Source organism: Phytophthora infestans, genomic scaffold (assembly GCF_000142945.1).
Source record: "Phytophthora infestans T30-4 supercont1.21 genomic scaffold, whole genome shotgun sequence".
Classification (NCBI taxonomy): domain Eukaryota; phylum Oomycota; class Peronosporomycetes; order Peronosporales; family Peronosporaceae; genus Phytophthora; species Phytophthora infestans.
The window spans coordinates 954,209-1,024,597 of NW_003303738.1; the positions used below are offsets into that span (position 1 = coordinate 954,209).

Genomic DNA, 70,389 nt, shown 5'->3' on the forward strand with positions numbered 1-70,389 from the left:
CGGCGGTCAAGCTACCCGATGAGATGGTGATACCACTCGTCCGGTCAAGTAATGCACCGACCAAGACCGAGTTCGGACCAAATGTACCATGCGGGCCACCAGACGGGTTGACGATCGAAAGTCGAATGACCGCTGAGTTCAAATTACCCAGGCGACAACCCAGTGAGTCGACGCATGACCTATGGGTGCGACGGACGAAGGGTTGGATTCCAACGGTTGTTTTTAATCGCCGAGGAAGACCAACCCATGTCCTGATTACGAACGTACGACAGACGTCAGTCTGGTGCCCACCTCACTTTTATGTGATAAAATGGCAACCACACGGAGTGCTGGCCAACGAGGGATATGTCCGCGTGAACTCGGCGAAGTACCGTGACTGGCAGATATTGGCCTTTGAGTCGGCGATGGATAAAGATTTGCTGCAGAAAGAACAACGACTGTACGACGACTGGCTGTCACACCAGCCGCCAGCTGTGGAAAGACGAAAATACCCAACTCCGACGGCGGTGGAAAGACGATCTCCAGTGGAGAGTGGACCAGAGTTAACATGCGCCGAACGCTGGGGAAGGATCGAAGCCGACACTGAAGCCGGCGACTACGAGACGCGTCGCGGTAACGCAGACGTCATATCGACTTCAGGGGTGACAAGGGGTGACCCGGCTATAAACTCAGCGTTCAAGCTGGAAGATGTCCGAGCGGACCATACGTCGGTGCTACACGATGGCCAAGATGTCTTCTATCAGCTGTCCAAGTTTGAAGACGATGGCGCCATTTCTGACGTCAACACGAACTCAGCGGTCGAAGGAACAGGTGAAGTAAGGGCCACGGAAGACGCGTCGGCGACTGAAGACTCAGCTCTAACGGCAGGAGGCCTTGAAGAACGCTCGGAACAAGCCCTATGTGACGTTGAACCCGTTGCTGACAACCGAGCCAAGTACGGAATAATAGGACCAAGTTCTGCAGCCGTGGTGAACTCAGCGATGGGTACACCGGAAACCTGCATTATCCAGTCGGCGGCGGCAGATTCGACGTCAGAAGATCTAAACACTGAGAGTGCCTCGGACATGGTTACAGCATGTCGTCAGGATATCAGCTATACTGAAGGCGCGTTTACACGCACGGAAGTCAGCTCTGCCGTCACAACCAACTCAGCGGATGAGCACTCCAACGCGACGAAGGACCATGATAGTCGGGAGGTATTACTACTTGAAGGAGTAAAGCCGAACGACGACCCAGCTACGGCGGACTCAGCGTTGGAGACTATGGAGGCTGAAACCGGTTCGGAAGTGGTTAGACAGCACGACGATGATACCATCTACCTCGGAGACAAGTTTGAGCACGCAGGGGCCAGATCGGCCATCGCAGTGAACTCAGCGAATACGGGCCCTGACGCGGGCGACACCTATGATTTATCAGAGGTATCACTGTTGAGAGGTACTGGAACTGAGATCGGAGTAACGAGCTCGGCGACGATGGTGTTCGACCCCGGCGGAACTGGCTACAGGTTAGAACGCGCTGTGGATGAAGAAACAGCTTCGCAGAACGCAGGTCATTTCAGTGGTACAGATCCTAAGGATGATTGCAACGAGTCCCTGAAATACCTCGCGCCTCCCTTCAAGAACTCGGCGACAGTAAGAATAAGCCCAGCGCTGCTATATGCCCGAATACCAGCTGACTTTGCAGGATGCGTGCTGTCATTTGATGGCTCAGCGAAGACGGCTAAATACGGCGGGTATGGCAGTTGTTCGTGGATACTGTGGCGCCTTCCGAATTGGGACATTGAGATCGCTGCGAGTGCGTACCTGTCGTCCACCACAGTCAACATCGCCGAGTACACCAGCATGAACAATGGAGTCTTGGCGGCGATTGACCGAGGGATAACTGATTTGATTATCGTGGGTGACTCCCGGCTTGCAATCCAGCAATCCATGGGGGTGATAGCATGCAAGAAGGAAACGTTGCAAGTGGAGCTAGCTCGACACAAGGATCTCACGAAACAACTCAACTCGGTCCGGTATCGACACATAGCGCGACACTATAACGCAGCGGCTGATTCTCTCGCTACAGAAGCACTGGAAGCTAAAGCTGGACGAGTAATTCTCGGGGCGGATAGGAAAGCAGAGCTGAGAATGATTAACCGAGTAGCCGAAGAACTGTACGTCACAGGCAACCCAGCGGAAACACCGATTGTCACGGCAGTCACTCGTAGCCGAGTACGCCGAGTTCACTTTGAGGACGAGCTGGATGTAGACTCGGCTAGAGCAAGAGGAGAAAGTCAGGATCATGAAGCCACGTCTACAAATCCTGGAGAATCCGCGTTTGAAAGTAGTGGAGATGAATTCGAACAAGTCAGCGGGGCGTCGACTCGGCGGACTAACCACACGACCCCGAATGTCGAAACAAGGTCGCAGATGGAGTCAGTCCAGACAGCTCAGAATGCCAACGACATTGATCCAGTGACGGTACAGACTGAGCGGAGACGACGAATCGCGAAGGCACAAGATGAAGAACTCAGGTGGGCCGATCTGAAGGCGTACCTGAGAGGTGAAGTGGAGAACCTTACACACCGGCGAGCTCAGAATGCCGGCAAAGTCGCAGAAGTCTTTGTACTCAGCGAAGACGGCCTGTTGTACCGCCGAGATGAAGCCCGCCGACTAGGCGAACTCGGCGAACCGAACCTCTCATTGAGATCGGTGATACCGCCAACCATGGTCGACGAAATACTTCATAACTGCCACAACTCGATCGAAGGAGGGCATCAAGGCATCGTCAGAACTTATCACCGAGTCAAAGCCGACTACTACTGGATTGGTCTGTACGCCGACGTGGTGAAACATGTTAGAGCCTGCGAAGACTGCAATACCAGTAAGAGCAAGCCACAGTTGAGAGGTTATTCGCCGGGAAATGTGGTGTCAGACCATCCATTCCAAGTCGTGTCAATGGATTTCGTTATTCCCCTTCCTCGAACTCAGCGGGGCAATACTGCACTGCTGCTGTTCCAGGACCACTTCACGGGGTTCGTTATCGCTAAGGCTATGAATGACACCGGAGCACTCGAAGTGGCCAAGGTATTTGAGGAATGCGTCTTCAGGCAGTTCGGGGCTCCGTCTCTGATACGGCACGACCGAGATCCAAGGTTTATGAGTGAAGTTTTCCAAAAGTTCTCCGAGATGATGCAGTCGAGATCAAGAGCTACGCTGAGTTACCGACCACAAGCCAACGGTCAACAAGAGAGGTCAGTCAAGACAATGGTTCAGACTATACGGGTCTACGTGGAAGACCCACTTCAAGCCGACTGGGATGACATCGCCGAGAAGATGGTACATGCTATAAACAACTCAAGAGATTCGACTCGGCGAGAAACCCCTTTCTATCTGGTGCATGGTTGGGACGCCAAGTCTACGCTCAAGGCTATGACGAGTTCGATACGACGTGGACAGGGACGCCCAGTCAACTCGGCGGACGCAGTCGAGTGGCGCCGAGAAGCGAACAGACAACGAGAAGTGGCACTTCGATTAGCAGCTGAGTTCCAAGTGCGAGAGAAAGCACGACGAGCTCGAGAGCACAACGAAGCGTTGAGCAAGAAGGAGAAAAGATCCATTCCCAACACAGCAGATGACGAAGATGAAGTTGCAGAACCAGGCGATGAATCCACCAAATCCTTGTTCAAAGAAGGAGATCAAGTCTGGTTGTTTATGGAGCGAGTCAAGTCGGGCCTGACCAAGAAGTTAGCCCACCGATGGCATGGACCATTCAGGGTGAAGAAGAAGGTGGAAGAATTCGCCTATGAATTGGAGTTACCCGACAAGAGTGGATATAGGTTCTACCCAGTGGTCCATGTATCACGTCTGAAGGCAGTCACCGAACTCGGCGGAAGACCAAAGACGAGGCTGATCGCCGACCTCGAAGAGACTCAGCGATTTGACTTTGATGAAGAATTACTGCCTGAAGACAGCTGGGAACCAGACACACGTACAAACCAGTATGAAGTCGAAGCAATTCTCGACGACGAGCTACCATTATCCACAAGTACGTCACGATCACAACGGAAGTTTAAAGTTAAGTGGGTCGGCTACGATGAGCCTACTTGGGAACCACTGTCGAATTTGTCATGCGGAGGTCTCCTGTTTGACTATCTACGACAGAAGAAGCGCGAAAACCGTCTGCAAATGGTGCAAGTTGCAGATGAGGATTAACAGCTATTGCACCAAAAGTTACACCAACTCGGCGGACGACACAGGCCGAGTTGAGATGGAATGCTACTGTGTCGAAACTACATATACTGAATAATTACGAAATGAAGTCCTGAACGATACCTACGGGACGCCCAGTCAAAGGAAGAAAACTAAAAAGTCGGCGATCCGGATTCCAAGTGAGTTGAACCCGACGGAGACAACTGGGAAGAGCTCAGCGAACTCGACGATTGGGGACGTGGCGTCGGAGCAGACGTCACCCCTTGGGAACTTGCGGAAGGAGATGCAACATTCGCAGCAGTGGCAAGAAGTATCATCGCCGAGCTAGCCAACGAAGCTGATGCCGAATCAGGTGCCTCAGGACCCGACGCGGCGGAAGTGGGCTGAGGATCCGTTCCACTGGGGAGTGGGGTGCCGAACAGAGACATACTCGGAGACGCGCCTCGGAGATTGGGAGAACCCAACCCATCGTCCGCCGAGTCGTCATCAGACGCACGCTCGCCATCTGAGCCGAGCTCACCGATCGAAGACCCAGTGAAGATATGGATGCCTTGACGATTCAGCCGAGGTGGAGCACCTGGGGCATAGGCAGGAGGCGCTTGTTCAGCAAGATCGAAATCTTCTTCAATCGCGTCGTCAACAACCTGAGGATCCATACCGCGCGGAGCGAAAACTAAGAAGTCCACGTTCCGAGCGCGGAAGCAAGTATTGTATGGATGGACCGCCGGGTCAGTCAGCCACCAAGCTCGCCAGGGCTCGGCTAGATCCACATCGTGAGCACACTGGACCCAATCTCTCCCGGAAGGAACCCACGAAAGGTTAACGGGAGAGTAATGGGGAACGGACGGATCGAAATAAACTTCTGCGTCCACTAGAGGAGCATGTTCATCGCCGAGCTTCTGAGTGACCGCCGAGTAAAGCTGGTCGTAGACAGCAACAACCAGAGATCGCAAGGTGTCACTACGACGTTTGCGCTCGCGCTTGTACACCAGCCACAGTTCGTATACCTCAGCGAGCTGGGCGGGCGTGGCAGCCGGGTTAACGTCAGGGTGGAGACCCATCAACACACTCGACTCGACGATCCAATGACGACGCTCATAGAGAGCTACGAAGTAACGAGTCATTTGGCCGTCAGTCTGGATGGGCCTCCCCGCCGAGTCCAAGGGACTGTCGCCGCGAAGCTTCACCCACATATCTCCAAGAACTTGCATCAAAGTTCGAGGTCGGGTCAAAGAAGCCAAACACCGCCGAGCTTCCTCCAGTATCGACGGAGAAAAGAAGAAAGGAAGCTCGGGGAGCATCCGCCGAAGACGCTGACATGGATGGCTCGGGTCGAAAACGTCCATGAAAGCTCGAATGCCGTCAAGAGAACACGGCGTAGACGGCACACGACGCTTGCCCCCAACGAGCTCCATCTGCACCCCTCCGCTCAGTGTATCCAATAATGCATTCCAACAACGAGTTGAGCCGAAATGCATGAATGGTACCTCGCGGAGTTGAGCCATGTGAAGAGTCAGGCGACAATCCTTGGACACCGCTTGCGAGGCTTGAGTCCGTAACGTCGCCAGCGGAAGTGTAAGAGCGCTGGGAAGTGCGACCACAGCCGCCGGACGTGAGGCAGTCGAACTCGGCTGAGCGAGAATCGATATAACCGGGAGCCTACTCGGCGAAGGAGCAGCCGGAATGGACTGAGCCGGAGCTGGATCAGGAGTCGACGGAAGCTGCCGATGCTTGTGGTGTCGATGTCTTCTTGTGCTTCTTGTGCTTCTTGGATCGCTTCGACCGATGACCGGTAGGACTCGATGAGGCACGACGCTTGCGATGCTGCTGCTTCCCTGAAGCCGGCGCAGAGGCAGAACTCGTCCCGTCACCAGAGTCCTTCGATGAAGGCCGCGAGGAGGGGCGATCACTCGGCGGCAAAGACTCATCACTCATCTCATCGTCAGAACCAAAGATCGCCGCATGAAGATCTCTCGCTTGGGCGGAACGACGAGCATCTGCGGTCGCTGAGTCGGAACCGGAAGGACTGCCAGCCGAGTGCTCTGATAAGGAAATGGGATTCAAGAGCGACCCAACGGCAGGATTTGTCGAGCCGGTGGACGGTACAGAACCATCACCAGGCCCTAACACCTCGTCGTCAGACGCGTCGAGATCCTCAAGCAGCTGAGCAGTCACAGTACGGGCGGTCGCAGCCGATCTCCGAATAGGACGCCCAGATGGGGACGTCAACACGGCCGTGGTCACAGGGAGAGACGGTCTGAGGACACTCACGGCCGGAGTCACTAAGTCAGTCGGCGTGGTGGATACGCTCAGACCCCGAGAGGGCGACTGGGAGTGTCCAACCACCGTTAGCACGACGCTGAGTGGTGCGCTCGACTGGGGCAACCCAGCGGAGATGGGCGAAGTCGAGCCTGGGGCACCCACGCTCGTAGCCGGGACAGGCAGTGAGGCCACGACATCAGATGAAGATATCGGCGGTGGGCGAGTAGCCGCGACCGACGAAGTCACCGGAGGGCCAGAAGACGAAGAACCCACCGAAGTCGTCGAAGCGACTGCAGGAACGGTGTCGGCGGGCGGCTCAGGCAACTCAAACTCAAACTCAGCTTCGCTCGAAGCGTCACCGTCGTCTTCAGAGCGAGCAGAGACAGCCGGGCTGAGTAGCAGAACTCAGCTGAAGGTGACGAATCTTCTTCCGCCGAGTCCGACGACGGGACTTTCCAGAGCGAGGCCTTCCTCCATCGGATGCAGTAGCTTGAGGCGAACTTGAGTGCAAAAGGGCACTGATAGCCTCGTGTCCATCCTCTCCGGGGAGTGGACAAGCGAACGGCTGAGGCGGATGCGGCGCCGGCGTACGATGACGAGGACCTGCGGCTGTGGGAGACTTGGGGTTGGCATAACGCCGAAGCTGCTGAGTCGAGGTCAAGTTTGCCAAAGGCGTACGGTGAAGCTGAGCAAGAGTCGGCTCAGCCTGAGTGGTTACCGCCGCCGAGCTGACTGGAGCCGCAGCCGAGTATGTCAATGAAGTCGTCGAAGACCCTTGACTAGCTGAGGGAACCACACCAGGACCAATAACGGAACTCGCCACTGGAGCATCTCGGCGAGGATGGACAATCAACTCCAACCGCCGAGTTTCACCAGCGGGAATGTTGAGAACCTCAGGAAAGCGAGACTCCAAGACACGACACAGCCGGGCGTTGAGGAGAAGGTCGGACGGATCAAGCCCAGGAACTTGCAAGCCACCGCCAGCAGCAGCAGCCATGTGAGGATCGTGCATCGGAATAATACCATTCCGACGGATGAGCCGCTTCTGTCGCAAGATCACCGCTCGCTGCTCAGCGATCACCGACTGAGCGTGCCGCAAGGGTTGAGTACCGGTGGAACTGTACAACCGCACCGACTCCTGCAGCTGTTCGAAGTGTTTGGAAGCGATGCCCTGAAGAGTGACGAACGCCGCATCCCTCTCAGAAATGGATCGAAGAAGGACGTCGATCTCGGCGTCCCGATCCAAGACTTGCTGATGGTGGAGCTGGGCCTGACTCAACGCAGCGTCGACCTTGCTCTGCTCAGCTGCGATGGCCCGAGCAAGTTTCGCCTCACTCAGAGCTACAGCCTTCCGCAGCGACGCGAGGAGATTAGCCGATTGCTTGGCAGCAGCCTCCAATCGAGACACTTGCTGCTGAGCCGACGAGAGCTGAGTTGACAAGTCGACATTGCTGAGAGCAAGCGAGTCCAGTCGCCGAGTCAATGCGCGGTTCTCCTCCTGAACAGCTTGGTTGTCAGCTTGGAGATCGCCGATGATCTTGGGGTAATCAAGAGCGGCGTAATTGCCTTTCAGGATATCCAACAGTTCCCCCGCGGAAGCAGCATGCAAAATCGCTCGCCGCTGTACAGGATCGGAGGGTTCCACGGAACGAGTGAATCCGTAAGCCATGAGCCTCGCCAAGAAGGTCAATTCTTCTCGGCGATCATGCCCTTGCTCGTTAATTCTGGCCATTAGGGAGTCAAGACTCACTGGAGCAGCCGAGCTTGGCTGATTGGTGGCGCCCGAAGTGGTGTCGCCTGGCAAGCTCGGTGGACCAGGAAGGCGCACGCGAGAAGACCCCGCCGACTCCGCGTCAGACTCATGGGAAATTGTCAGGTCGACCAGCCCAGCTTCATGCCGGTCGCTGACCCCACGAGTACCGACGGGTCGAGGAATCGACTCAGCTGGCACGCCTTCACCTCGACGAGGAGTGGGAGAAGAAGGATGGTTCCACGGGTTGTGCTAGAACAACATGCTAAGAGTAAGGAGCTGCCAAGTGAGTGACAGCGGAAGCAACGAACGTACCAAAGAAGGTGGTGGGGAGCCGCGAGACGTCATCAGCCGAGTACGGACCAACGGTGGCAGAACAAAATGAAGGATTAAGACACTCACCAGCTCGGCTCGTATCATAACCGGGGCAGTTGTGGTGTAGGGATTTCCAGATTCGACCATACGCCGCCCTACTTTAGGTCAAGAATCGGCTCGGTCTGATAACCCAGAGCTTAGGAGCCAAGGATCACGGTAAGTACTCGGCGATCTGTCCGGATATGCTATCCGGATAGCCGCTGAGCTCAACGGCCGCCTGAAGAGTCGGTAGAGATCCGAAACGACTACATTTCACTAGATATTTGTATGAGAAGCATAGGATTAAATAGGAGGAGCCGAAAAGGCTCCCAGAAGATAACAGAGCAGAATTTTCCTAGTCCAAGACAAGTGTACACTTTTCCGGTAAGTCCCTGCATAGGGCTGGATTATGCCTGCCGTCAATACTCGAGAGGCATAGCTTGTAGAGTATTGACTGGTAGCGCCAAGAGATTAGGTCGGTCCGGGTAGGACAAAGTCTCGCTACGCGCGAAGAAAGTCCCGCATACTCAGCGGGCCGGTACGTCAGATAGCCCGGGTGCCGTAACACTTCTAGCTGAGCAGCCTCTGCGCTCGGTGACCTGTAAAAGCGCTCGCGCGCCGTCGCCCATCCTTTGGTGGAGGGCACAGGGTTGTGAACGAGCTCAGCCGAACCAAACTCGGCGGAGCCTCGGAAGTGATCTGACTTGGTTAGTCGGAACCGGGTGGAAGCGAGCCACTCGTCTGTCCCGGAAGGGCCGGACCGCGAGGGGACCACCCTCTGCGCAGGCCATACAAACCGCCGACCTAACTCGGCGATTCGTTGTGGTTTGTGTAAGGAATCCACATCTGACGATATTTGTGTGTTCTACTACACCACATCACTCTCTCGCATCAGGATTTGGTAGTATCTGTCTACCAAATCCAGCGCACTGTACAGTACGCTCCCGGCCATGTTGTTCAACAACACAATCTTTCGTGGGATCGGTGTTTGGGCCGGCACCGTTGCGTTGTTCAGCTTGTTGTAAGCGTGAGCCAGACGCCACTTTCCGTTCGGCTTCCGAACGCAGAAAGTCGGCGTCGAGTGCGGGGATTTCGATTCCCGCACCATGCCTGCCTTCGCTTTCGCGGCGAAGAAGGCATCAATGACCTCGCACTGCTCGCGCGGGAGAGGCCATTGCCTCGTGACACAATACTTTGTGCCGGGCACGAGATCAATCTCGTGCCGTACGCCTCGATCCGGTGGGAGTTGGGTCGGTGGGTGTTTGTTCACCACGTCCGCATACTCCGTCACCAAAGGATACACCGGATCCTTGGGGTTCTTGAGAATCTCAGAAACCAAGCGCGCCTGACGCTGCTTGTTCATGTCTTCCAGGACGTTCTCGTCCAAGACAGAGGAGGAGTTCAGCTCCTCCTGAGTGGTCTCAGGTCTCATGAGTACCATCTCAGCAATCTCTCCAGCCTTGATGTTGGCCAGGAAAGACTCATCCGTCATTTCCTCGAGGTTCAGTATCTCCGCAACCTCTGGCAACGGTTCCAGTGGACACCAGATGCCTTGACGGGTAAACCTGTCTCGCCATCGAAGATGTGATAACACTCTTCCACCGGCCTTGTCGGAGGAGCCCGGGCCCTGGACTCCGAGTCGCTTGAAGCGACGTCGATCGGAACAAAGTTCGGATCCGACTTGAGGCGGCGGCGGTGTCTTTGCCGACGGCGTCTGTGACGGGGAGCTTTGCTGCCCACGTCTAGGGATGTCGTCGCTACGACATCCGAGGCACTCGTGGCCTCGTGTGATACTGTTGTACCCACACAGGAAGCGTGTTCAACGCCTTCCTCTTCAGTTAAGGTCTGGGCGACCGCGTGTGGCACTGTGTTACCCACACAGGAAGCGTGTTCAACGCCTTCCTCTTCAGTTAAGGTCTGGGCGACCGTGAGTGGAACTCTGTTACCCACTCTGAACACGCTGTTCTCAGTGTTCATGACAGCTGCAGCTGTCTGCGGAACTAAGTTACCCTGTGGACCTAAGTTACCCACTTGGCCGACGCCTCTTCTGGGCGCGGCCACCATCAAAACATCCTGGGAGTCGTCATATACGTCGACGACTCCCAAGCATCTGCCGGATGCTTTGGTACCCTGGCAGCCCTCGCGGGCGCCCCGGGTCCTGACAGAGGTGGGAACATGACTCACCAATGCTCTGTCGGACTGCGCAGGGCGGCTGGCACCGATTGCCTTGCCTCGCCAGTCGATCCAGGGCTCGTGCTTCTCAATCCAGGGCATGCCCAGGATCATATCATATGGATCCATATCGAGAACAGTGAACTGTTCGAGGCTGTCAAAGTCTTCAAACTTGACAGCCAGATCCACTTGGACGTTGGGGACAGTGACGACCTTCCCGTCGGCCAGTCGCACTGACACCGTCCCGTTGCCCTTGCTTTCTCTCAAAGCTTCGGACAACTTGTTGCTGTTACGAGCAACCGTCTGGCGGCGTGCGAAATTCTTCGACGCCCCAGAGTCAATCAAGATTCTAAAGGGATGATCGTATCCCCGTACACATCCGTGTACTACGAGCAACCCGCCGCTGCTCTTCGCCGATTCGAGAGTGCGAAGACTCTCAGAAGCTAAGTCCCCGTGGTACGCGCCACCCGCGCACCCATCACGAAGACTTAGTTCTTCCCCAGTAGGGCGCCCCGCCCCTACTGGTTCCCTGCGTTCCCCTGTCCCCGGGATCCTGGCTTCTGCCAGCGACCCTTGAGGACGGACTTGGGGAAGAACCGTCTGCGGAGTCTTTCCGCGGGACAGTCGCGCTTGAAGTGGCCCATCTTCCCACAGCCGAAGCAGCGGATGTCACGCTGTTCGGCTGACCCGAGTTCCATGGGAACTGGTCCGTTGGGGCTTGTTCGACCGGGAGCCGACAAGGAGCTCCCAGGCCACGCTGAGGCCGGCGTACGCGCCTGGCGATGGCTGTACTCTTCTTGAAGAGCCACTTGAATCGCCTCTTCAAGGGTGCTTGCCTGCACCCGGAACAGCTGAGTGCGTGCGGGGCCCACTCGAAGGCCGTCCATGAACACAGTCATCTTGATGTGTTCATTGAGTGGGTTTCCCACTAGGGACGCCGTGAGCTCCCGTATCTCTTGCACATACTCGTGCAGTTCGCGCCTTCCTTGTTTACACGCGAGGAAGCGCAAACGCTGGCGGTACTCGTAGTTCGCCGGGAGGAATGCGGCTCGGAGCTGTTCAGTCAGCTGAGCCCAGGATGTGAAACATCCAGGAGATGTTGCCTCCCGTGTGTACACCCAACTCTTAGCACGGCCGCTAAGGTTGGAGAGTGCAAAAGCAACACGAAGTTGCTCGATCTAGATCAGAGCCTCGTCCATTGCGAGCTCTACTTCTCGGGCCCAGAAGTGAAGGTTCTCGCCCTCCTTCCCTTCATACGGCTTAACCTTCAGCCGTATTAGCAGCTTCGGGTGAGGCGGATTTGCTTCCGCCGCCGGAGCCTGCAGGTTCTCCCGCACATGCGCGATGGGCCCCTGCTCGTACGCGTCAAACGCATTGACGCGCTCGAGCTGCCCGGCCGGTGTTGGCACCACCAGGCTCTGCAGGGCCTCCATCCCGAAGATGCCTGCCATCTTCTGAACCGACTCGAACTGAGAGTCGTTCATATGGGAGAAGTCGTTCCTGCCTATGGCAACGAACTACGGAGAGGTTCAGGTAGTCTACCCGCGGTGGCGTGGATTGACTACGAGTGCTACCAAGTTTGACGGGGTCACACAGCACCTTGCGCTAGAGGAAGTTATCTTCCGAGAGTATATAAACTCTCAGTGAACGGCAGTTCACAGGTCCCCTCTTTTATTAAAGAGAGCGAAGTGACCCAAATAAGGTAGATTGTAAACTGAGTATATTTATAGGTAGATTAAGTTTGGGTTTAATACAAACTGTTAGTTACCTATAAAAATGCAATGTCATTTAACCAATGGTTGGCTTTGAACGACCTTGGTACCTTGTACCAAATATCTCGGAGTATGACGTGTCACACTCCTGAAGTGTGAAGTGTCACACTTCATGTAACCAGGGTACACTTAGGGCTACGTACCCCGTTACATCGCGAGATCTGTATGCGGTAATTGGCATCGAAGACGCCAACGACAGCAGTAGCGATGATAGCAGAGACGAGGATGCGTCTGCGGTCGAGGAGGATAGCAACGCGGAAGGGGAAGATTCTTTTTCGGAGTCAAAGAGTGATCTATCATTGAACGCTGGTACGCACGTTTGCTGTCATGTTAATTTTTTGCGATGGGCAATTACTTATATTAACATTGTGGTGTGTTTTGCAGCTCGTGTGCAGCGCAAGAAGACAAAGAAAAAGAGAAACGAGAAGACACACGCAGGTAAAGTTGCTTTAAAGCGGTTGTGGTTGATTTAGCGAAGGTATTTTTATATTTAATTTGTTATTTTAGCCTCTACGAAGAAAGAGAAGTTAATCCGCGAGTCACCACACCTGCAGTCGCTGCCGCGTCCCTCCAAGAAGCAGAAAGTTTGGGGACAATCGGGTCCGGCGGAAGGTACACAGCGTGAGCGATCCAGACTTACACGCCTGCCCAAATCCACTGCAGATTACACGCCTAGAATCCGAAAAAGTAAGCACCTTGAAGAGATGGACTCCATGAACGGTGGTGGTGAGGACGAAATAGTGAACGTGGTGGAGCCGTTCAGGCCGAAGGCACCACTTTTGTCGTGGATTGATTTTGAAAAGGAATTCAAGAAATACATGGAGAAGAAGAATTTAAAGTTTCGTGTGCGGAGCTCCGAACGAACGGCGTCTTACAGCACGTACGCTTGTTTTACTGGTGTGATCTGTCTAAATATATTCATGAAAAGGAATGCTCTTATTTTGTTTTAATATAGCGCGCATCAAGCACAAATCCCTACTTCGTTTGAGTATTCGGAAAGAATCTACCGGTGCACTCACGGTGTATCCCAAAAATCAAGGTCCAAGGGGCATCGCAATCGAAAGCAGCGGTACTGCAAATGCACAGCACGGTTAACGGCCACCGTGAGTCGCGTTTCGGGCAATCACTACGAAATCGTGCTACGAAACCAGGTTCGAGACTTATTATTAATGTGTGCGTGATATAGAATCCGGCTGACATCTATAAACTTGTTGCTGTTTCAGAACCACACCCACTCGCACGACAACAGCAGAACACAAGCTTCAAGCTACTTGACAACGGCGACGCTGCCGCTGGACGAACAAGATCTGGAGGATGTGAAAACATTGGCAGATGCGCGTGTTTCTTCTACCCACATCACCAATTTCTTGAACGACCGCATTGGCTAGTTGTTCATTTTTTATGATGGGTGGTATTATTCAATCTAGCCGACTGGTATGCAATGTCCTACGCTGTAAAGATTGTAAAGTGACACCACAGCAAACCAGAAATCTTCTCCGAAGTATCATGGGGCCAGATTCCGCTCAGGATCGTATGAAAGACTTGCTGCATGCTCTTCGACAGATTGAAGGTAGCGATGTGCTCGTTATCCAGGACCAGATGGACATCACCTGTGGAGCCATCATGCAAACGAAAGTGCAAAAGATGATGTTTGAGCGGTGGGGTGAAACCTTGACGATGGACTTCACGCACGGAACGAACAATCTTGGCTACCATTTAGGTACGTTCAAAAAAGCAACCTTATGTTTATAGCAACCTTAAGCGCAACCTTAATTTTTTACAGCAACCTTGAATCTTATTTGGTTGCTACTGTTGTGTAGGGAGCTTGGTTGTCACTACGTGTACGGGTAGAGGGTTCCCAGTGGTTGACTTTATTGTCCTCAGTGAGAGCGCTGTCACGATTAAAACGATCTTGGATTATTTCAAGGACAAAAATCCAAAGTGGAAAGACGTCACGAGTGTGGTTATCGACAAAGATTTTGTAGAGTGGCAAGTGCTAGAGGATTGCTTTCCCGATCGCACAGGTGCTACTCTGTCAATTCCACGCCATTACATACCGGGAAAAAGTGATGAAACGCAAAGTATTTGAGCTCAAGATGGCACAGAGAGAAGAACCTATCGAGTTGCTGACGAAGATGCTGTATTGGTGCGTTACAGTCAGCAAATTTCTCTTTTGCCTTTTCACTCATTTGTTGTGGTTACTGGCAGCCGCACACAAGACGCGTATGTATCTGCATATGATGCAATGAAGAAATACTGCAAAAAGTCAAGGAGGAGCAACTTCTTTGCGTATTTTAAGAAAAATTGACATTCGTGTCGACAAATGTGGTCGAACTATGAACGCGAAAAACATTTTACTGCTGGTAATACGACAACTAACAGGATCGAGTGTAACTGGAAATACTTGAAGATGCTTCTTGGCCTCAAGACCAGAATTGACAAGACGTTGGCGGGTTTACTTCAGCACCAGATGATCATCACACGGCAGATTACATCTGAAATCGGGAAACAGCATTCTTCCTCTCGATTGCCCAAGACGGCTCCTACATTTTTAAGGGCCATATCAAGGAGGCTCTCTCCGTTTGTGTTGGATCTGGTGAAAAGAGAATGGGAAAAATTCGTGAACCGAGCTGAAAGCACAAATTGCGAGCGCAAAGTATCCGTTTCGAAATGGGATGTTTATGGAGGTCATCACAAATACGAGTGTGACGACGTTGAGTGGACCTGTACCTGCTTATTTTATACAAGCCACCACTTACCGTGCTGTCATCTCATGCATGTTGCCAGCCATGGCCATGGTTTCAATGTGCTACCTGGAATCTCTGTCCACGAACGATGGAGTACTTTCGACGCGTTGGACACCAAAGAAGAGCTCTGTTTAGCAGCCGATGCGCTTCAACCAATTGTCAATATGTCAAAGCTAAGGTTGCCGAGACCGATAAGGTTGCCGAACGTGTACGAAGGTTCACGTCCTTTCGAATGGAAACAATCACATGCGGCATCCGATAGTGAGAAAGAGGTTGTATTTGTTCGATTGCGCCGGGACGAACGTGCAAACCAAGTTGTCCTGACATCTGGTGAAAAGTACTCGTAAGCAAAGGCAATGCTAGAGCCACTGCTCCAGCATCTGTCCGAATTGGCCAGTGCTGATTTTTATCGAGAGCTTCAAGATTGGAAAGAAACCGTTGAAGTTGGATTACGAGGGAGGAAAGTGGCTTCGACTCCGTGTAGAGACAACAACAACGATGAAGACGTTGATGAAGACATGGATTCTTTGTTTGATTTTGAAAATGCAGTGGTCACTGCTAGTATTATGGAGGGGCTACAAAATATGGATGCCAACACTGACGGTAGCAGCGACTGTGAGGACGTCTCATCAACGCAGAAAGCTATAGAAATGTCACGGAAGCCCATAATCGTGAGCAAGGCACAATCGCCGGTGTCCATCACGGATGAAGCTGATAACAAGAATGCAGATGATTACGAGAATGCAGTTGATTACAATAAAGTCGAAAATTGTGAGGTTGGTGAATCTGCTGTACATCCCAACTACCGACCCAGCGATGCCTACGCGGCAAGTGGATATCATAAACGTCTCAAAGCCGAAGACCCGAGGGAGACAACGATCAAATCCGAAGCAGCTAAGACAGACAAAGCTTACCTCAGTTCATACTCGTCTCGCCGTGCACAAATACCCTAGCGATCTTACCGTACAGCTTGACGAGTTTGTCGTTTGGGCTCGCAACACAGAGAATGTCAGAGCTGTGGCGGGCATGATAGACAAATACCCTGTCCAACTAGACGATGCGCACCTCAGGGGTCGCACAATCGAATGCAGCTGGGAAGCTGTACGACCAGCTACGTACATGCACCCATTTGTAATCCCTGGATACATCACGCGGTCAATGCAAGCTTCAATCAAGACAGCTAAGTCCGAGCAACGTCACCCAGATTCACTCGACGACCGCATCAAGAAACAAGGACTCGTGCTCGATCTCGTGGCTTCTATCGACCCCAAACTTTGAAAATCCAGCGGGTAAGGTTGCCATTCTCGTATGGTTGCTTTTTATGGTCGTCATATTGTGGTTGCTATAACTGTGAGCTGTGATTTGTACTAGACAATACGAGGGAGCTGCAATTACATTCTACGCGGTAAAGGCCAAGGTACAAGCATGGTTCGAAGATCGGAAATGGTTGGAGAAAAACTGGCGGAAGGTAAACTCCGATGTGGATCTATCTGCTGTGGAGACTGAAACGAGTGGGCTATCAGTTGATGCTGTAAAGGAGCGACACTGCACCATGGCAAACGAGGTGATTTCAAAGTTTGCATCCAGTCGACTGAGTTCTGAATACGCGACACGGTCGGGTAAGGCCTGCATCGCCTTCGGAACGTTGTTGGTGGACTCTGTAGAGGATAACTGAATGATAGCCCAATTGACTTCTGTTTGGAATTCATTGGAAGCACGATGCGGGATTGCTACGTCCTGTCATCATTGACGGCAGCTGTTGGATGGCCAAAGACACCAAACACGCGTATCACTTCTACCAAGCTCATGATTCAACCTGTCAACCTGAACGAAAGCCACTGGGGTATCATAATAACTACGCTACGCTACGTTGAAGCCAAGGACACATTACATGTGCATCCCTACCTGTATGAGCCCCTGATTGACGAAGGTTATCATGGGGACATGGAGGTGGTTTGGAACGGTGTTAAGGACGGCGATGGTAACTCAGTTATGGAAGGGCTTTGTGGTTTTGTGGCGAGATGGAGTAAGGCATCGGCACCTGCGGCAAAATTATGCATAGACCCTATTGAGTGGATTGAAGTTCCACAGCAACCCGACTACTCAAGCTGTGGCGTGTTTGTTGTGGCCCAAGCTTACAGATATGTGACCGCGAATCTTCGCTGGCAATGCAGAAACGTTTCCAAGAATGATGTGGAAGCTATGCGTCTCCGAATGCTGTGGATAATACTCTGTAAATCGAGCAAGATCCGTATGGCTCGTCGCACTGTGGATAATACGAAGTCTATTAATGAGAAACTGGTCAGCAACTGAAGTAGGTAGATGTAGCTGTGTTATCCGTTAATACAAAAACCGCTAGCATACTACCATACTACCCATTCAATCTGTTGACTGCCATTTCTAGCTAAGCTCCGAAGGATAGGTGCCCGTCTTGACTCGCACCAGAATTGGCAATCTCAGACGCCAGCACGTAGATGCTCTCCTCGCTCACCTCAATGCGTGACAGTAACTCCATCTGAGCTATTAGTATCTTCACGAGGCTTGCGCCGATCTTTTCAAGCGTGTTCTTCATGTCCATGAGCTCGTAAATGCGCGCGCGCACCAGCTCCCGAGCGAGCGACCTTCCGTCCATCCTTGCTGCGATGTTGGATCCTTTAAAAATTTGCTAAGTGTGAAAAAATGTGTTCCACACAGTGTAGTGTAAGAAACACACCCAGGTGTGGTGCACACGCATTTAATGCTGTTTCAATAACTCTAAATTTAGGATGTTGTGGCGTTATTTACACTGCTATTGATGACGGCGACGACGTGGCCACGTCATTTATTATAAATTACCAGAGACCATATGTTTTTGTGGTCGCTTTATAATAGGCGATAAGGTTGCATTATTTCCTGTCGTCTTGTCGTATTGCGGTTGCAGTGACGCCTCTCCAGTACATGTAATGTTGCGTTACCAGTGAGTCGGACTACCAGGACTCACCATCTTGTTGCCTTTGCATCGGACTTTGCTTTTTGCTGTTCGATTGCAAAAAGGCAATTTAGCTCGCTGGTTTGACAGCAAAATGGGTATCGGTACTGTAAAAGCACTTGACACGGAGTGCTCTATTGCCATTTTAGAGTAACTCGATTACAAATTTCAAATGGTAAGGGACTTTTCTTCTCGTCGTTGGTAGAAGAGCATGTAGGCGCTGGAGCTGTAGAGTTCGGGCTTCTTGATAGCCGTCACAGAGCCGTCATTGAAGTCAAACCACTCCTGCGTGTCTGCGTTAAGACACTCAGCCGTGTAGTGGCCTCCATTAAGCGAGCCCATGTGATGTACGATACCCGTAAGATCGTAAAGTGTGCTGCCATCGACAACAGCGTCGCTGGCACAGTACTCGGCAATGTCGAGACTTTGTGCCGGAAAGCTGATGCTTGTGCTCACTTTGTCTCGACTGAAAGTCGAGTAGGAGAAGCGCTTAAGGTGAAGCACCAAGACGTTCGGCAGTCGATACACCGAGATCTTCTTAGCCACCGACCGATGTGTCTTACACTTTTGGCAGTAGTAGGCTGCGTCGTCGCCGAGGAACTCCTGCTCTGTGTACGCCTTAAGACAGTCGTGAATGGACATGGCACTTGCTGTATCTCCTGAAGCCGACGCGGTTCTACCTCCAGAGAAAAACCCACTGGATATCCGCATGGTACTATTTTTGCCGATTTTTTTGGGTACAGGCAAAGATAAATCCCAAAAAACATCAAAACACAGCGACCGGTGATTGCAAGTTTCACAGCGAATCTCGGACCGCAACTGGCCACAGAAAAGCTCCGACAAGGTGCTGGCGTTCCGCTCGAGGTAGAACTTCCAGTACTCGTCCGACACATCTCTGTCCTTGGCCTCCGGTCGGTCTTTGATCTCGTAATACGCCGGTTTCCTTCTAACACGATTGAGATCTTCGTGCAGACCGTCAAGCAAGAAACGCAAAAACTCCTGCGCGTCCTGCTGGTCGTACCCTGTATACCGAGACGCAATTTTGCCAATCACACGCTTCAGCTCAACTGGCCGAGTGGCAGTGAACTTGTCTCCTGTCCTCAAGGCCTTGATGAGGTCACCAAAGGCAGTGGCAAGAGCACCCTTCGTAGGACTCGTGTCGTTTATTTCACGCGCATAGAGGCCAGGATGGAAATACTTGACAAGCGCCGGGAGGTTGCTCACACACTGCAAACAACTATTCATGAAGCTGTAAAATAGGACAGCAACGTTAGCATTGACAACATGGCAACAGTGTGAGTCAAACGCACCAAGTGTTGCCGAGGTTCTGAAGACCCACAAGTCCTCGAGGATGTCTCTTTCTTGCCATCTCATTCCTGGATGATGTTCTGCCACTACTGACACGTGCCGGGTATGGAATCGACGTTGTGGTCGCCTGTGACGTCACAATGTTGCTAGAAGCCGCAGAGCTCGTCGACGGTGTGAGTTTCGGCCGCTCGCTGTTTCCGATAGACGGTAGATTCAGCGACGTGCTGTTGCCGAAATCCAAGTCGTCGTTGTTCTTCTCTCGGACGGAGCTGTTGCTGGGTGTCGACTGATTGGCCTGACGCGAATGAAAACGCGTCAACGAAGCTAACGTCGACGTCGCGGATGATGTGCGGGACATTGACGACTCTGTGGCCGCCGGTCGATTGACAGGGCGACCGAGGATCTTGCCACCGATTGGTGGGGGCTTGGACGTTGCAGGATGATCAAAGCTGTCGGTCACGGAGCTCGCGACCTTCTTGGGCCTAGTGGAGAACGGCACCCTCATGTAGACTGAGAGCCCACAACACGACGAGAAGCGAGTCAGTTGGGGACACAGCGTTACGACACGACGGTCTCGAAGGTCTCACCTGCAGGGGAGCGGTCTTGCTGCCTGAACATGTTGTCCTCCTCTTGTTGCTGGGCGTAGGTGCTTATCAGCGTCGAGGACTGGGCGATGCGCGGACCAGCCATAAAGGTTTTAAACAAGTTGCTTCTGGTAAAGACCAACACTGCTGCAACAACAATTAAAAGATGCAGATGGACAGCTACCCGAGGTAATATCTGTCGTCTTCCGCTCTTATCCCTTAAGGTAACAGGCGACACCGGGAAGGTTACGCTCGTCGTGTAAGAATAGTCATGGGGGTTACCGATGTTTTGTGCCCTTTGGCAAGTGTGTGCAAACTTTAATGGCAAATCCGGTATTCAGTTTTGACAAATACGGAGCGGCTGTATTACGTAAGCGAACTTCAACGTGCTTCAAGTTTTTCAATTTCACATTTGCTGTTTTCCTTACAGGATGGCATCGCTAGCCTCTCAGTGGCCACACGCGTTCATGCGCACAGCAGAGAGCATCACTCTGCACTACGTGGATGTGGGGCCCCGGGATGCACTGCCCGTTGTGCTGGTGCACGGCTGGCCCGATCTCTGGTTCGGGTGGAGGGTACGAGCGATGTAAATCATATAATTTTCAAGATATTTAACTGTTAATGTGTGTCCCAGCACCAAATCCAAGCGTTGCAGTCGTCCTACCGTCTCATTGTACCTGGTTCGTAGCGATTTTCTGCGTTGTGGAATCAAATTCCTGCAAAACTGATAGCTATTATATTGTGTAGACCTCCGTGGCTTTGGTCAGAGCTCCACGCCGCAACACGTCGAAGCTTATGGCGCCAAGAACGTCACAAATGACTTGGCTGCACTCTTGGGCAAGTGTTTTATCAGTTACAACTAAATTTCAAGGTGGCTAACGTGGTTGTTTTGCTGGCAACTCGAAGATGGTCTGAACATTGAGAAAGCGGTGCTTCTCGGTCACGACTGGGGTGGAGGAATGGTAAGATTACATTTACATACAGCAACGGACGGAATTTCTAACCAAATGTCTTATTTCTAACAGGTATGGCGCATGTGTCTTTATCATCCTGAGCGCGTGATTGCTGTCGGTGCTGTGTGCACCGCCTACACACCGCCAGCTAAGTGCCTGATGCCTCTGGACGTTGTCGTTGCCAAAGTCCCGTATTTCTCCTACCAGAAAATATTGGCAGATGCCGAAAACACGGGCAAGATGTGGATACTGCCTCCACGTCGCTCCTTACTGGCTGGGTTCCGTAAACACTCGGAGGATGAGTCCGACGCTGGAAGACGGCAAGATGCCGATTATCGGTACGCTTCAAGGCGTGACGAGCTCCAGCGATCCCGATCTTCACTCAGCGGTCAGCGATGCTCTCAGAGGAGGAACTTCAGTACTATGTAGACCAGTACAAACACTCCAAGTTCCAGAGCACGTGCCAATACTATGCAACTCGAGAGATTGACTTCAAGGACGAACTGGGAATGTCTCCAATCATCAACCACCCTGCGCTATTCATTGCTGCGGCGAATGATCACGTACTTAAACCCGAGTTGGCGAGCAAGATGCATCGTTTTCTGCCTAATTTGGAGACGCACGTTGTGAACGACGCTGGTCACTGGGTCTTGTGGGAGCAGAAGAAGCGAGTGAATGCAATTCTCAAGGCGTGGCTGGACAAGCTCCCGGCTTCTGGAGATACTCGTAGCAAGCTATAAACAGAGATGTACAGGTGTGAGGAAGAAAAGTGTATGTTGCATTATCGTAGCTGAAAAATGAAGTTGCTTTTTTGTTTGCAAGTTGGAAGTTGCAACTAGGGCGCAATAAGCGGCAACTCGCAAATTTGGTCCAGCCACTATTGCAGGATCCTCGTAATTTCGTCCTTTTGCTCCCAAAGAACCCAATGTCCGGCATTTGCCACGATCTGTTGGCGCAAATTCGGGACTAATTTGCGCATGCCAGCTGCCATCTCCGGTTTAAGAACACGATCTTCCGCTGGACTGATCAAGAGAGCTCTGTGTGAGATGGAGGGAGGAAGCTCACGCTCGTCGTTGAAGTTGATAAAGCGTGCTGCGTAGTAGTTGCAACCTCCTGCAAAACCCGAGCGCTCATACTCCGCCACGTAGTAATCCAGCTCTGCTAGGTTCAGTAACTTGGATGGGTTCGTAAAAATTGGGTTTTGTGATTCTGGTACACCACGAAGCAGCTCAGTAAAGCTGAGAGATGCATCAATATCAGTGTAGAGCCTAAACGTGGCAGTAAACAGCCGTCGTGGTGCAACATCTAGCAACTTGGCAGCTTTCACGGGCTGGCTAAGTAAACTCATGTACGAAAACTGAGGAACGGCGCGGACTAACGTGTTTGTATCCACGTACACGTCTGACGGTGCCATGTACGGCGTACAAACACTACACACCGCAATAACTCGCTCCGGGTGGAACATGCACATGCGCCACGTGATAACAGCGCCCCAGTCGTGACCGACGAACACAGCGCGAGAGATGTTGAGGAAGTCTAGCAGTCCGGCGAGGTCCCCCGTCACCTTCTTGGTGCCATATCCTTCGACAGTTTGGGGAATTGAGCTGCGACCGAATCCGCGCATATCTGGCGCGATGACTCGATGCGATTTAGACAGCGCTTGGGTCTGGTATCGCCAACCGAACCATAGATCGGGCCATCCGTGGACGAGCACGACCGAGGTGGCGTCGCGAGCACCGACGTCGATGTAGTGTAGCGTGATGTCATTACCGACGGGTGCGTAGTTGTGCTCCCATTCGTCCCAGAAATGAGACGGTTTGCACACACCGAATCCATAGAGGAGCTGAATACCATTGCTGTAATTGGAACAAGGAACGTGTTGCGGACTCGTTGCTTTGAAGAATGAAGCTTAATTGATTTTCAGCTCTTGATAGCGCACCGTCACTCACGGCAGATTGAAAGCGTGCACCTTCATGCCACTTTAATATCCTACAAGTAGTTCTAATAACGTGAAATGCGTCGCAGAAAAGAATTAACCCACCCCGAGGAAGACGGTGACAATACAGTCGTGCACCTCCAATTCGACAGGGCGGACCATATCAACAGTGCCAGGGCATAAGTGCACAACGTGGTCGCCCACAGTGTCCTCCTGCCCTACCACGAATTGAAGGTCCGGGAAGCGCTCCTCCAGCATAGCAATGACAGTATTCGTCTGCGCCATGGCCAATTGGCTCTTACGCGAGGACACGAAGATGGTACGCTTGGAGGACGTGGGCGAGGAGGACTCAGGCGACGTCATGACGGGATTTTGAATTGTGGACTGTGCGGCTGCCCGCTTGGCGTTTTATTACCGGTATACATATGGAGCAGATGCGCGGAACTTATACTTATAGGTATTATTTTTTGTAAAATTATAAAGTTTTGTGTACTGATCTCCACGATAACAGTTACGAGACAACCTCAGCAAAACTTTATAAATTAAAACAAGAAACACAAAAAGGTGGTTTTTGCCGCCAAGCCGGTGTTGACTCTCTTCCTGGTTCTGACCAGCAGCTAGTGAACCCACTCCTCTTCTGGTTATGAGCCCAAGGCCGCTAGTGAAACGCACTTGCAATTAAGAGATCATGTCTGCAGAGAAAGACGGAAGTGAATGAGTCGATGCGCATCCGATTCGCGTAATCCTAAAATCTGGCAGGGTATCGACTGATACCGGTGTCGAATTGGAGGTGCACGACTGTATTGCAAAGCTATGATCGCAATCCGATATCGCAGTCATGACATGTTGAAGCTACCTACCTGTCCATCCAAGAATCTTGGACCAAGATACACTTTTGCGTCGATGCCATCGAAGTTTCCACTTGTAAGTTGGAGCAGCAATTGAATTTACGAATGGTATTAATACACGTGAGGGCCAGATATTCGTATTAATAAGAACGCTGCATCTGAATTTCAACATTGACAACCGCCACATCTCGCAGGATCGGCCAGCAGCGTGTTTACGCGCCAGACCCGTAGAAGAATACGGATGGCATCCGTTCTTGTTGACTTGACACTTTTCATCGGGCGGCAAGCTGCACGCGGAGTCCGGCATTAACGAACGCGCCGTCAACCAGCAACAACCATGGCCCCGACATCTCACTTCTGGGACGAATGGGAGCACAACTACGCACCTGTCGGCAATGACATCACGCTACACTATATCGACGTCGGTCCTCGCGACGCCATCCCGGTCGTGCTCGTCCACGGATGGCCCGATCTATGGTTCGGTTGGCGATACCAGATCCAAGCGCTGTCTAAAACGCATCGAGTCATCGCGCCGGACTTGCGCGGATTCGGTCGCAGCTCAATTCCCCAAACCGTCGAAGGCTACGGCACCGAGAAGGTGACGGGGGACCTCGCCGGACTGCTGGACTTTCTCAACATTCCTCGCGCTGTGTTTGTGGGCCACGACTGGGGTGGTGCATTGATCTGGCGCATGTGTTTGTTCCACCCGGAGCGCGTTATCGCTGCATGTGGTATCTGCACGCCGTACTTCCCGCAAGGCGATGCCTGCGTGGAGTACGACAAGCTCATCCCCGCGATCCCTCAGTTCTCGTACATGAAGCTCCTCGGAGACTCGGAACGAGCGGCTAAACTGCTTGATAAGGATCCGCGTCGCATTTTCACGGCCATATATCGTAAATACGACGAGTTCGCGGAGGATTTCGAGTTTTTAAAGATGGTGGAAGACGTCAATGACTCCACCGACTCCGTGTACACGCAGCGTTCCGAGTTGCTGTCGGACGCTGAGTTGGACTACTACGTAGCCGAGTACTCGCGTTCGGGATTCTTCGGATCATGCAGCTACTACTCGCAACGCAAGCGCGACTTTGAGGATGAGAAGGACTTGCCTCGTGTGATCAAACATGAAGCGCTCTACGTTGGCGCTGTGGACGACCCTATTCTCAAACCTGAGCTGGCTGCAGGCATGCCTCGCGTGATGCCTAATCTCACGCAGGAACTGGTGCACGGCGGTGGCCACTGGCTACTATGGGAGAAGAAGGACGAAGTGATTAGCATCCTCCAGCGCTGGCTGAAGAACCTGGATTTGTCCAAGACTGCGGCAGGTCTATAACGAATTAATAGCTGTAGTGGTTTGCTTTTGATACTGGCTTAACGAGACGTTAGAAATATTCAATGCTTTGATGCTGGAAAATCGGCATTCACCGAATTATTTTATTGTTGTTTGTCGAAGATCTGTACGTGCACTGAGTAAGTGTACTCAGTGCCTCAAGCGTACTACCATAAAATGGTCAGACTAGACCATCTAAGGTCGGCGTCTTTAGATAATCGATGATCAAAATTTAGCCATAGCCGAACTAGGACAAGCTCACTCCCCGTCATCTGTATTGTGTCACCTTTTGATCTCCGTTCTAATTACTGCTCCGCAGCCTTCTTGGCCTGGTTGGATTTGTAGATGTCACTGCGCTCGTGCAACACGAGTTTGATCCGAGCCATGGACTTCTTGACCTTCGTCCGTCGCGACGGGTTGGGCATGGTCAGGTTCTTGGCGCGGCATTGCTGAAGCTCCGTGAGAAGAGCGTTACGTTCCTTCAGCAGCACGAACCAGAGCTTGTGCAGGTCGTCGGTGCTCTTCTGGCGCAACATCCAGGCCTTCCAGTCGCCACCCACGACCACCTGCTTGGAGCCCACACTGGCCGGAACCTGCGTCAGGCTGCTGGCCTTGGCGCCCTCGCCTGCCACCTTCTGCACTGGGAAGAAGTCCTCGAGGCCGCGACGGGCCGTTTGGCCCGCATTCACGCGTAGACCTCCGAAGAGACGACGAAGCTGGAACGACATGATGCACTTGGTTGATGTAATGTGCGGCTCCCCCACGTCCAGCGAGTGACTAAGTTGTCTTAAGTACGATCGGAGTCTAACTCGAAAATACATTATCCCATTTTCTTTAATTTTAATGTGTCTTTTCAGTATGTATTTGTAATTCTTCACCAAAAATTGCCTCAAATCGATCTTGTATTTTTTATTTTAGAGCAAGTTTTGAGCCCAGAGATTCGAGCTACATTTTTTCCAGGTGTAACATCCAGATATTTCCAAGGATTGAATTTTATTTTTCTTCCCACAATTTATTATTTTCCTTCCGCCCCCAGCCACTCAATCGTAGAACTGACACGCGGCAGCTCGGACTAAGGGAAGGAACATGGCGCGCACACACAAGACGGCCCAAATCAAGCAGCAAATGGCCGACCAAACTCGCGAGGAAGAAGAAGCGCGGACTACAGAGGGCAAGTGTCGAGGGGCCCCGGACCCGAGCGGAGAAGTCTCGCGCGATAAAGATTGGGTGGAGGAGAAGGAAGGTATGGAACTCAGTACCGAATCTGGCCGTAATGAAGCCACTACGGACGACGCCACGGTGGATATTTAGCACGCAGAGAATGGGGGCGAACATGAAGACGAGGAGAACTAAGAGGGCAGTTCATCGGCGTCTGAGGAGGAGAAAGACGAGGTGGTGCACAGAGACACGTGTGGTAAGAAGAAGAGGCCTGCGTCTGACGGCGGAGACGAAGACGATGGAGAAGTCGACGAAGTTACATTGCCCTCGTTCCAGACTGATCACAAAACATAGGCACTATTTGAGGAAAGCTTACAGGAGCACATGCGTACTACCAAACAGGTGCCAGTTGTGAGTGAAACGGTCAGTACCAAGCGACGCAACCAGAATTTGCATAGGCAAACGCGGTATCAAGGGCACCCAGACAGCCAAATTCTGTTGATCCCTGAGGAAATAAATCCTTTTCAGCGCAGGTATATCTGTACGCATGGCTGGGCCGAGCGTGAAAGGTCTAAAGCAAGTGGAAGGTGTACAAGCTCCGCCGTACTGACTGTCCGTTTATATTTTTGGCTCAGGTGGTGCGAACAAAGGGCAGTGGGGCATTATGCTGAAGCTCGAGGTGTATCGACACAATCCCTATCAGTTCTGACATTTACATGTCGTACCCAGGTATTCGCCAGGTATCGTCCAAGTCTCCGCTAATGCCTAGTATTGAGCTATTGATGGAGTCAGACGCTAAAAAATCAGGTATTTACGACTACATCCGGCGGAATTCTTATCACCGTGTGACGATGGATGATGTTCGCAACCTGGTGGCACGTCTTCACCAGTCTGGTAAGGTAAACGTTGTGCGCGCAACGGTTGTATAGGCTCCTAACTGAAGGCGTGTACCCTTTTGCAGGAAAGACACTATCTAACGACGACGCAGTAGCAGAGACTGTCGTCAATTTCAATTTGGAGAACCCAAGGAACGTGTTCACCGCTGTACTAATCGCTCGAGGTGATGCTGGTGTGATATCGGTAACAACAGCGCACCTGCGCGCGATGTACGACAACTTCCCTGAAGTGTTGCAAATGTACTGCACCCACAAGACCAACAAGTGAGTTTTTAGTTTGTATTTTTTTTATTCTTTAGTTTGTAGTACCGAAATCTAGATATTTTCCATGTGTAAACCAGATATTGACTAGGCTGTTTGTGCAGGTACAACTACCAGTTGTTGTCACTTGTGGCGATGGACCAATTTGGACACGGCCACAGACGATACAAAGGGAGGGGTCGCTTCACACCCGGAGGATGCAGCGCAGGAAGACGAAGATATTGATGAGGACGAAAGCATCACTGAAGAGAGGAGGAATGTGACTAGGAGTGACAAGCCATCTTCACGGCTAAGCTAGAAGCACCCGGCAGACGATGATGATGATTTGCTGGTCTCCGTTCCGCCATTCGAGGAGGAGCATAATACCTGGGCTGAATTCGAACAAGGGTTCAAGATATATATTCGCACAGCGCGACAAGTGCTTGTCATGAAGGAAGTGATAGGTGTCGCTCGGCGCAACGTGGCGCTCGAGAGCCAGATCCAGTACAAAGACGTCCAGGTGAAGGAGATCCCGCTTATCCCAGATAACGTGGCCCCCTATCAGCGCAAGTATATTTGTACGCACGGGTGGCCTACGCGTGAACGGTCGTCAGGCAAGCGCACGTCCCACAATCTTCGCCGGACTGAGTGTCCTTTTCAGTTACTTGTGCAGGTTAATTGCCTGGATGATGGCTCGTGGGGAATAGCTCTCAAGCGCATAGTTTACTGCCACAACCACCAGGCTTCTCCAGAGATTTACCAACGCTACTCAGGTATTCGCCAGGTATCTACGCAGTCTTCGTTGGTACCCGGCGCTGAGCTACTCGTGGAATCGCAGGCAGGGTCATCAAATATTTACGATTACATTCACGACAACTTCGAGCAACGAGTGACGATGACAGATGTCCGGAACTTGATCGCTCGCTTGCGTAGCTCCGGTAATTGTTCGAGGTGTTTGTTGAATTTGATTGCTTATGATGTCCGCGTGCTAACAATTACTATGATGGCGGATTACCCTATGTGCAAAAATGTCTGATGACGACGCTGTATTTGAAACGATCGTGAGCTTTAACATACAATTTCCTCTGAATGTGTCGTCGGTGTACCAGAGTACGCAGGGGGACACTGGGGTGATTTCAATCATGACATGCGACCTATGTTAACCAGCTTCCCTGAGGTCCTTCAAATTGACTGCGGACACAAGCCGAACGAGTACGTGAAAGCTGCTCTTATTTGATCCATGTATTGCCCATGATTTGTTTAGGTACTCACCGTTTTTTATAGTATATTACTAGATACAACTACCAGCTACTATCGATCGTTGCTATGGACCAGTTTTGTAATCGACAGCCTGTCCAGTGCTCATTGGTAGAGACGAACGGCGACTGGCAAATGGCATAGAGTATTGATCATTTCAATCGCGCAAATGAGTACTGGCGTCTTGTGCGGATTGTGATTGTGGACATGGACATGAGAGAGGTGGACGTTTTGTGTTAGAAGTTCTCGGACGCTCGCATTTTGCTATGCCACTTTCACGTGATTAAATGGCGACACGATACGATTCGGATGTCGAGTAAATACGGAGCTAATAAAGCGGATGTGCTGCCCAAATGAAATAAACGATCACGAACATGACCTACGCTAGGACGGAAGCAGATTACGTGGCTCATCGCGAAAAGAGTTAAAGAGTTTGTCGCTTAGAGGAGGAAGGCAAGCTTTGTGGGCGTGTTTTGAGAAAATTTGAGAAACGTACGTATCGTGTTGATTTGCCTCACTTTCAGAGCCATACAAACACTCACGTAGAGAGCCTATTCGGCAAAGTCAAGCAGTAGATTAAAGGTCCTTTCTCCATGAGCACCAGCTTAAAAGTACTGCTGTCATTTCAGCTTCGAAAGGAGGAGGAATACTACGCCAAGGTTGAAATGCCAGGAGCGCTACGGGATACTTCATACACGAATGAGCGTTGTGCTGGGCATGACTACGCGATGGGTAGCTGCTGCCATCAAAACATAGTATGACATTGCTATGGAGCAGCTACATCATTGTAGACAACGGAGATACGGTAGCTTTACGGCGAGGAGAGTACAAATACATGATGGAAAAGGAGACCTGGCAGTGTTTTTGCGAGTTCGCACAAACTATGAAGCTTCCGTGCCGACACGCGATGGTCTACAAGAAGTCATCAGAAAGTCCGTTTGTGGCTCCGTACGCTGCAATTGGTTCCAGGTATTTCCAGACATTCCATGTTTTATCCAGGTTTTGTCTATTAAATCCAAGTTTTATTCAGATATTAACCATGTTTTGCTGCCATCGACTGTATTGCTCTTTCTGGATGGTATGGGTGCTGTCGTATGTCTACGTAAGATCTATCGGCAGTGGCAAAACCGTTTGTCGCGAAGATTTTTAAGCAGCCACAGGCCTCGTCAGAGACACGATCAGAGCAGGAGCAATATCGACGTGCTCAGCAACATTTGGCCGGATCCACGGGGAGCTGGCACAGCTGAGTGACGTCGCATTTGACAGGGCGATGTCCCAGTTTGATGAATGGTGGCACACTTTGCGCAAGGTCAAGTGGCGATCCCGTCACCTCAATCCAGTGACAATGGTGAACGCCATGAACGAAGTGAAGGAGGTGGAGATGCAGGTAAATCTGGTGGCAGTAGTTGTGAGCCCAGTCATGGAGTTTCCGGGGGTGGGGTTTTGAGTCATGGAGTTTTGTGTGTGTGTGTGTGGGGGGGGGGGGGGGGGTTGAGTGATTCTTGTTGTGCAGATGTCGGTGGGAATAATGATAATTTCAGTGACGTACTGCCTACCCAACAATCGTGCGAACCCCCATCCACTGCAGCTGCACGACGTTTGCGCGCATCGGTAGATAGTGCTCCGGTGCAGATCAAGCTAAAAGGGTTGTGCCAGTCGGGCGACTAAACCGTACGAAAGCGCGAGCTAAAGCTAAGTCTGCCCTGTAAGAATACAATCAGGGCATGAAGCTGCGAGGGCTGCTACACGAACGAGATGTGTGTGAAGTGGTTGCTTCTCTGAAGGAGATTCAGCCAGGCCTGCGTGAGGTCAGGTAAATCCTCGCGACCTTTCAGGTGCTCGGAAAAGCCGATGGGAAACCACTTTCGTGGGCTGTCGACCCAAATTATGAGCCCGACAATGTGCGCTATAGGCTTCCTGAGCCGATGATCGATCGTGCATTTAAACAACTACGTGAAACATAATATGAAGATCAGGCAGACATTCAAATTGATAGTGACGGAGAAAGTGACAACTCGGACAATTACGTGGTGGAAATTGATACAATCGGCACGCACGCTAGAAATCAGTTGGATGCCATGAAGTGGCTGTGGAATTTACAGGCCGCGTGCTGCGTTGTGCACCTGGCTAAACAACGATGTGAAAGAAATTGCTGGTAAAAGGCCACCAGTGGATATTGTATTTGATGAAATTCTAAATACCTGGCCATTCAAAACTTTACCAGGTTTTGGATTTGACTTGACGATGTCGGACATCCATTGTATCAGATGTTCGATGTGGCTAAATGACGACGCCATTCGTGCCTTCGCGGTTTTCCTACAGCGCTACAAAAGCAATGCGACCGTGATGATGCCTTTGCTGAAAAAAAACCTTCAAGAAAGAAGCCCGCTAATGTGGAGGCGATTCTTCCTGAGAAGATACTTTTGGAGATTTGTGCGTTCATCGCCGTTTGCCAATTTGTATTGGTGTCTGTCAACTCTGAAGGAGTTCACTGGGGTTGTTTGGTGATTGACGGAAGATCAACGACGATGATGCTGTACGACAGTATGAACATTAACAAAAACGTGAAGCGCCTAAAAGCCATTAAGAGTGAGCTTGAATCGGCATTTCTGGAGACGTTACCAGATAAAGAGCGTTGAGCAACCTGTCCAAAAAACATGTGCTAGCTGTGGTGTTGTGTGCCTTTACATGTGGAAGCGCGTGTCCAGCGAGGCCCCCGATGGGTAATGCTACACGAAATCATGAAGATCAAGCGTCGTTTGTAGTTGCAGCAAGGACTGTCAGGTAAAGACAAATACATGGTATTTACCTGACAATACCTTCCTGTTAAAAAGACGATAATACAGAATCATCTGCTCAATCGATTTGCCCCCCCCCCCTGTTTGCCAAGTCGACAAACAAAGCTCTGAATCACTTTGACTTTTATCTAAGTTGCGCACACATGACTATTCCAGGTATCCAGGCTCTCTATACCTGCGTAATATTTGGACGGAAATAAATTTTATAAACTGCCGGTCAGTAGCAGAATCTGGATGTGAAACCTGGAGATACCTGCATCTGAGTAAACCTAATCACTGTATAGATATCTGGGAAATCTAGTCTCTAACGTCGTCCTAAAATTAATCCCTGTCCTACCCCCCCCACCTTAGTGTTGGTGGGGATGGAGTGATAAGCTCTAAATGAAGCCAAACTGGTCAAATAACTAGTTAGATAAGAAAACCGCGGGTGAGATCGAAGATCATTGCGAGCTCGGCGTATGAATAGTTATCGGCGCCGTGATGTCGTGTCCATATTTTGAATATTAACGCTGCAGCGTACGAATTGGGAACACACAAACACAGTAACTGGCCATGTATGCCTTCCAGATGGAGAGCGGTTTCCTTTGCTGTCGACTTCGCAGCCGAATCTAGTTGGGGTTGCCGTCCGTATGTGTTGTTGAGTTAAATATCCTCGTTTTGGTCGGAAGTTAACTAATGCACTTCTTGCCCGCGCGAACGCACGTCCATACCAAAATTTATCGGACCGGAGTGACCTTTTCGGATCTATGTATTGTACAAAGTTTATCTCAGATAGGTAAGATGTTTAGGGAGGACATGCCTGATGTGAAATGACGCAAAAGACCAAAACGTGGCCAAACAAACTCTTTTATAGACGACAGGCAATGGCCTGAAACGCCCTTTGGGCTAAGAAAAACACTCTTTTGTTTTTTTATTCATTTTTGGCATGAGAACCACGTTCTCATGAGCTAGCAAATCTAACAATGATGCAGAACCGCCACGATCGTCCGGATAATTTTGCATCCGTCCGGTAAATTAAGATTGACGACAGCCAGCTATCAGAGCCACTATTGTTTATTGAGTAATTATCTGCCAGTAAAAACGTACCACTTGTATTTGCGTTCGAATACAGGTGTCGAATGGCTTGCAGCCTCTCACTTTCAGTCAATCCGTCGCCGACAGCTCACGCTGGCAGTCAGTCTTACTTGTTTTCAACGCAACTACGTTCATCTCCCGTACATGCTGCACGGTCTGCTAATCCTTCAGGTCGCCTCTGCCCCCCCCCAACAGTGTAGCTCAATTGAAAGAGCGCAAGGTTTCGGTCTTGAGGATGCCTGTTCAAATCGGGCCATCGTTATCGCTTATGCTTTTGTTAGAGGCCTTGTGGCAAAGATCAAGTTTTGTGGACAGCTTAGATCAGCAAGACAGGTGACTGCATACGTGTGTAGAGGTCGACATGACTTAATGCTGCGAGAAAGGGTGAATGCATTCGAATCTAGTTTGTTTGTTCTACTTACTAACCTCCTCAAGTACGCCCTGCGTGTAGCCAGGATACGAGTCTTGGATTGCAGCTGTCTGGAGCAGTTGACGGTGGCGTTGGATCTTAGCATTTAGCGCGCCAGCGCTGTGGACCCCCTAGAGGTGCTTAAGGACCGCGCTCGATCCGCAAGAGTTGATGCTGTGTTTGCCTTTTAAGTCCTTGAGTATGACATTCTCGGCGCGCTTTCCCAGCTCCAGAACTCGATCGCGGTAGTCCGCTGACGTTTGGTTGAGCACGAAGCCATCGTCGAGAAACAACTTGATGTACGCGACTAGCAGCTTGGCCTTCGAGCGCTTCTGCTTCGGTGCTTCGACTTACCAGCGTGGATCTGTCGCGTACCAGGTAAACCAGGTCGCATGGAGGTAGGTAGCTGATCCTCTACGCTGTTTTTGCTTGAGTTTGGTCACATCTGTGGCGTCTTCATCTTGAATGCTTCTCTTTCGTGTTTCAGCTACAGGAACACCGTTCAGCTTAGCCTCAATCATACCCATGCGGGCATCTTGGCGCTTAGGGCTCTCGATAAGGTGTCTAATGACAGTGGCCTGGTGGTCGATAATTTCTGCTCTTGGCTTGGTTCGATTGGCATGAATATGAGATGGATGTTTCTATGTTGTCTTTACCGGAATGCTGCACTCCTGCAAGATGCGTCGACCAGGCTAAGAGGTCTGGTAGCGTACGTCCAGCCTGCGTAACACAGGGTTCGAGTCACTGCATCGCTGGGCTATTGTGATTTAAGCTTTTTACGACGGGATCGTGTCTAACGACGCAAGCAGTTAGGAGGTGTAGAACCTTCCGGTTGATGTTGAGGCTCTCCCTCTCTAGTTGATAGCAAGCTGTGAACAAGGCTCGTTGGAGCTCGGCAATCGCGTCAAGCGTGTCTGCGTCAAGCTGGACCGGTCTTAAGAGGGACAAATCTTCGGGTTTGTAATCACTCAATACCTTGACAATCTTGTGGTCTTCTCTACTTGTGACGAAAATGTAGTTGAATCCTTTGTCTGTGATACTTAGGTTCCAAGATCCGCGATCAAAGATCCAGCGCGCGGTCATCTTCTCGCAGCCGTTGGTTTGTTGGCCTTCACCACGACGGAAGGCGTGCGACGTGAGAGCAGCTGACACACCGGCGGCAGGGGCGACGAGATCAAGCACACATTTAGCATGTGCGTAGATTGTTGAGGGCGCAGCGGTACGAGGAGGAGGAGGAGACGCAGACGTAGCAAGACCAGAGGTGCCGGTGGTGCGCTTAGGAGCTCCACGAGCGGGACGTCAGGTGAGAGTGTGGTCGGCGTTTGCTGCACTTGGTCGGGTAGGCTCCCGATGAGAGCTGGGCACAGTGCGGCTTGGACGAAGAGGGCGAGAGCAACAGCGAGCAAGGGGAATTTTGCGAAGTTGGCGTCGAGAAAGAGAAATAAGCCTTTTTCTTCTGACGTCTTCACACGGACCAAGCGAAGGAAGAAGACACAAGCGGCATATATCGAGATGTTCCGCTTCTTGATCATCGACAGGTCCGAAGCTCGCCCAACCAGGTACCAGAGCAGACACAGAAGAGCAGCATCTTGGTAGTCACCCTCAGAACACCCGATCGGACGCATCAAGTCCGATAAAGCTATTCAGCTGTGGTAGACGTATCACTTTCATATTCCTCTTTATCGGACCTTCGCGATGAGTTTGGAGGAATTACAACCTGTCAACACATTGCGAGCTAAGGTAGCTACTGTCGCAGCATTTTTTCAAGTTTTTAAAGGGCGAGGATGCCAGGGAAGATTACGTAAAGAAATGTATTGAGGCGGATGAGAGTGGCCAGAGCTTTGTGTGCGCCATGGATAAGTTTAGAATGCATCTTGCGTTTAGTGAAAGAAAGAAGGATAAATTGCTGACGCGAAACACTGCAATGCAGTACAATCGCCAAGCCAAAATTTGACTCCTAGAGCAATTTCCTCAGCACTGCGCTTCGCTAGAATCGCTGCTGCTTAAAATGGGAAAAACTTTATATAACTTCTGTCTCAAAAGAGATGGTAATGGCTTTGTTGCAAAGGCTCCACCATGTACAAAGGCTGACTTGAAAAAAATGGTAGTGTAATTGTATGTCAATGCATGAATCACCTAGACCTACTACATCCGATTGGTAAAAAGCATGATTTAGTTTTTCTGTGATTGGCTGGTAATTTACTGGCAGGTAACTGGCAGTATATTCCCATACAAAATTTAAGTATCACATTCATCCATTAAGCGTAAATCACCAACTTAATAATAGTCAAGTTATCTGGCAGTGATGCTTGAGTGTGACGGCTATCAATATCCCAGCTGTACAAACTCAACTATCGTGTTATTGAACATTTCTCGATGCTCCGCCGTGTTCGCTGCTGAAAAAAGCGAAGTCTCAACGCTTTTTTCCCCCAGTAAGTATCACACGGCAGCTACGATAGTAGTTTAAAGTACCAAGCAGTAAAATAGTTGATCGATGCACGTATCCTTAGAGTTGGCGAGGAAGAACTTTTCACTCTTCCGACTCACCGATTAAACTTGCAAGATACAGGGCAGGTGGCAGCAGGTATGTACGCTTGTATACGTATTGTTCTAAGTTGCAAAATTCAGCAACGCTGCCACCCAAACACCGGTGCAAACAAGTGTTGGCTTCTGCAAAGGTACATATCGTATCCAAGATGCCGCCATTCCTTCGATCTCTCGACAATGTAGCTCCATCATGGAGCTGTAGTAACCATGAGCGACTCGGTCAGCACGGACCACGGCCTCCAAGTACTACAGTACTTCGTAGGAGTCCTACTGCATGTGGCGATGTGTTGCAATTATGCGGCCCGCATAATTGCAACAGTTCGCCACATAATGCGGCTCAATCAATGCGTTTGCTTTGCTGCACCATAGTTTTTATTTTTGTGGACTGACGCCTTCACAACTTTCTCGAGAATCTGGAATCTGGAGTCTGAAGTCAGAAAATGATTACGTAGCCATCTCTCAGTATTTCCAGATTCGAGTCTAGGAAACGTTTTATTGTACCAGCGTCCGGATTCCGCAGCTGACATAAGACTTTTGCTGGTGTTGCTGCGTACAGTATGCCTTCCTGCCTGCCTCCAGCATGCTTGTGCTCGCGTGACATACCGAGCTAATAATGAGCGTCGAGCTCGAGCGTCACCTTGCATTTGACTGTGTCTTCAAGATCGCAAGGTCTGTCGAGTGCGTGATAGGAATTTTATGGCCCGGCACGTGTTCAATAGCCGTTGTCGTCAATCGCTGCTGTTTCATGAAGCGGCCAGCTGAATTCGTCTTCTAGACGCAGTGCTGGTAGTGACGTCTATTCAAAGACGTTTTAAACGTCCGTGTGTTTTTACCCTTTTCAACGAACGTCTAAACCCATTTTTACAGACACCGGGACGTAATTACCGAAAGAAAGAATGACTTGATTTCAATGAGCTATGAAGCTTTTCATGGGTCCACTAATAGGGTGATAGGGAGAAAGCTGTTGCCTTCGAGCCGCCAGCTGACGTAAATCACTACTGACACCAAGGGACCTGCGCAGCGCAGTGCGCTATCCCTGCGGCTGCTACGCTGGGTGCTACGCTCGCTGCATCCACGTCTAGCGCCATGCTTGGTGCCACTTTGGCTTCTACGGCGTCCAGGTCCACCCCTGCTTCATCGCTACCCCGGCCGCCAGCCGCGAACTCTGCGTTTTGGTCCTTCCCTGTACGAGGAGAGATGGCGTGTTTCTTCCAGATAGTAATAATGGTCAGCATCGACTGTAGCAAGTGCAGCGTCCAGCCTTCCCGGTAAAGGCGTTCCGGTTGCTCACGATAAAGCTGTTCGTAGTAGCTGAGCAGTACTCGGTCTGGCGCACCGACGTCCAGAAAGAGCTTGAGCACCCAATTGAACGTCGTAGCGTCAATCGCAGCAGCCGACGCGACACTTCCAGCGAACGCTCCCATACCCGATGATCGAATATACCACAGAGAGATCCACTCGAGCACGTCGGCCAGGAAACCCACAGAAAAGACAAATCTCCCACACCAGTCGAGTCGCCGTGTCGGTCGTCGCCTTCCAGGTACAGCGACTTGCCCAGTCTCAAGATCTTGCACTGCATCTGGCCAATCCGTTTCTGCTCTCGAACGAGGAACCGCCTCAGTCCCGCTCGAAGTGTCCAGCAAGCCAGCCTTCTCGCATTGATCCACGGCGCCCAGTGCTACCAATTACAACGCAGTGAGTACGCAAAAGCAGGGCAAAACCTCGCTCTGGACAGAAAAACGAATTAGCAACGGAATTTGAGTTTCGTAAGGGATTGAAGCGGAAGATGCGGGTGCTGCATTCGAGTAGCGACAGCGCACCCAACACAATCTTCTCGTCGCTCTTACGGAGAAATGCACTAGTTGTAGAGGGGATACGTAGAGCAAATGTCATTCAGCTCATCTGCATCGCAGTTTATTGGGCACTTTCGCTGCATCATCTTGTAAGAGAATGAAATGAATATTTGGCAGAGAGGACAAGTTGCAAGAATATCTTAAACAATTCAACTCAACAAGGAATTCAATACGGAACAGAATAAATGGTTTGTCAAACACTTATCTCCTCATTCGACGGGATCTCGACTACAGCGTACTTGGAAGGTAAAACAGATCAACAAGAGTCGTTTTTCGGCCGCGAAGTCCAGGGAGTTTTCTTGGCTCTTGAGGAAACCTAGTGTCATTGTATTCAGGAATTGGACGAAGACGGAGCTGCCGTTCGTCGTAGTCTTCTTGATTGCTCTCTTCATCGTTTTCAAGCATGGAGGCATCCGTCTCAGTGGAAGAATGCATCGGTGAATCGGAGATGTGATCAAAACTCTCGCACCAGTGAGACAGAATATCCTGGGCTATTGTATTGGATGACTCAGAAGACTCTTCAACCGGTGCACCGGCTTGTTCGGAATCAGCCGTGTCAACGTTATCGTCCCGGACAAATAAGCCCTCGTCGTTCGAATCCATGTTTGTAAACTCCAATGAGCGAAAACGAATTGACGTGCCGTGTGAGGGATGTTCTATCGAGCGACGCGAATATCGACGAGATGATGTGACAGAAGGACGTGTAACGGTGGAATGTGGACGGCTTGGCGTGACATTCGACCGGTTTGGTGAAGCGAGTGGGAATCCGGGTGTGTCTGGGGGGCGGAAGGCAGCTTGGGAGAGATGGTTCGGGCTTGTAAATGAGTTTAACGAAGCTGGTAGACGGTTCGGTGTTCTACCTGTTGTTGTTGAGTTTGACGAGTGGTGTGAGACCCAGCAATCGCGTCGAAACTGGCGCTCCACAGACTTAATTATGCGACCTGCGTATTTGTTGCCTTCGCTATCTTCATCAACAACGTCGCCATCGTCCGCGTTCACACTTCCACTGAGTCCTCGGTCTTGGTTATCCAAGCGATCACGTTCCTTTACTGCTTGACTAGCCATAGCCGCCTTGTTGGTCTTGTCCGCTTTCAAACAATTTCGTGCTGGTGTGTGGATACGACCGAGAGCGCTAAAATATCGCTCACATGTAGCTGTGTTGGCGGCAATTGACAGAACTGCGAGAGCGAGGTCTGGTAAATTGGGACCCGCCGACTTACCTTTAGCATACTTCCAGTACTCGGCAACTGACGGGAACTCATCGAAGCGAAAGTGCTCAGTGCCGATGTACAACGTGCTCTCACACCACCGAACAATATGGTAACGAAGCATTCCATACTCACGTCCAGGGAAAAACCGCTTGAAGTAAAACACTCCAAAATTTGAAATCGAGTCAATCGAGGAAACACCTTTGTTAGGAAGCGCTCTTGCCACTTCGAGGTATCCCGGATGTAAGAACACCGCCAAAAGAGTTAAAGGCTGCTCGCAATCGGCCCAGCGCTCTTCCACGAGCGGGATCAGCTCTTTAGCGTGAGGTCCAGCAACGAAGCTGTCAAAAATATCACGAAAGCACATCACTACGTCGACCAGTGTATTCTCGTCGCGCTGCAAGATGTAGGACGCATTGCATAGTGGCCGAATCGTTCGCTCTGCATCGGCCAAAGTGGACCAGAACACTTCATCAAGAAAAACGAGTACATCTTTTGGTAGATCGTTGGTAAATTGAAACCTCGCTGCAAATTGCCTTAAACCAGTCTTAACACGAAGCAGAGACGCAAAACATGCTTGCATCGAGTTCCACCTTGTATAGCAGAGAGAAAGAAACGCCAGTGGCTTGACCAGCTCATACAACTCCATCATAACAGCGTTTACTCGCTTAAGCCACTTCGACGATGATCGGTTCATTGCGTATACAGCAGCACACGCTTGGTCAGCAACAGATCGAAATCCGGTTCGCCGTAGGATGGCTTTCACCAAATTATTGATATCATGAGCGAAACACTTACCAAAGTGAATAGAGGGCCAGCGAACAGCTAAAATTCTGCGAGCACGCTCACATTGCCCGGCGTTATCGGTAACTATTGCTCCAATTCTCCAGCCTTTTTTCAGTAAAGCTTCGATCAGCGTCTCCATTTGGCGTGCGAGAGCTATGGCGTGATGCTCAGAGCCTACTTCGTGTAGCCCTTCGACAAGAACGAGTCCAAAAAGCGTGAGATGAACTCCGAGAAGATGAGTTCTCGAGATGTTTTGCCAAACGTCACTTAGCAGATTCAAACGCCCACCAGTGTCCTGCTGGCGTTTGCGAAGCTCAGAGCTCTTCGTAGCCACGTATTCACTTGCGTAATCGTTCATTATTCGTCCTCCCATTACACGGCGCGACGGGATATACGCCAAACACGCAGGGTTTAAAAAAAATAACAGTCGTTTGGTTGCTGGGCGCTCAACAAACGAGTCGGGTAACGCATTATCCACCTGAAACTCCAATAAAAAACGCTCAAACTGGCGTCGCTGGGCTGGAGTGTAATTCCGCTTGTACACTCCACTCACGCCACTTTCTGACAGATTTTCAGTAGACGGAGCGGCGGGATGCTGCAAACGACGGGGAGGTGGGGTACGCGGTGGGGATACTTCGAAAGGGCCATTTGGCGTTGGTGTAGGTGGGGCGGGCACGCTTGCAGGATCGCTAATTTTGTGAACAATACGTAGATGATTGTCGAAATTAGTCTGCCGTCCTGTGATAGGTGGTGACCAAGGGGATCCAGGGCCTGGATCAGTCTGGGGGTTTTCGAGCTGGCGTGCTGCCTCGCGTAAATAATGCTTCGCTAGACATCGTTTGCATCTGAAGGGATAGTGGGCCGAGTTCACCTTTTTGCTACCCCACTGCACGAAATGCTTTCGAGCAGGACACCCTGGCCGACCCATCACGACTGCGCTTATAAAACAACAACAACATAATGAGAACCCAGAGTATACACGCTAGTCGTCTTCGTCAACTTCGTACCAGGAGACTTGGCCAGTATCAGGAATGGGTATTCGGACCTTGGAAGATTAAGAACTGGTGAGCTCGCTCAGTTTCGAAAATCTTTCACGTCTTCATTTTAGAGAGGACGTGAAGATCCTGCGTCCATTAGAGGGTCCACTATTTGGAATGTTGAGCTACGCTTGGTTTCTGGTGAGCTGCCGCAAATTAGGTACACTGTACCCTTAAACGAACATTGATAGAGACAATAAAGACGTTCGAAAATGAAAAGACGTCTAAACTGGCGTAAATACACGTTTTTAATAAAAACGTTTTTATTCCCACTGCCAGCACTGCTAGACGGTCTTGCGCGTGACTTCTTCCTCCAATCGCCACCACAGCGAACGCTTGCGTCACGACCCATGCCGAAGGTAAGTTGCCAAGAGTAGGAGACCGTGGAACGAGGTCTCGCCAAGTACCACGCAGCCTCAGCCGCGTCACATACTGTTCGTCCAAGCCGACGGCGTGTTGTTTATTAGCTCCACAGTCTCCGGCGGAGACCCATGTGACGTGGCCGAAAAGGGAGCCGGCCAAATCGTTGCGGTTCCCCCAACTGCAACCTCAAGTTAGAGGCATTCGTTCGTATGCATCGGACAACAGGATACTCCAGACGTCGGCTAGCTATTAATAGTTGCCGACAGAGTAACGAAATGTCATTTATCTGCCATAACATCGCTCGCTAATGCACAGCGTATCGAACGACACAGATTCAAGGCCAGATTCGGCTCGATGTTCAACCCTCCAGTTCCCCAGCGACCCAAAACAGTTTAACATCGGCTTCATATGGCTCTTTTTCGACATACTCATCACAGTCGACATGTGACAGGCGGGGCTTGCTATCCGGTGCGATGGACATACTGAATCCAAGTTTGATTTGTGTACGCGTTGTGTAATGGCGACCGTTGAGGTTTCTCTGACGCGGGCATGTCGACGCTGCCGACGCGGTTGCTGTTGAAGCTCTTCCATTTGCTGCAAATTAGCCGGCTGTCCTTTCGTGTGCTGCACAGCAGCAGCATGAGTGCCGCATTTGGCTCTCGGCGTGCGTTTCCTGCTTGAACGCGCCCAAAATTAGCCGGCGGCTCGCCACGCACTTGCAGCGATCTCATTCCGCTTTTTGCGTGCTTCGTGGCATTTCAAGTCGAAGTTTCGTCGGCCGCATATCCCCCCGCCTCCTACTTTATTCAATATGAGCACTGAGGAAGTGTCGCCACGCGCGCAGATGCGCCACAGCCGCTCCATGGATATGGGCGTCACCCGCAAGATCGACATCTCGAGTCAGATGGAGGAGGTGAAGACGCTCATCCGCTCCACCAAAGTCTTCAACGACGACGCGGTGACCAATGAGGTCGAGTGGTTCTACGGCCCGCTGGGCGTCCACGACTTCTACTTCCTGGGCCAGTCCCCGGCCGTGATCGCCCACCACATCCAGAGCCTACTCGCTGCTAAGCTCATGTCCAAGGCGTCGAACCGCCCGGACGTCAAGCTCGAGCAGGAGGGTGATAAGGATGCCTTTTTCTCTGTGCTCAGCAACGTCGCCGGCAGCAACAACAAGCCCAGCCGTCGCGCTGTAAGCTACGACTCCGGCATCACGGAGACTGAGGCTCTTGAGCGCCGTATTGAGAAGCACTACCTCAGTGGCTCCAGTGGTGTCATTGGTGACGGTGTCAAGGCCGGTTACCAGTACCTGGAGAAGGCCGAGTCCACCAAGAAGGGAACTTACCGCATGCAGTGCTACCGCTCCAGCGGTGTGCTGGACCCTATCACAGTGCCCTACCACGTGCGCATGTACTTCCTCCAGGAGCCCGACTTCGTTGACCCCAATGTGAGTGAGAACGAGACGGACATTAACAAGGTGGCCGACAAGGTCTTCCTTGAGCGTTCGGGCCCGCGTCTCCGTGAGGTGTACCAGGAGTGCATCGTAAAGGCCATGGACCAGATGACCCCCGCTTTCCACTCGGAGGTCTGGACTGAGTCGGACGGCTCCAAGATGGCTCGTCTCGCTATTGCCTACCGCAGTGGAGCCACGCACTCGTACTTTTCCAGTATCGCCGATGTGTACCGTCAGCACGGCCTGTTCTCGCAGCGTAAGTACGCCGAGTTCTTCGCCAACGGCATCGTCATCTACTGCTTCTACCTGCAGATGCTGGACAACCCCTCGGCCGGCAAGGGCTCGTTCGAGGAGCGCTTGAGCGCCACTGTAAACGACGCGTCGATGCACTTCACGCTGCCCCGCACGTCGCTCACGCCCATGCTGACCGACGGTCTTCTGACCCCGCAGCAGATCGCGTACGCCTACGCGGCCTGGAAGTTCACCTTCCACTTCATGCACCGCCTGCCGGAGTCGTTCGCCATTGTGAGCAAGTCTCTGCGTGACCGTGACCCGAACGCCTTTGCTCGTCTGGAGCAGCTCCGCTCCACCATGAAGCTCAACACGTACACGGAGTCGCAGATCCTGGACCACATTCTGAGCTCGGCCGAAATTGTCAAGATCCTGTACGCCGAGTTCCAGGCACTACACGAACCGACCAAGGACGGCAAGCGCCCCGACGTGGACACGAGTGCCACGCTGTCGACGTTGCGCAAGTCCATCGTGGCCGAGCAGGCGCTGCAGATCTTCTCGCTGTTCCACATCTTCAACAAGCACATCCGCAAGACCAACTTCTTCGCCAACGACAAGGCCGCGCTCTCCTTCCGCCTGGACGGCAAGTTCCTCAGCAAGACCGAGTTCCCGGATGAGCCGTACGCCATTATTTATGTCATCGGCTCCGAGTTCCGCGGCTTCCACGTGCGTTTCCTGGACGTCGCCCGCGGTGGTATCCGTATGATCCGCTCGTCGCACGCCCAGGTGTACCTGAACAACGCGTCGTCGCTCTTTGACGAGTGCTATGGCTTGGCCTCGACGCAGCACCGCAAGAACAAGGACATCCCCGAGGGTGGCTCCAAGGGTGTGGTGCTGCTCAACCAGGCCCACCAGGACAAGGCCGACGTGGCCTTCCGCAAGTACATTGACGCTGTGCTGGATCTGATGCTCATGAAGGAGCCCGAAGAGGACATCTTGTTCCTGGGCCCCGATGAGGGCACGGCCCACCTCATGGACTGGGCCAGCTCGCACGCCAAGGCGCGTGGCTACTCGTACTGGAAGGCCATCACCACGGGCAAGTCGGCCTCGCGTGGTGGTATCCCGCACGACGTGTACGGTATGACCACCCACAGTGTGCGCGAGTACGTGCTGGGCATCCAGCGCAAGCTGCAGCTGCAGGCGCCGATCACCAAGGTGCAGACTGGAGGCCCCGACGGCGATCTGGGCAGCAACGAGATCAAGATGAGTCCGCAGGAGGACACCATCGCTGTTGTTGACGGTTCGGGTGTGCTGTACGACCCCAAGGGCATCAACCGCGACAACCTGGTCAAGCTGGCCGAGGCGCGTAGCCCCATCTCGGGCTTCGACACGAGTCTGCTGTCCTCGGAGGGCTACTCGGTGCTGGTGTCGCACAACGACGTGACTCTGCCCAGTGGCGAAGTGGTGGAGAACGGCACGGAGTTCCGTAACTTCTTCCACCTGCGTCCGAGTCTCACGGCCGACTTCTTTGTGCCGTGCGGTGGTCGCCCCGCCGCCGTCAACCTCAACAACGTCGAGCAGTTCATGTACCGCGAGGATGGCCGCACGCTCCGCTTCAAGTACATTGTGGAAGGTGCCAACCTGTTCTTCACGCAGGACGCCCGTACGCGTCTGGAGGATGCCGGTGTGATCCTGTTCAAGGACGCGTCGGCCAACAAGGGCGGTGTCACGTCGTCTTCCCTTGAAGTGCTGGCTGCTCTATCGATGGCGGACGAAGAGTTCGCTGAGCACATGCAGGTAGACGAGTCTACCGGCAAGGCCCCGCAATTCTACGCCGACTACGTGAGTGAAGTGCAGAAGCGTATCGACCTGAATGCCCAGCGTGAGTTCGAGTGCATTTGGCGCGAGCACGAGCGCTCGGGCACGTACTACTCGGTGCTGACCAACCAGCTGAGCGAGCGGATCACGGACTTGAGTGCCAAGATCCAGCACTCGGGCCTGTGGGAGAACCAGGCTTTGCGCGAGAAGATCTTCGCGGACGGCTTCCCGGAGATCCTGCTGCGCAAGACGTCCAAGGAGGAGCTGATCAAGCGTCTGCCGGAGAGCTACACGCGCGCCTTCTTCGCGTCGCAGCTTGCCAGCCGCTTCATCTACAGCGTCGGCCTCGGCGCCCCCGAGTTCTCGTTCTACGAGTTCATCGAGAGCCTCATTGGCGGCAACTAAACAGCATAGATCGCGTAGGCTGATAAGTAAATGTACACGTTCGAAAAATTACATTGCAATGTTTCTGTTTTGCATTAAATAGGTCTCGCCTCGAGTTGCAGTAAGGTGAGTGCACTGTGTGGGTTTCAAAATATCGATTTGTAAGAGCAATCTGGAGTGCCTTGCAAGTTGCCGTCACGTTACCCGTAGTGTTCCATTCTTGAGGCGGTTGCTATTTGTCACCGATTTGGTGATTCCCGATCTATCGTTTTTGCAGGGCTCACGATTAAGGTAATATACCGGTCTGGCACATACCGGTGGTTGCCAAACCGGTACAGCATGGGGAGTACTGGCCAAGAGCTGAGGATTTGTCCACCACTGTAAAATAAAAAAATTGTGTGCTGTTAACAGTACATACTAAGTGCGCTGCGAACTTAAGATTCACTACCTACGGATGAAGGCTGCTACGCGGCGTAGCGTAGAAGAAAACTCCTAGCCGGCGTACTAGGAGTTTTCTTTTTTCGCGATGGGCGCTTTCGTCCTCTTGTAGACTGATACAGGCAGACGATGTCGATAATTTCTAGAACTCCACCTTCAGCTTCCAGGCGAGGTTGTGGGCAGGTTCCCAGGTGAGTCAACCCTTTGGAAGATAAAAGTCAAGTCATTCGCCCAGTGTTTTGTGTTCACTTTTTCGACGCTAAACCATCGTTCTTCTCGACCTCGACTTGCTCGGTTGCTGGCAAATAGACCACCGCCGCTGCCAATCACATCGGCCAAATTTCTGGCTTCTTCGGTGCTTTGTGAACGGTTCGTAATGTTGGGATTGAAAGTGAGCTGGTAGAAAGAGCCACAGCATTAACAAAGGCTGCCGACTGGATCGCTATTGCGGTTTTGCGTTGTTAAATCTGGTACCGTAAAAAAAGAAGCTTAAAAATATTTAAGAAATAAAAAAGTACAAAAAGAAGCACAGACACACCCATTACCCCATGTACTTGTATTGACAAATGATCCTTATATCCAAATCAGTAGCTGCCTTATCAATGCTATGCATTGGTTTAGTCGTATTTACCACAATAATATCACTCGACCAAGTAGAAGCAACCTCCTTACCACGACGTGCGCATAACATCAAAACAAGTACAGTGCTGGAAGATAGAATGTATTTTATTGCGCTTAGCCGATGGAATGTCCCTCCGTTTTATAGCGTAGATTGAGCAAAGAGGCACATTCATTTGTTTTCGAGTTAATTTATTCAAAAGGCAAAATTGTCGATTTCCAGGATATCTATGTGGATTTGGTGGTAGATCGATACCAAGCGGTCAATTTGGCTAGTTCGTCTATTTATTAATACTTCGAACTATTATTATCAGACCGAGTGAAAAGGACAAAATCATTGAAATGCACAATATGTATTTTATATTTCTGTGCTTAGTTTGAGTCGACCAACTCACTTGGATTGGTTATTGGTGCTGGTTTGAGTACGCATAAGGACCTTTTAAGTACGTTGGAGGGTATTTTTTTTGGTTATAAATCCACAGCACTTAGTAGTACCATACTACATGTACACTGCACTACGTAGAAGCTGTTTATAAAAGGCACATTCTGCTTCACCAGAAATAATAACCTTTATCTTCCTCTTGAATGGCGATTCGCCTGAAGTTGCAATCGAGAAGCCTCATGATTGGAAAACGTACTTGCGTTCTTTCAATTAAGGTAAACGAATAAAAGACGAAAAATTACAGCAAGTGCCTGTAGTACTGCGGTAATACCACTAGCATTTTTCTCTCACAAGGCTACTACAAAATCGAGGAAGAAGGACCTCCATCCCGTTCTGGCCGATCAGCAGCTGATTCAGCTTGACAACAGTCACCCATCTGACAGGTTAAGCCTGGGCATCTGGCCCCGCACGCTCTCAGCTGTTCCGGGTGCCGTCAAACGCTATTGAAGAGGCGATTCAAGTGGCTCTTCAAGAAGAGTACAGCTATCGCCAGGCGCGTACGCCGGCCTGGGAGTTCCTTGTCGACTCCCGGTCGAACGAGCCCCAACGGACCAGCTCCCATGGAACTCGGGTCAGCCGAACAGCGTGACATCCGCAGCTTCGGCTACGGAAAGATGGGCCACTTCAAGCGCGACTGTCCCGCGGAAAGACTCCGCAGACGGTCTTTCCCCAAGCCCGTCCTCAAGGGTCGCTGGTAGAAACCAGGATCCCGGGGACAGGGGAACACCGGGAGCCAGTAGGGGCGGGGCGCCCTACTAGAGAAGAACTAAGTCTTCGTGAGGGGTGCGCGGGTGGCGCGTACCACGGGGACCTAGCCCCTGAGAGTCTTCGCACTCTCGAATCGGCGAAGAGCAGCGGCGGGTTGCTGGTAGTACACGGATGTGTACAGGGATACGATCATCCCTTTCGAATCTTGATCGATTCTGGGGCGTCGAAGAATTTCGCACATCGCCAGACGGTTGCTCGTAATAGCAACAAGTTGTCCGATGCTTTGAGAGAGCAAGAGCAACGGGACGGTGTCAGTGCGACTGGCCGACGGGAAGGTCGTCACTGTCCCCAACGTCCAAGTGGATCTGGCCGTCAAGTTTGAAGACTTTGACAGCCTCGAACAGTTCACTGGTCTCGATTTGGATCCATATGATATGATTCTGGGCATGCCCTGGCTTGAGAAGCACGAGCCCTGGATCGACTGGCGAGGCAAGGCAATCGGTGCCAGCCGCCCTGCGCAGTCCGACAGAGCATTGGTGAGTCATGCTCCCACCTCTGTCAGGACCCGGGGCGCCCGCGAGGGCTGCCAGGGTACCAAAGCATCCGGCAGATGCTTGGGAGTCGTCGACGTATATGACGACTCCGAGGATGTTTTGATGGTGGCAGCGCCCAGAAGAGGCGCTGGCCAAGTGGGTAACTTAGGTCCACAGGCGGGTAACTTAGTTCTGCAGGCAGCTGCAGCTGTCATGAACACTGAGAACAGCGTGTTCAGAGTGGGTAACAGAGTTCCACTCACGGTCGCCCAGACCATAACGGAAGAGTAAGACGTCGGATACGCTTCCTGTGTGGGTAACACAGTGCCACACGCGGTCGCCCAGACCTTAACTGAAGAGGAAGGCGTTGAACACGCTTCCTGTGTGGGTAACACAGTGCCACACGCGGTCGCCCAGACCTTAACTGAAGAGGAAGGCGTTGAACACGCTTTCTGTGTGGGTAACACAGTGCCACACGAGGCCACGAGTGCCTCGGATGTCGTAGCGACGACATCCCTAGACGTGGGCAGCAAAGCTCCCCGTCACAGACGCCGTCGACAAAGACGCCGCCTCCGCCTCAAGTCGGATCCGAACTTCGTTCCGATCGACGTCGCCTCAAGCGACTCGGAGTCCAGGGCCCGGGCTCCTCCGACAAGGCCGGTGGAAGAGTGTTATCACATCTTCGATGGTAAGACCGGTTTACCCGTCAAGGAATCTGGTGTCCACTTGGAGCCGTTCCCAGAGATTGCAGAGATACTGAACCTCGAGGAAATGACGGCTGAGTCTTTCCTGACCGACCTCAAGGCTGGAGAGATTGCGGAGATGGTGCTCATGAGACCTGAGCTCACTCGGGAGGAGCTGAACTCCTCCTCTGTCTTGGACGAGAACGTCGTAGAAGACCTAAATAAGCAGCGTCAGACGCGCTTGGGTTCTAAACTCCTTGAGAACCCCAAGGATCCGGTGTATCCTTTGGTGACGGAGTATGCGGTGATCTCGTGCCTGGCACAAAGTATTGTGTCACGAGGCAATGGCCTCTCCCGCGCGAACAGTGCGAGGTCATTGATGCCTTCTTCGCCGCGAAAGCGAAGGCAGGCATGGTGCGGGAGTCGAAATCCCCGCACTCGACGCCAACTTTCTGCGTTCGGATGCCGAACGGAAAGTGACGTCTAATTCATGCTTATAACAAGCTGAACAGCGCGACGGTGCCGGCCCAATCACCAATCCCACGAAAGGATGGTTTGTTAAACAACATGATCGGAAGCGTACTGTACAGTGCGCTGGATTTGGTAGACGGATACTACCAGATCCTGATGCGAGAGAGCAACACCCCGCTCACCGCGATGAGCACTTCAAGCGGCATGCTTTGGGAGCGGCTCGTCATGCCGCAGGGCTTGTCTAACGCCCCGGCGACGTTCAATCGCCTGGTGACGCAATTGTTCCGCCATTTGCGTACCTTCGTACAGACGTACTTCGACGACATATTCGTCCATAGCCGTGCCGAGGGAGACAAGACGGCCATGGAGGTGCATCTAGGACACCTCCGTCGAGTGTTGGACGGAATGCGAGCAAACAAGCCCTACGCCAACATCGACAAGTCTGTTTTGCGTCACCAGAGATTAAAGTTCTCGGTTGCTTCGTAAGCAACGTGGGTGTTCGGGCTGACCCAGACAAGGTCAAGGCCATAGCAGCATGGCCAACGCCCCGATCCCAGAAGGATCTTCGAAAGTGGTTGGGCTTGGCCAACTACCTTCACAAGTACAGCGCGGGGTACGCGGGCTTTGCTAAGCCCTTGTCGGGCCTCCTTCAGAAGGACGTCGACTGGCACTGGGAGAAAGAGCACCAGGATGCCTACCTCGACCAGCAGCAGGAGGACTTCCAAGCTGCCCAGCGTATGCGTGGGGGTTTGGTGGTGGCATCCGGCTGCCAGGGAGCTGTCATCAACTCGCGAGGGTATTGGCCTCCCGAGGAGAGCTCTGCGGCTGACCTCTTCCGGGAGCTTCTCGTTGCTCCTCGTGGCCTTGTTGGCGGCCACACCTCTAGGGGTATTTACGAGCGTACTCTTGTTCAGAAAGATCGGTTGTTTGTGGACAGCTTGGAGGCTGCTCGGTGTGAGCTTCTCGCGCCACACCGCATCCCTCTCAAGGACTTCACTACGTGTCGTAAGAAGCCCGAGAACCGGGGTGGTCTCTACCCTCTTTGGGGCTACCCCTGGATTCTGCCCGAGAACTGTCCCAGCTGGCGTTCTTGTGAGGACATGTTCTGGGCTTGGGTTAATTCTCTCAAGTACTCACTCACGGAGTTACGGAAACTCCATAAAGATCAGCTGTTGTCCCGCATCCTGGACCAGCGTGACCTTCGTGTTCCGTTTGCTCACATGATCAGCAAGCGCATGATGCCTAGGGACATCGTGAAGCGCGCGGCTTCTAGCGCTCATAATGAGGGCGGGTACGGAGTGTCTTAAACATCCGTCCCCCGTTCGGGAAAGAAGCCCCGGACTACTTATGAAGCTGCCGCCGCTTCTGTTCCCAGATTGCGACAGCCTTCGGGCAGTCAATCAGGAGCCGTTCAATCGGCTCCCACGAATTCTCGTAGTGGGTATATCCCCTCCACTTCACGAGGAGCTGTCGCTTACCGCGACGCCGTTGCTCCTGGAGGATCCGCTCCACGTGGAAGTGGACTTCTCCATTCCGGTCAAGCAGGAGCGGAGGTGCCCTCGTACGAGTACGAGTACTCGGCGCCTCCCGAACACCACTCTCGTCCGAGTGCTTCTCCTGCGGGTCCGACACAGGGCCCTGAGGTTGACCGCCTCCGTCAACGTGTTCTCGTGCTTGAGATTGCACTTGGCCTTGGGACTGGCGGTGATGCTACCGCCCAGACCGGGAAATAGTGCGTGCTCGCTCGTCTTGTGGGCCGCTTGAACCTGTTGGAGAGGGAGGTCTTGAGCCTGCATCTGCGGGTGGACCGGCGGGCCTCTTCGTCCGATCTTGACGAGGCCCTCCGCAGGATCCGATGTGTCGAGGCTCTGTCGCCACGTCCGGAGCCGCATATGGCACACTCCCAGTCGTACGCGTATGGTGCATACCCGACGTACCCGACGTACTCGGCGCATAGCTCTGAAATTCGTTGGTACGGGGCCTCTCCGGCGTACGGTCTCGACCGCAGCCTTGCTGTTCAGCCCGAAGCTTGGGTGCCTACTCCGACGCCCTCGTCGACGTCTGTGACCGGCCTTCGCTCGAGGGGTTGACCCCCTGGGGATCAAAGTACCGCTTAAGACGTCCAACGTAGAACGTTGGGTGCGTCGTCATTGACTTGGGCAGGTCGATGGTGTACGACGCACCATGCCTGGCCAGAGCTGCGCCCGGTTCAATGAAGCGATGCTTCAGCATGTTGCTGTCGATAGAGCTTACAGTGTCTAGCGTAGGTCCCTCGTGTCTAATAATACTAATTCGCCCACCTTAAATACACTTAAGTCTCCTCTTCCATGTTTGCCAGAGTACTCCTTCTGTGTGGCCTGGGCTGCTGCCATGACATCGCGGACCCTGCTGATCACGCTCAGCTTGGTACCCAAAAAGGATTCCACTTGTTTCCGCAGCAACACCGGTCTTACATCGGAGACCTGGGAGGAAAGAGCTTTCCGAGACTCCCTCACCACTTAGACTAGAGGATGCAGTGTCTCTTCGAAGAGTGAGAGGCACTCTGGGGTGACGGAAGCTGTTCAAGTAGAGCGGCGTGAGCCCCGTGGACGCGTGCACAGCGTTGTTGAGCGCAAACTCAACAACTAGAAGTTGCGTCAATCACGTACGGGGTGCTGTCGCGCACACACTGTGCAGAGTGTCCTCGAGCACTCGATTGACGCGATCTGTCTGTCTGTCTGTCTGTCTGCGGGTGGTCCGCAGTGGACATCTGCAGACGAGTTCCCAGTAAATGAAACAGCGTTTTCCAAACGCAGCCGTGAACCGCGGGTCTTGGTCCGAGACAATAGTCTCCGCGAGACCGTGATAGCGGAACACGCCATCAACGAACAGCCTTGCGGTTTGCTCGCCCGTAACAGTGACGGGAACCGGAGAAAGATGTACCATCTTGCTCAGCCGACACAAGAACACCAAAATTCCGGTGTTGCCGTGTCCGTCGGCGGGAAGCCCAAAGATGAAGTCAAGACTCATCGACTTCCAGCAGTCAGCCGGTACGGACAGGCTCTGTAGTGGAGCCGAAGAGTGCCCTGCGGGTTTGACCCGCTGACATGTTTCACATGTCCTCACGTATCGGGCGACCCACTTGTACATGTGAGTTCATCCGAAGGCCTGAGAGACCGACAGAAAGGTCTTCTCGCGGCCCAAGTGGCCGCTGGAGGGCGCCTCCGCGAGGATGTCGAGCATCAGATCCTCGTCGTTGGGTACGACCACCCGCAAAGGTTCATTGGGCCCCACCCGGTAATAGAGGAGGTCATCCTTCAACTCATATCGGTGGAGCCGTGAGCGCTGTCGCGCTGAGAGCCAGTATGACTTCGCGCTCGTTCCTGCCGTAAGGAACTTGACAAAAGGCGCGACAGCCTAATGGTCCCGATACGCCATGCGTATCCGATCATATAGATCCGCTGTCACCCGTGTGATTAGGGCCAACTCGTAGTCAGGACGCCGAGAAAGGGCGTCCGCAAGCACGTTGAGCTTGCCCGGCTTGTATTCGACGCGGAAGCTGTACTCCGCGAAGAAGGACAGCCACCTCGCCATCTTTTGGGAGAGATGAGGCGAGTTAGTCGCCGTCCTCAAGGACGCGTGGTCTGTGTAGATCACGAAGAGCCGGGAGCCCAGAAGGTGAACACGAAACTTCACAAGGGCATATTTCATGGCCAAGAGTTCCTTGTCGTGGACAGGGTAGTTCCGTTCGGCGGCTTTGAGCTGCCTGGACTGGAACGAGATGACTCGCTCATGTCCAGCCGTGTCGGCCTGCAGCAATGCACACCCGATGGCGTTGTCGGAGGCATCGCAGACGACGCTAAACGGCTTCGTCTCGTCTGGCAGGGCCAGGACAGGGGTCTCTTGGAGACTGGCCTTGATGCATACTTCATGTAACTAGGGGTACACTTACGGCTACGTACTCCGATACATACCCCCCCCACTTAGGTTCAATTTACCGACCAATCAGAATGAAGGAGTGTTCGTCACAAACTTTCATTCTCAAAGTCGGAAACCATTGACTTGGGCGCGCGAGCGCGGCAGAGGCTCACTTCATAGATAGAGCCGCGAGCAGCAGTCTGTGCGCTCTTCTTATTGGTCTCCACTTCGACCGGTAACCATGCCTCGTGGCACTGCAAAGAGCGGTGCGAAGACACGCTCCAAGGCTGCTGCCGGAAAGGCGCAAGCCAAGAGCACTAAGCCTCACGGCAATGGCTCTGTCCTCCAGGAGGCTACTGAGGTGGCCTCCGAGGCGATCAGTTCCTCGGGTGACGCGGATGTGGGCAAGCGAGCAAGCAAGCGCCACAGCCCGTCACCATTGGCCTTTCCAGACAGCCGTCCGAAACCTCGGTTCGCTGAACGTAAGTTTGACTCTGGCAGTAAGGACGAAGCCGAGTCCGAGAGCACGCGCGATGCTCCTGCGGGCTCTGCCGGAGGGCACAGCCCAGTGCCCAGCGCGCGCAGGGACGACAGCGTGCAGTCGCTCGCTAGTGATCAAGGTGATTACAGTCCCAGGACGTCTGTGCGCTCTGAGCGTCCGGCCGTCAAGGCTTAAGGCACCTTCAAAGCCGGTGGCGATGAGGAAGAGAAACCTCGCAAACGTCTCTCGCTTGCCGAGGGTCTTGCGCGTGCTAAGGCCTCTAAAGCAGAAGGCGCCAAGCCCTCTAAGAAACGTACAGCTTCTAAGTCTCCACTCCGCGAGGAGAAGGAGACTTGGTACTCCCATCGGGACCCCTTCGACTCCTCGGATGAAGAGGAAGAGAAGGAGGAGGAAAAGGAAGAGGGTGCTACCTCTGAGCCGGGATATTTGGTACAAGGTACCAAGGTCGTCCAAAGCCAACCATTGGCTGGTGGCATTGCATTTCTATAGGTGACTTATAGTTTAGATTAAACCCAAGCTTTATCTACCTATAAATATACTCAGTTTACATTCTACCTTAACCCCTTCAAACCGGCTGATTTTTCCTTTCCTTAAATTGCATATGCAAGATAGTTTGACTTGGTGTTTGTATACTTTTACTTGTTACAGAGATGGTCGACGAACCGAACGTTGTAATAACCGGTGCAAACTGCGTATTAACGTGCATACACGGCTGCAAGTTTAGGTTCTAAACTGCATTATTCATTCCATTTCCGTAACATAGATGCTGACTTCCGGTCGTCTGGTAGTACAGCGATAGGCGGGTGCAGAAACGGTTGCAATTTTAGAGATATTTGAATGTCGAATTTTAGAAACCATCCAATTGCGTACATATATTGAAGTTTTCCCATCCAAGTGGTGAGCAATCAAAAGTTCAGTTTTTATGGCTCATACAAATATGAAGCCTATAATATAATCTGAGCATGGGCTTCCGGCTCTGGCCTCACGGACTGCATAGTAAGCAAAATGAATCGACGGTTGCACTTTATTCTCAACCTGCAAGAGATATAGAAAGACAATTTTCACTGCAGCCATTACTTCGCAAAAACACAAATACTGATGATGAAATGCATATTCACCCTTTGGTATCCTGCATATGCATGATACTTAATCAGCAGCATCTCTCAGTCTTTTGCGTGATCCACCACCTTTCGTTGGAGTTGCTGGGCGCATACGGATGCGGCGTTCTTGGTTCGAAGGTCGCAGCTTTCCTTCACTCCATTCCTTGTGCCACACGTCAAAGCAGGTTGTCAAGACTCCGCGAATCACATGCCTCGGGCGTACACAGGTAGATAGGCGCATTACCATCGCACTCGGAGCAGTAGTACGCCGTCGTGTGGGGCTTCGCGCCCTGCATCAGAGAGCAAACTTTACACGCACGCTGACGCCGCTTCGGCTGCGTATCTCGGTTCCTCCATTCATCCACCAACTGTGCTACATGAGTAGAAGCGTGCCCCGCCACACCAGAACCCAACGTACCGGCGATCTGCTCCCTCTCACAAAACGTGTTTCCGTCGAACATGTCCACTTCTTGGAGCTGGGTGAGCTGCAAGTGGAGGCGCTTCATGAATTTAACGTGCGTCAACGGCTTTGAAGTCTTGTGCTTGTGGTAGGCCTTGTGTACAATGTAGCTGTTTACTATAGCGATATCAATAAGACCCAGCACGAGGCTCTTGTAATACTTCCGAAAAGTCACAGCCCGCTGGAGGGAGTATCTTTGCAATCGGAGCTGGTCATGTACGTCGACACCCCCCATAAACTGATGTTAGTCCTTGATAACACGGGGGGCGACGACCTCGTGGTGTTCACCAGCTTTGTCTTTCCGAACGACTCTATCCAAATCCACACTCCCACCCGTAGCCAAGAAGTGCACAGGTTTTGAGTCCATCCAGCAAATTGCGCGTAGGCCAGGTACTTTAGAAGATTCCACAATCTTACACGTCCTCCGATCCACATCTCGTGGCCGTGTTTTCATCTTACAAATGATCTCTTTGCAGTACCCAACGCTATTTGTCATTATAGTGCCCACACAATAGTACCCCATCAGCTCGTGTGGTTTGATTGGAGGAACTGCTTGAAGCTCTTGTAGCACATCGCGCCGTGTCTTCTTCTTCGTGGCAGGATTCGCTTGACAGCGTCGCTTGTGGCGCTTGTAGGCATCGTCAACACGAGCGTGGAGCATATCTCTTTGGTACTTGTTTGAACAGACAGCAACGTGCTGCCACAATGCAACCGGCATGAAGTAAAAGAACAACGCCATAGGCGAGTCCCCACGATGCAGTACTTCAGGAGTGGGTCCGGAATAGCCTTGGTGAAGTCCCAGGTAGCTACTAGCGCCTTCAACAGGAACGTAAGGCGTCTGTAACTCCTCATACACATCCGGTTCTTGAATTGGGCCCCATCCATTAGTCGAAAACTCTCTCAGTGTTCTGTCCAGCAAGTTACCCGCCAACACAGCGTCGGTGCCTCCAAATCCATCCAGAAATTCGTTTGCCAGCGCAATATCCATCTCGTCTCGTTCAGGGTCCGGCTCCGATCCATCGGCCGCACTGGCATTTGATACCCAACCACTGCAATCAGACTGGGTATCTGTGACAACGTCGTCCCTTGCCGCTTCATCGCCAGATTCAAGTGCATCATAGTTGGGGTCTCTTCCGCCCGTGGCGTCCACATTCAACCGGTCAGTTGTTTCTGCAAGTATATCTTCGTAACACAAGCATAAAAAATCGTTATCATGAATAATCAGTATAAGGTATCATGAATATGCAGCATACTCACTGAATCGCATTGTAAGACATACCCGTTTCGTTGTTCTCTTCAACGCTGGAATACCCTTCGTCCCCCGATTCAACATTTTCTTCGTCACCTCCATGAGGACCTGGCAACACGATGGGGGTCTGAGCGACGACTTGAGTAACGGGTTCAGCTACTGGCACTGGCGCTTTTTCTTCATCAGATATGGCGTCGTCAACTATAGTGCATTCAATCACAAGCGTTAGACTGCATCAATATGCATGTGGTCGATGAAATATTCAGGATAGCGTACGGGCTTCTTCGGGCGGATGTACTGCATGAGCTAATGCATAATGCTAGTTAGTTATCCTGCATATCCTGCATATCATATCCTGAATATGCAACTGGTACTCACATGAGCGGCGACGTTTCTGCTTGTCCGTGGCAGGCGGCTTGGGCACTTTTCGAGTGCGCTTCAATTGCGTTTGTCGCGTCAAAGGCTGCTGAGTACCTGAAGAAGGTTGAAGTGGAGACGTGGGCTGGTGGCCGCTTGAGCGGGTGGTGATCTTGTTGTGACAGCAGGATCAGCAGGAGGTGCTGGTGGCATCTGGAATGGTCCAGAACCGGTAGACGAAGGCTTTTTGGAAGCTGTAACATCATACAATCAATTGGTTAGACTGTGTAGCCAGCAATCGCCACCATCTCGCTTACCACCACTGTAGTACTCCAACAGCTCTTCCTCCCCAAGAAAAAAGTCGATGCCTTTTGTGCCGTTAACATGTCCGCCAGGGCGAACGTACTTCCATCCCGGATCTAAGTCCTTCGCTCGCGGTCTTACAGATGTCCATCCCTGCTTCTTCAGCCCCTTCCACGCCACACCAAACGGGATGATTTGACTGCTCACGTACTTGCCTCGGACAGCAACCATTTCATGCAGAGAGCCTGGCTCCGTTCTTTTCCAGCGCGAATTCTCGAATGAGTGGCTGGAGAGGAAGCGAAAAAATTACCTTTGGAAAATAATGTAAAACTCATGTTTACCACATAAACTTTTATATCTTATTTTCAAATTTAGAGAAATATTATCTGTCTCGTCGCTTGTTATGTGTATCTTCTATGTTACCACACGTACAGAGAGTCTGCACTTGTAGGGTTCTTTTTGACTTAGATTTTGTATAGCCGAGGATTTGAAAAAAAAAGTAATTATACAAACTTTAAGTCATATTTGAGCTTAACCTGCATAATGCAGGTTAAGCATTTTTGAAAAGCTGCATATGCAGGCTCCCGGTTTGAAGGGGTTAAATAGGTCACTTCCCTCTCTTTTGATAAAGAGGGGACCTGTGAGCTGCCGCTCACTGAGAGTTTGTATACTCTCGAAAGCTAACTTCCTCTAGCGCAAGGTGCTGTGTGACCCCATCACACTTGCCCACGAGTCTGATAGAGGTCACGGGTTTTAGGCAACGTTGGGCTTGTACGGAGCGAAGGGAAGAGTCACCACTCGGGGAGTAGACCGGAGCGAAGACACTTGAGGGGAAGAAGGAAGATTCCGAAGTGATTGATTTATCGGAGCTTACACAGTTCTCACTACCTAGGTCATCCAATCAATTGGTGCATCCAATCACCAACACTCTGCACTCGTCCAATCATCCTACTCGTCTAATCAACGTACCGTAATTATCGCGGGATCGTGTTGGACCGGTTTGGTTACCGGTTTATGGGTACTTACCGCCTGAAACCGGTACCCCTTAATACGCCCCTCAATGCGAACACGCGTTGACTCCGAGCACCGCCGTAAGGTCCTTGTGACGTAGCCCCGGAAGCGTCTTCGTCATGATGTCCGCCAACATCACAGAGGTCTCGCAGTACTCCAGCTTGACTTCACCGCGCTTGACCTCATCACGAATGTGATGGTACTTGATGTCGATGTGCTTGGCCCGACCATGGTTCACTGGGTTCTTGGTCATCTTGATGCATGACTGGTTGTCTTCGAGGATCTTGAGCTCTGGTCCCGATTCCCCTGCTGCCGTCAAAATCTCGCAAAGTAGGCGGTGAGCCCACTTTGCTTCTTGAATAGCTAAACTTAGCGCGATGTATTCTGCCTCGCTTGTTGACAACGACACACTTGACTGCGTTTTGCTCCCCCAACTCACGGGTGCGCTCATCAAAAGAAACGTGTAGCCCGAAGTTGACTTGCGATCGGAGTGGTCACCAGCCCAGTCTGCGTCAGAGTACCCGCGGAAATTCACTTTGTCACCAGGCTTGAAGCAGATTCCATGCGACTTAGTTTCTTGTAGATAGCGAGAGATGCGCTTTACAGCAGCCCAGTGCTCGACTCGTGGGTTCTCCATGGAGCGAGAAACGTATCCCACGGCAAAGACAATGTTCGGTCGTGTCGCGGTCATCAAGTGCATGAGTGCACCTACAGCCTCGCGGAACGGAGCGTTCACCTTGGTCGATGCACTGCTTGGGACTAGTCGAGAGCTCAAATCAGCTGGACTCACCACCGCCTTGCACTTATCCATACCAAAACGCTTAAGGATGTCGTCGACATATCGGCGCTGGCACACCGTCACGCTCCCGTCAGCGTTGTACGCCAACTCGATTCCCAGTACGAGCGCACACTTGCCACTGTCGGTCATCTCGAAGCGCTTCTTTAGATCGCTCTTGGTGGTTGTAATGAGCTCGGCCGAGCTACCAGTCACCAAAACGTCGTCTACGTAGACCAGCAGAAGCACACAGTGACCATCCACAATCTTGATGTAGAGACACGTCGTATACTGAAACTTGAAAGCCGATGGAGCACACGTAGTCGTCGAAGGTCTCGTTCCACACGCGCGATGCTTGCTTGAGACCATAGATCGCCTTCACCAGCTCCAGGCAGTCGAAGTCATCATCAAGTTCGACACCTTCTGGCACCATGCAGAACACCACCTCTTTCATTTTGCCATACAGGAATGCTGTTACCACGTCCAGCTGGTCCAGGGGCCAGCCGAGGTACACGACCAAAGCGATGATCATGCGCAGCGTCACATACTTCACCACGGGCGAAAACGTTTCGGTGTAGTCAATGCCATACTTATGCTTGAAGCCTTTTGCTACAAGGCGCGCCTTGTACTTCTCGATTGAACCATCCGCTTTGCGTTTGATCTTGAACACCCACTTCGTACCGATGGCCCGTTGACCATTCGGTAACTTGGCAGCTCGGAACACACCGCGAAGTCGCATCGACTTAAGTTCGGCACGGATGACCTTGCGCTAATGCACTTGATCAGACCCGTTTACCGCTTCTTGAAACGTTGCCGGTTCAGCTAAATCACCAGCTTCCACTGCGTTGGCACATGCTCGCCAAAATACAGGCGGAGTTGCGTCATCGTCGTCTTGATCCTCGACGTCTTTTTCTTCTTCATCGGCCACATCACAGTCATTTCGCACACCTGATCGGTGCTTGGTTTGACGCTCAAACGAGGTTTCTCGAGCACTAGCTTCCTCCAAACCGGCAGCCTGCTGTGCAGCGCGCGATCTCGTAGTCATGTCGTGAGCGTTACTCGTGCGGGACTTGCGTTTCCCCGCCTGCTTGAATTCCGTTGGGCCCGCAGTTTCGGTATCGTTGATACTGAGAGAGTCGAGGTCAAGATCAGAATCTGCGTCGTCGTCGCTTGGACTAGCCGTTCAAAACCCAAAGTTTGATTCGTCGAAATGGACATCGCGACTTATCACCACCTTCCCCGCCTCGATGTCATAAACTCGATACGCCTTTGACACTTCTTCATAACCCATGAACAACCCTTCTCAAGCCTTGGGGTCCCACTTAAGTCTCTTTTCCCTTGGAGTTAGGGCGTACGTCCGACAACCAAACACACGCATGTGCTTCACACTTGGCTTGAGCTTGTACACGATCTCATATGGAGTCTTGCTTTCGATCTTGGGTGACGGTAGACGGTTCTTAGCGTAGATAGCGGCCATCACCGCTTCGCCCCAGAAACACTTTTCCAACTTGGCATGGTGCAACATGCTGCGACCAAATGTGAAGATAGTCCTGTATAATATAATTAAACGAAAAAAACGGGGCTCGAACCCGCGACCTATAGCGTGACAAGCTACCACTCTAACCAACTGAGCTACTTTTCCAAAAATATAATATTATATTTGAATATTTCATTAATGTAAATGAACCGAATCCAAAAAAAATAATTTAAATTAATAGGAGTAGAATAATCTATTAAATGATTATTAATAACTGCAAATAATATAGCTCGTTCTGCAGTGCCGTTCGTCTGGTGCGCGTACGGAAATGTGGTCTGCTGTTCGATGCGTCGATCTTCGTAGAACACCTTGAGTGAGTTTGTCGCGAACTCACGAGCTCCGTCATGGCGTACGAACTTGACCCGCTTGCCGAATTGCGTCTGTACCTTCGTGATATACCTCTTGAGGCATTCTTCAGCGTCCGACATGGCTCGTAAGCAGAAACCCTTCATGCATCCACTGGCTTCGTCAACGATGAGCAGCAAGTACTTGCTCCCACCCAACGATTCTGCTTCCATGGGGCCGCAGATGTCGAAATGAAGCAACTTGAACGTGTTGTAACTGCGTTTGTCGCAGTTACTGGGGAGCGACTTCTGGACCATTTTCCCTTGCTGACACCCACGACAGACACTTTGCTCACTTGACTTCAAAGGTGCCTTGGCATCCTTGATCATGCCGCTGTTGACCATCTTGCGTAGCACGTCGATAGGAGCATGGCCCATGCGCGCGTGCAAGTCAACGCTCGACTTCGAAGTCACTGCGTTTATCGAGCATAGTGGTGTGCGCAGCCAGTAAAGACCGTCTACGAGATCTGCTATAGCCACCACTTCCTTCGAATCCTTGTGCGCAACGTGCATGGTTTCACCGTCGAACACCACTTGAAATTTGCCGGTTTTTTATCTGCGGCACCGAAAGCAAGTTCTTCTTCATCTTCGGCACGTAGAGCGCGTTGTTGATCTCGATCTCGCGCTCATCGCCGATGGGCAGAACCACACGCTCGATGATGGTCCCCACACCCTTAACTGCAACGTTCGTGCCATCAGCGACCTTCAGCTCGCCTTCCTCTCGTTCGTTCAGCATGACAAACTTAATTTTGTCATTGCAGATATGGTGTGTAGCACCGCTGTCGACTGCCCACAGCCCGGACATACTCTTATCAGTCAAAACTCCACATTCCAACGAAACCGCAAATGCCACGCGATTATAGCCGTGGTCGTAGTCGTCGTTTCGCAACTGGACATTGTTGCCCCGCGTCCACGACTGCTGCCGCCGCGTCGGCCTCCTCGATTCTCATCCTTCGGCTTGGTCCAGCGCTTCTCAATCACGTGCCCCAATTTTCCGCAGTAAGTACACTGGCGAGACTCCCGCTCGGTACTGAACGCCTTCGCCGCGTCTTCAGTCTTCACCGCAGAGGTCTTCTCGCCTTGTCGCTTGATATGCTCGTTCTTGAGCACCTTCCCAACGTCTTGCGACTTCAGCTCAGCAGTACTCATCTCCAGGTGTAGCACGACGTTCTCGTAACTCTTGGGGAGACTGCGCAACAAGCAGATCGCAACGTCCTCGTCCTCCATCTTAGCGCCGATGCTACTAAGCTTGGCGCTGATGTTGAGAACTTCATTGCAGTGATGCAATACATTTGCGCCTTCAGACATCTCCATGCTGAAGAGCTGTCGCTTCAGGTAAATACGACCTGCCTTCTGCGATCCACCGTACAACGTCTTCAAGCGCGCCCACGCGGTCCACGCTTCCTCGCAGTTGTCGACCACGTGGTGGTAGTCCGCATCCACGTGGAGCAGCATCAATCCGAACGCGATGTTGCTCGACTTGACATATTCGTCCTTCGCACGAGGGTCCGGGAAGCTTGGAGTCGTCTCTCGGCTTACGACATGCCATACTGACTTGGCCAGGAACACACCACGCATGAAGCGGCTCCACGTCGCGTAGTTGTCACCGTTGAACTTGTCGATGGAGACCTTAGCTGAAACGTCTTGCGCAGAGGACATGTTACTTGGGCTCATAACCTGATAGAGGTCACGGGTTTTAGGCAACGTTGGGCTTGTACGGAGCGAAGGGAAGAGTCACCACTCGGGGAGTAGACCGGAGCGAAGACACTTGAGGGGAAGAAGGAAGATTCCGAAGTGATTGATTTATCGGAGCTTACACAGTCCTCACTACCTAGGTCATCCAATCAATTGGTGCATCCAATCACCAACACTCTGCACTCGTCCAATCATCCTACTCGTCTAATCAACGTACCGTAATTATCGCGGGATCGTGTTGGACCGGTTTGGCTACCGGTTTATGGGTGCTTACCGCCTGAAACCGGTACCCCTCAATAGAGTCATGTTCCTTCTTAAAGGCAGGGATCCCAACCAAATACTCATCGTCCACATCCGAAAGTGACCGTTTGTTTCCCTTGCCCACCTTTACTCCAGAAGACTTTTCCTTAATGTCCTCTTCGTAATCTTCTTCAGCAGTAGCTGATTCATTTCCTTCACTTTCGTCTTCTTCAGCTTCCTCTTCTTTAAAATTTACTTCCTCATTTTCTTCTTCTGATGCTCCTTCTTTGGATTTTTGCTCTTCTATTCTCTCTTCTTTTTCTTCTGTGTCAGCCTCTTCCTCTGCGTCCTTAGCTCCTGTAGTATGGGGATAACGGGATCGTCACTCGGGCGCTCGCTCGCGCGGATTAAAAAAAACGCGCCTTTTTTCTCGGAGCGCGTTCGCGCGCTTTCAAGGTCTGCAACCTGAGTGTCGTTTCGCCGGCGTGCTTCTTCTTCTTCGAGGCGAGCCTTCTCCGCCATCTGTGCAGGGATGCCGAAAAATAAATTGGTGCCGCAATTATTGCAATAAGAAAACACCAATTATCTATTGGAGGAGAAGGACCAAATAATTCTTTTCGCTCCCGTTGTAGCACCAATAATCTATTGGGCGTCGTTTACTCAGCCTTACATTCTTTAATACTTGTGCCCTTGCTGTGTATCAATATTGCTGCACCAACAATTTATTTTCTGAGTTGAGGAAGCTCAATAATCCATTTTGGTCTAGTCAGTTCTCTAACCCAATTATTTATTTTCTGCTTTGATTAGCAATAGATAAAAATGCAATATTCAGTATCCCTGCATCTGTGCCTTGATCATGGCAGTTTTGTGGGTCCGTGCCACGGCAAGGGGAAAAGGGGGACAGCACTCGCGGGGTCAGATAGCTGCCGTGTGGCTTGTTTTTCCAATCGGTGGTTGTGAGAAAAAAAAATGCTTTTCTCGGAAACAAAAAATAAATTCCATACCTGGACAAAATTGGCTGTGAAATCTGGATAATAGCATGCCGATAAAAAAAAATTCGACGGAATCAGATTCAGATTGGACTCAGATCGTACTTAAGCCAACTTAGTGCCATCAACAGAGAATGCGGGCCAAACGGCCCGTCGCGGCTCGAGGACTTCTTCCCAGTGCAGGAGGTGGTAGGCGAGGGCGCCGAGGCCAGCAGCCTGACGCAGGTTCCGGCCAGTGTGGGCTTAAGCAGGTGGTCCTGGAAGGCCTGGATATTGCAGATTTCCGTAAGACTGTGAAGACCAAGATCTTCCTGGGCTACACGTCCAACCTCATCTCTAGTGACCTGCGCGAGACACTGCGCTTCCTAGCGCAACATAAGATGGTGGATGTGATCGTGTCGTCGGCTGGTAGTTTCGAAGAGGTTTTCATCAAGTGTCTGGGTCCTACATACATCGGAGACTTCTCTTAAAAGGGCAAAGGTCTGCGTCGCCGTGGCATTAATCGTATTAGCAACTTGCTGGTGCCTAACGACAACTACTGCAAGTTTGAGGACTGGATGGACCCCATTCTGGACAAGATATTGGAGGAACAGAAGACGCAGCGCACAGTCTAGTGTCTGTTTACGATGATCCATCGATTAGAAAACGTCAGAAGAGCACCGATGACCTGCACAAGCTCTGGTTTGTGTGCTGCTCAAGGAACGTAACGCCCTGCTCACGGAGCTTCAGCAATGCCGTGTCAAGAACCTGACGATGCCCAACCCGTCGCGACGGACGAAGGTCAAGAAGTCCATGGCTCGGATCAAACTCGTGTTGCACGAGCGCAGTGACATCTACAAATCCAACCAGGCCAAGAAGGCTGCGGAGCAGTAATTAGAACGGAGATCAAAAGGTGACACAATACAGATGACGGGGAGTGAGCTTGTCCTAGTTCGGCTATGGCTAAATTTTGATCATCGATTATCGAAAGACACTGACCTTAGATGGTCTAGTCTGACCATGTTATGGTAGGGACTACAGGGAACCCGAAAATGCAATACTAAGATTAATACATCGATGTGAGCTGAGTAAATTAATAGTTATTTGCATTATTCCGGCCCATACTCGAGCGTACCTTGTCCACCGCACTCAGGTCCCACAAGTCGCGATTGTAGTTCAGAAACATTATCATCTCAAGCCTGGCTGGAGACATTCGCTTCCGTAGATCAGACAGCACCAGCTTAGCAAGAGAGAAGAAGCGCTCACACTCGTTAGACGTTGGCGGGATGTACGCGACGTCAACGTAGTGCGAACGCTTCACGACCTTGCGTTTCTTGAACGCTGCTCTCACAATAGAGCACTCCTCGGCGACTCTTGAAGACGACCGTTCGAGATCAGGCGACCTAAATTCAGTGCAGGCTAGTTTTTCCGCAACGTTTAGCGCCTCCCCACGCTGTAACTTGCCCAGACCTTACTCTAAATTGGGGTTGTTCACTACAGATGCCGTTGTTGACAGCCGAGGCTTCAGGGCTGGGTACTCCTTTACAACCTGGTCAAAAGACGTCGCGAAGCGGACAAAGTAAGCGTAGACTTCGGCAGCTCCTTGGTAACGGCTTCAAAAGCTGCTAAATCTTTAAGAAGCGCCTTGACGCGCTCGTGCTCCGCACGCCGTAGTAGGAGAGGTTGCACATCATGCTCCACGAGGACATTGAGGCCCAGCTGAACAATTGCCGGCTGGAGTTTGGCGTAGCGCTCTACCATCTCGTACGTGTTCGACCATCTGGTGTCGTTCCTCAGCAGAGGTGACAGATGGGAGACGCGGCGAAGAATGGCTCTACCTTTGATCGTACGCAACGTGGACATCAAGGTATGGACCTTGGTTATCAACTCGTCTTCGTTCTTGAGGAAGTCCTTGACCGCTAAAATAAAGCGGTGGCTAGCGCATCCGATTAGCGGTATAGCACCCTCCTATCGGCCAATGTACTGGTTAACGGAGCAGTTATCGCCATCCATGAAATTCACTGCGCTCCAGGGCTTGTTGTATCGCGACAGCGTATCAGCGATTAGGTCATACTGGCTCTGTGCGCTAAGATCTTCCTCCGTCTCAACAGGCGAGAAAGCTAGCAGCACAAAGCGACATGATAAGCACTCTAAGTCCTCGTAGTACTCACCGGCCGCGCTGCTACCGGTTTTACCGGTATTACCGATGGCACTGCCAACTACCGCAAAGATTGCAACGTAGTGACGGTTGCTGCTTGTCCAGCCGTCCAATACGAGACCAAATGATTCGGGTAACTCACTGGCTACACGGCCCTCAACTACCTCGAACAGCAATACTATATAGCGGAGTAGCGTATCCTCTGACACGGTAGAAAGTGCCATATTCAGCCGGGTGAGCCCTCGCTCCACAAATGCGAACGGGAGGCGCTCACAAATCACCCATTCGAACCAAAGGTGCAGACCCCGCGTACGTTGGCTAACTAGGCGAAGGTTTAGGGAATTCTGGCGGCGCGCAGCTTCTTGGGCTTCTTGCTCATAGTCCTCGTGGTTGCGTCATAGGTGGTTTAGTAGATTCGTGTAGCCGTTGCCCTTCTTGTACTGCTTGCCGCAGGTCGTGCAGTTGTAGAAGCCGTCACCAACCTCAGTGAAGAGCATTGAGCAAATTTGGCTGCTCGTTAGGACCATGATGGGCAGAGAGGGCACTGTACCGGTAGAGGGGTGTCCAGAAGACTGTAGATTGAATTCTAAATGGATGTTTTGTAGGTTTGGACGTGGCCGGCAGCCTGTATTGTAAATGGCTGGTAGCAAGCGACCTTGTGGACTTTGTTGGCCTGTACCTTGGCAATTTATGAATGGATTGTAACAACTTCAAAAATGAATTGAGGGGTAAGAATTAATAATTAAATTAAAAAAATAGGATTCATTTTTATGCATATTATTTTTTCGGGTTCCCTGAGGGACTGAGTACACTCACTCAGTGCACGTACAGATCTTCGACAAACAACAATAAAATAATTCGGTGAATGCCGATTTTCCAGCATCAAAGCATTGAATATTTCTAGCGTCTCGTTAAGCCAGTATCTAAAGCAAACCACTACAGCTATTAATTCGTTATAGACCTGCCGCAGTTTTAGATAAATCCAGGTTCTTCAGCCAGCGCTGGAGGATATCAATCACCTCGTCCTTCTTCTCCCATAGCAGCCAGTGGCCACCGCCGTGTACCAGTTCCTGCTTGAGATTAGGCATCACGCGAGGCATGCCTGCAGCCAGCTCAGGTTTGAGAATTGGGTCGTCCACAGCGCCAACGTAGAGCGCTTCATGTTTGATCACACGAGGCAAGTCCTTCTCATCCTCAAAGTCGCACTTGCGCTGCGAGTAGTAGCTGCATGATCCGAAGAATCCCGAACGCGAGTACTCGGCTACGTAGTAGTCCAACTCAGCGTCCGACAGCAACTCGGAGCGCTGCGTGTGCACGGAGTCGGTGGAGTCATTGACGTTTTCTACCATCTTCAAAAACTCGAAATCCCCCGCGAACTCGTTTTATTTACGATACATGGCCGTGAAAATGCGACGCGGGTCCTTATCGAGCAGCTTAGCCGCTCTTTTCGAGTCTCCGAGGAGCTTCATGTACAAGAACTGAGGGATCGCGGGGATGAGCTTGTCGTACTCCACGCAGGCATCGCCTTGCGGGAAGTACGGCGTGCAGATACCACATGCAGCGATAACGCGCTCCGGATGGAACAAACACATGCACCAGATCAATGCACCACCCCAGTCATGACCCACAAACACAGCGCGAGGAATGTTGAGGAAGTCCAGCAGTCCGGCGAGGTCCCCCGTCACCTTCTGGTGCCATAGCCTTCGACGGTTTGGGGAGTTGAGCTGCGACCGAATCCGCGCAAGTCCGGCGCGACCACGCGGTGCGTTTTAGACAGCGCTTGGATCTGGAATCGCCAACCAAACCATAGATCGGGCCATCCGTGGACGAGCACGACCGGGGTGGCGTCGCGAGGACCGACGTCGATGTAGTGTAGCGTGAAGTCATTACCGACGGGTGCGTACTTGCGCTCTCATTCGTCCCAAAAGTGGGATGCCGGGGCCATGGTTGTTGCTGGTTGACGGTGGGTTCGTTAATGCCACAGCCTACGCACTGACAACATACCGGAAGTCCTAGTGCGCTCCAAGCGGCATAAAATGACGCAATACGTGCCACCTGCAAAGATTGGAACGCTGAGCTTCGAGGTTATGCGCTGTCGTCTTTGATCGCATAAGTCAAACTTCAAAGTAGTCCAGAGCATGGCCAAAGATTCGTTTTTTTACCAACTTCCTCCACCTCAATCTATTGCTCCAGTTACATATTGTACCGGAGCTTGCTACAGTCCGATCAGGGCGCCAACACGTCGTGGTCAGCAACGATAACACAGGAGTGCACGACCACGACAAAAAAATCAAGTCGTTCAGCGCCGTTCAGGTCGGTTGGAGCACCATGAAACCAAACACCTTCGGGGATCGCTTACTCGCTTATTGGCGGCTTCACGGTGACTTGGGACTTTTTGAGCCACTTACAGGATCATCTTGAGCGGGTCCTCCACCAGCTCCTTAAAGGTAGCTAGCCACTGCGCGCCGACAGCGCCGTCAATGACGCGGTGGTCGCAAGCAAGCGTGGCGGTCATCACCTGCGCGTACTTATAAATCTGCTCAGCGTTGGGGTCATCGTTCGGCACCACCTTCTTCTCGATCGTGCCCAGACCCAGAAGACAGGCCTGGTCCGGACGCACGATACCTGCCAGCGACTGCACGTCGAACTGGCCCACGTTGGAAATCGTGAACGTGCCGTTGGCCAGGTCGACCGACTCGAACTCACCGTCGTTGGCCTTGGCCACAGCAGCCTGCGTCTCCTTGCTAATGTCGTCCAGACCCTTGCGGTTCACCTGGTTCAACACGGGGGCCACAACGCCACCGGCAGACGTGGACACCATCAGGTTCACGTTCACGTCCTTGAATTGACGGATGAACGAGCCCTTCCAGCTCGAGTTGGCGTCCGGCACCTTGCGCATAGCGAGCGAAGCGGCGCGTACGATGAAGTCGTTCACAGACAGCTGCTCCTCCTCGCCACGGCCGGCGTTCAGACGTGCACGCGCGTCCAGAAGCTTGTCGATCGTCAGGTTGGTCGACAAGTGGTAGTGCGGCACGTCCAGCTTCTGTTGCGTGAACTGCTGGGCGACGGCCTGGGCCTCCGGGCTGATCGGGTAGTCCGTGTAGTTGGCCGTGGCGGTCGGTGCCGCAGTAGCAGCCGCAGCAGGGGGCCGCAGCGTCCGCAGTCTGGGCCGGAGCGGCGGTTCCAGCAGCCAGAGCAGCGTCCACGTCGGCCTTGACGATACGGCCGTTGGGGCCCGAACCGTTGATCACAGACAGCACGGCGCCAGACTCACGAGCCACCTTCTTGGCCAGAGGGCTGGCAAATACGCGGCCCGAAGCGGGAGTAGAAGCAGGAGTAGCAGCGGCCGGGGCCGGCGTGGCCGGAGCAGCAGCCGGGGCGGCCTCAACGGCGGGCGTGACCGGAGCGGCCTCCACAGCAGGAGCGGCGTCGGCCGAAAAGTCCTTGAAGGCGGCCATATCCTTCTTCTCCATTACAGTGACGAAGATCGGCTGGCCCACGGCAATTTCTCCCGAGCCGGCCTGCACCAGGATCTTGGCCAAGTACGAGTCATCAGTGGCCTCGTAGTCGACGACGGCCTTGTCCGTCTCCACCTCGCAAACAACGTCGCCGGCCGAGATCTGGTCGCCTTCCTGCTTGTTCCACTTGGCAATCGTACCCACCTCCATAGTAGGGGACAGCGCTGGCAGACCTACAACCTCGTGGTCGGGCAGCGAGCTGAAGCTACGGGCCGACATGGCCATCGAAGCCTCACGACGGGCCGCAGCGCTGGCGTGGTGCACGTCAAAGACGGCCGCACGTTGCCACACGTTCTTGTTGCGGAGAGCAGTCTGTATATACACGGCCGATAATTCATTTAGTACATTGTTAACATGTTGCGGCCACGCCTGTAGGACGCACCTGGAAGCGCTGCATGGTGTCTGGCAGTCGTGACCCGTTGAGTGATGCGGACTCCAAGCAGAAATGGTGGGTGTGATGCCTCCCCTCTTTTTAACCGCTAGGACGAGTGGATTGCTTCTTGCTTACTAATATCAAGAAGTAACCCCCGCTTTTGTCGCGTACCCAACACAATACTTAGTGGTATTGGATGAAAAGAATTTGAGTTTTGGCCTATCGGCGCCCGTGTGCCGCAGCACTTTGATTTGATGTTTGCATTCGCGTGTCTCTGTTCGTGCTATGGAGTTTTTGATCCTCTGACGTTTTGGTCCTGTAATCGTCGAGCCACTCGCTTGCAAATTTTCTGGTATTTAGAAACGGACCAGATCGTATTTCCGTAGATCGTACATAAGTGGATTTTAGCTCAAGCCAGATCTGTACGGTTAAAAATTCCCAATTAAAGAAGAGTGCACGGAATTGTTTTTAAGCGCACAATATCAAAAATGAAAGGTACACCGTTCACCCACTACTTCGAAGTAAGTAGTAAATAATAATGGAGCACCGATTTAGCAATCATCCCACAGATTTCATTTCTACCTCAAATCGTTGAAAGACAGCAGATTCTGACTTGCGCTACTGTAAATGCTTTAGTTTTTAGTAATTAGAAGTGGATTTAGCACAAATCAAATTCCAAAACGCGTGAGGAAATCGTAAGTACACGGTTAATAGTCGTGACACTACACCTTTTCCAGTCCAATAAGGCCAAGAGCAAATGGTATTAGCCAAGTGCGAGAGCAGTTTGGCCAACAACAAAAGCGAATTGATAAAGAGCAAAGCCAAATTGGAAGAACTACTACACTACATATGCACTTACACAGTGATTGCGTGTCGTGATGCACGCACTTCGTCTGGCTCGCTTCAACGGCCTACAGGCATGTCTTCGAGGTCCGTAACCTTCACGTGAAAGGTGAGCTTGTGGCGGTAGCATGCCTCGCACAGACCTGGTGTAGCAACCTCAGGGAATTTCGAGCGAGCAGCGCGTGTGAGATGGAACTGTCTGTGCGCCTTCATCGTGACACCTTCAGGGACAGCAAGAATGTCTGCACGGTGCTCGGTCATGTAATCCTTAACAGCAGACTTGAACGCAGAGAATACATTCTCAATCGGGTTCAGCATGGGCGAATAAGGCCCAAGACGCAGCAGTGTAGCACCAGCAAACTCAGGCTCCTCAAAGACGTGCTCAGCTCGAGCATGGCATGGCGCGTTGTCTAGGACAAGAACGACGTTGTCGAGATTCTCAACCTTTCGCAGCGTGGCTCGGATGAACTCGTTCGAGTT

At 51.9% G+C, this 70,389-nt stretch overlaps 8 protein-coding genes, 1 non-coding gene and 1 pseudogene across 10 annotated transcripts; 5 read left to right on the top strand and 5 right to left on the bottom strand.

The window, feature by feature from the left end:
* Window positions 1–18,386: 18,386 nt before the first annotated feature.
* Window positions 18,387–20,216, bottom strand: PITG_11919 (ubiquitin-specific protease, putative; the record flags this gene model as incomplete). Its single annotated transcript, XM_002901343.1, has 3 exons — window positions 18,387–19,467; window positions 19,529–20,036; window positions 20,114–20,216. The coding sequence occupies 3 exons, from the start codon at window positions 20,214–20,216 to the stop codon at window positions 18,387–18,389; spliced, it is 1,692 nt and encodes a 563-aa protein (XP_002901389.1).
* Window positions 20,217–20,540: 324 nt separating this feature from the next.
* On the top strand, window positions 20,541–21,803 carry PITG_11920 (epoxide hydrolase, putative; the record flags this gene model as incomplete). Its single annotated transcript, XM_002901344.1, has 6 exons — window positions 20,541–20,685; window positions 20,745–20,790; window positions 20,858–20,947; window positions 21,017–21,072; window positions 21,136–21,451; window positions 21,493–21,803. 6 exons carry the CDS (start codon window positions 20,542–20,544, stop codon window positions 21,801–21,803), a joined length of 963 nt encoding a protein of 320 aa, XP_002901390.1.
* Window positions 21,804–21,940: 137 nt separating this feature from the next.
* PITG_11921 (epoxide hydrolase, putative) lies at window positions 21,941–22,830 on the bottom strand (the record flags this gene model as incomplete). The annotated part of the gene is made up of 2 exons (XM_002901345.1): window positions 21,941–22,701; window positions 22,749–22,830. 2 exons carry the CDS (start codon window positions 22,828–22,830, stop codon window positions 21,941–21,943), a joined length of 843 nt encoding a protein of 280 aa, XP_002901391.1.
* Window positions 22,831–24,184: 1,354 nt separating this feature from the next.
* PITG_11922 (epoxide hydrolase, putative) lies at window positions 24,185–25,177 on the top strand (the record flags this gene model as incomplete). The annotated part of the gene is made up of 1 exon (XM_002901346.1): window positions 24,185–25,177. One exon carries the CDS (start codon window positions 24,185–24,187, stop codon window positions 25,175–25,177), a length of 993 nt encoding a protein of 330 aa, XP_002901392.1.
* A 245-nt stretch (window positions 25,178–25,422) lies between these two features.
* Window positions 25,423–25,935, bottom strand: PITG_11923 (mitochondrial 39-S ribosomal protein L47, putative; the record flags this gene model as incomplete). The annotated part of the gene is made up of 1 exon (XM_002901347.1): window positions 25,423–25,935. The coding sequence occupies one exon, from the start codon at window positions 25,900–25,902 to the stop codon at window positions 25,480–25,482; it is 423 nt and encodes a 140-aa protein (XP_002901393.1).
* Window positions 25,936–32,787: 6,852 nt separating this feature from the next.
* Window positions 32,788–32,859, top strand: PITG_27514 (annotated as a pseudogene). The gene has a single exon. The product of its transcript is annotated as a tRNA-OTHER (tRNA).
* An 8,752-nt stretch (window positions 32,860–41,611) lies between these two features.
* Window positions 41,612–44,707, top strand: PITG_11926 (glu/Leu/Phe/Val dehydrogenase family, putative; the record flags this gene model as incomplete). The annotated part of the gene is made up of 1 exon (XM_002901348.1): window positions 41,612–44,707. The coding sequence occupies one exon, from the start codon at window positions 41,612–41,614 to the stop codon at window positions 44,705–44,707; it is 3,096 nt and encodes a 1,031-aa protein (XP_002901394.1).
* A 15,094-nt stretch (window positions 44,708–59,801) lies between these two features.
* PITG_27515 lies at window positions 59,802–59,875 on the bottom strand. The gene has a single exon. It is a non-coding gene; the product is annotated as a tRNA-Asp (tRNA).
* Window positions 59,876–63,172: 3,297 nt separating this feature from the next.
* On the top strand, window positions 63,173–63,508 carry PITG_11927 (uncharacterized protein; the record flags this gene model as incomplete). The annotated part of the gene is made up of 1 exon (XM_002901349.1): window positions 63,173–63,508. The coding sequence occupies one exon, from the start codon at window positions 63,173–63,175 to the stop codon at window positions 63,506–63,508; it is 336 nt and encodes a 111-aa protein (XP_002901395.1).
* A 2,620-nt stretch (window positions 63,509–66,128) lies between these two features.
* Window positions 66,129–69,127, bottom strand: PITG_11929 (dihydrolipoyllysine-residue acetyltransferase component of pyruvate dehydrogenase complex, putative; the record flags this gene model as incomplete). The annotated part of the gene is made up of 7 exons (XM_002901350.1): window positions 66,129–66,517; window positions 66,566–66,876; window positions 67,066–67,128; window positions 67,584–67,810; window positions 67,882–67,919; window positions 67,949–69,005; window positions 69,076–69,127. 7 exons carry the CDS (start codon window positions 69,088–69,090, stop codon window positions 66,129–66,131), a joined length of 2,100 nt encoding a protein of 699 aa, XP_002901396.1.
* Window positions 69,128–70,389: the final 1,262 nt, after the last annotated feature.